The sequence below is a fragment of the Scyliorhinus canicula genome, chromosome 1, assembly GCF_902713615.1.
Source record: "Scyliorhinus canicula chromosome 1, sScyCan1.1, whole genome shotgun sequence".
Taxonomy (NCBI): Eukaryota; Metazoa; Chordata; class Chondrichthyes; order Carcharhiniformes; family Scyliorhinidae; genus Scyliorhinus; species Scyliorhinus canicula.
In genome coordinates, this window is record NC_052146.1 from 68,958,659 (window position 1) to 69,030,248 (window position 71,590).

The window sequence follows — 71,590 nt, forward strand, 5'->3', positions numbered from 1 at the left end:
TAGGTAGAAAAAGGAATAGGGATGTAAGGCAGGAATTCAGGGAGCTAGGGTGGAAACTTAGAGCTAGAACAAACAGTTATTATCTCTGGGTTGTTACCCGTGCCACGTGCTAGCGAGTCGAGGAATAGGGAGAGCGAGCAGTTGACACGTGGCTGCAGGGGATGGTGCAGGAGGGAGGGTTTCAGATTCCTGGACAATTGGGGCTCATTCTGGGGTAGGTTGGACCTCTACACACGGGATGGTCTACACCTGGACCAGAGGGGTACTAATATCCTCGGGGGGAGGTTTGCTAATGCTCTTCGGGATGGTTTAAACTAGTTCAGCAGGGGATTGGGAACCTGAATTGTAGCTCCAGTACACTTGAAGCTGAGAGTGGTGAGGTCATGAGAAAGGTTTCAAAGTTGCAGGAGTGTACCGGCAGGAAGGAAGGTGGTCTAAAGTGCGTCTACTTCAATGCCAGGGGCATCCGGAATAAGGTGGGTGAGCTTGCGGCATGGATTAGTACCTGGGACTTCGATGTTGTGGCCATTTCGGAGACATGGATAGAGCAGGGCGAGGAATGGTTGTTGCAGGTGCCGGGGTTTAGATATTTCAGTAAGTTCAGGGAAGGTGGTAAGAGAGGGGGAGGGGTGGCATTGTTAGTCAAGGACAGTATTACGGTGGCTGAGAGGACATTTGATGAGGACTCGAATACTGAGGTAGTATGGGCTGAGTTAAGAAACAGGAAAGGAGAGGTCACCCTGTTAGGGCTTTTCTATAGGCCTCCGAAAAGTTCCAGAGATGTAGAGGAAAGGATTGCAAAGATGATTCTGGATAGGAGCGAAAATAACAGGGTAGTTATTATGGGGGACTTTAACTTTCCAAATATTGACTGGAAACACTATATTTCGAGTACTTTAGATGGATCCGTTTTTGTCCAATGTGTGCAGGAGGGTTTCCTGACGCAGTATGTAGATACGCCAATAAGAGGCGAGGCCGTATTGGATTTGGTACTGGGTAATGAACCAGGACAGGTGTTAGATTTGGAGGTAGGTGAGCATTTTGGTGATAATGACCACAATTCGATTACGTTTACTTTAGCGATGGAAAGTTATAGGTATAAACCGCAGGGCAAGAGTTATTGCTGGGGGAAAGGCAATTATGATGCGATGAGGCAAGACTTAGGATGCATCGCCTGGAGAGGAAAACTGCAGGGGATGGACACAATGGAAATGTGGAGTATGTTCAAGGAACAGCTACTGCGTGTCCTTGATAAGTATGTACCTGTTAGGCAGGGAGGAAGTGGTCGAGTGAGGGAACCATGGGTTACTAAAGCAGTTGAAACACTTGTCAAGAGGAAGAAGGAGGCTTATGTGAAGATGAGACGTGATGGTTCAGTTGGGTCGCTGGAGATTTACAAGTTAGCTAGGAAGGCTCTAAAGAGAGAGCTAAGAAGAGCCAAGCGAGGACATGAGAAGTCTTTGGCAGGTAGGATCAAGGATAACCCTAAAGCTTTCTATAGGTATGTCAGGAATAAAAGAATGACTAAGGTAAGAGTAGGGCCAGTCAAGGACAGTAGTGGGAAGTTGTGCGTAGAGTCCGAGGAGATAGGAGAGGTGCTAAATGAGTATTTTTCGTCAGTATTCACACAGGAAAAAGACAATGTTGTCGAGGAGAATACGGAGATACAGGCTACTAGACTAGAAGGGCTTGAGGTTCATAAGGAGGAGGTGTTAGCGATTCTGGAAAGTGTGAAAATAGATAAGGCCCCTGGGCCGGATGGGATTTATCCTAGGATTCTCTGGGAAGCTACGGAGGAGATTGCTGAGCCTTTGGCTTTGATCTTGAAGTCATCTTTGTCTACAGGAATAGTGCCAGAGGACTGGAGGATAGCAAATGTCCCCTTGTGCAAGAAGGGGAGTAGAGATAACCCCCGTAACAATAGACCAGTGAGCCTTACTTCTGTTGTGGGAAAAGTCTTGGAAAGGTTTATAAGAGATAGGATGTATAATCATCTGGAAAGGAATAATTTGATTAGAGATAGTCAACACGGTTTTGTGAAGGGTAGGTCGTGCCTCACAAACCTCATTGAGTTCTTCGAGAAGGTGACCAAACAGGTGGATGAGGGTAAAGCAGTTCATGTGGTGTATATGGATTTCAGTAAAGCAATTGATAAGGTTCCCCACGGTAGGCTATTGCAGAAAATACAGAGGCATGGGATTCAGGGTGATTTAGCAGTTTGGATCAGTAATTGGCTAGCTGACAGAAGACAAAGAGTGGTGGTTGATGGGAAATGCTCTGACTGGTGTCCTGTTACTAGTGGAATGCCACAAGGATCTGTTTTGGGGCCGTTGCTGTTTGTCATTTTTATAAATGACCTGGAGGAGGGCGTAGGATGGGTGAGTAAATTTTGCAGATGACACTAAAGTCGGTGGAGTTGTGGACAGTGCAGAAGGATGTTACAAGTTACAGAGGGACATAGATAAGCTGCAGAGCTGGGCTGACAGGTGGCAAATGAAGTTTAATGCAGAAAAGTGTGAGGTGATTCATTTTGGAAGGAATAACAGGAAGGCAGAGTACTGGGCTAATGGTAAGATTCTTGGTAGTGTGGACGAGCAGAGAGATCTCGATGTCCATGTCCACAGATCCCTGAAAGTTGCCACCGAGGTTGAGAGGGTTGTTAAGAAGGCGTAAGGTGTGTTAGCTTTTATTGGTAGAGGAATTGAGTTTCGGAGCCATGAGGTCATGTTGCAGTTGTACAAAACTCTGGTGCGGCCGCATTTGGAGTATTGTGTGCAGTTCTGGTCGCCACATTATAGGAAGGATGTGGAAGCATTGGAAAGGGTACAGAGGAGATTTACAAGAATGTTGCTTGGTATGGAGGGAAGATCATATGAGGAAAGGCTGAAGGACTTGAGGCTGTTTTCGTTAGAGAGAAGAAGGTTAAGAGGGGACTTAATTGAGGCATACAAGATGATAAGAGGATTAGATAGGGTGGACATTGAGAGCCTTTTTCCTCGGATGGTGATGTCCAGCACGAGGGGACATAGCTTTAAATTGAGGGGAGATAGATATAGGACAGATGTCAGAGGTAGGTTCTTTACTCGGAGTAGTAAGGGCGTGGAATGCCCTGCCTGCAACAGTAGTGGACTCGCCAACACTAAATGCATTCAAATGGTCATTGGATAGGCATATGGGCGATAAGGGAATAATGTTGAGGGACTTTATAAGGGTTTCACAGGACGGTGCAACATCGTGGGCCGAAGGGCCTGTACTGCGCTGTAATGTTCTATGTTCTAACAAGAGTTCACTGATTAACCGAGTGCGATCAGAAGAATGTTATGGTGAGGATGGCAGAAAGTTGAAGTAATTCATCGATTTGGACAAAAATTTCAGCATCTTGGTTTTAAAAAAAATTTATTCTCCTTTTTCACATTTTCTCCAAATTTACACAAAACAATAATCAGTAACGAATGTAATGTCAATCCCCATATCAATAACAACGATCCCATCCTCCCACCAAACCCCTAAACATTAGCCCGCATGTTAACATAAACAAATGACAAAGAAGAATCAGGAATCACCCATAGTCACCATTAACACATACAGACCCCTCCCCTCAACCCCCAAAATGTTCGATGTGATCCAATTCTCAAAAGTGCTTAATGAATAATGCCCATGAATTATAGAATCCCTCAGTTCAAATTTGACCTTTTCAAGTGTCAACAATTACAGCAGGCCCCCCTGCCAAGCCAGGGCACAGGGCGGAGAGGTTGATCTCCACTCTAACAGAATCTGCCTTCGGGCGATCAATGAAGCGAAGGCTACAACATCTGCCCCGCCCATTTCCATCCCCGGTTGGTCCCACACCCCAAATATGGCCTCCCAAGGGCCCACGTCCAGTTTCACGTGCACCACTTTAGAGATTACCCCAAAAACCTCCTTCCAGTAATCGGCCAGCTTTGGACAGTACCAAAACATATGAACGTGGTTTGTGCCCCCCCCCCCCCCCCCCCCCCCCAACAACACACATCTTCTACTCCCTCAAAAGAGCTGGTTCATCCTCGGCCTTGTAAGGTGTGCTCTGTATAGCACCTTCAGCTGTATCAGCCCCAACCTCGCGCACGAGGTGGAGGCATTCACTCTCCGGAGCACCTCACACTAGAAACCCTCCTCCATACCCTCTCCCAACTCTCCCTCCCACTTTGCCTTGATCCCTTCTAGCGGCGCCTTCTCCTCCAAAATAGCCCCGTAAACCACCGATACGAACCCCTACTCTAGTCCCCCTGTTGTCAGCACCTCCTCCAGCAATGTGGAAGCCGGCTCCACCGGGAAGCTCTGTATCTCCTTCCTGGCAAAATCTCAAACCTGCATGTATCTAAATATTTCCCCCTGCTACAGCCCATACTTCGCTCCCAGCTCCTTTAATCCCACAAAACAACCCCCAAGAAACAAATCTTTTAATGTCCTAATTCCTTTCTCCCCCCATCTCTGAAATTTTCCATCCCACTTCCCCGCATTAAATCTATGGTTCCCCGAATCGGCCTTTCCCTTGACTCTGCCCCCAACCCGAAGTGCTGTCGAAAGTGCCTCCAAATTCTCAACGAAGCTATTACTACCGGACTCCCCGAGTATCTCCCCGGGGGTCATCGGGAGCGGCGCTGTCGCTAACGCCTTCAATCCCGACCCCCTACCCAAACTCTCCTCCATTCGACCCATTGGGAGTCAACCCCTCTGACCCAGCTCCATACCTTCTCCACATTCGCCGCCCAGTACATCAGGTTCGGAAGACCCAAACCCTCTGCCTGCCTTCCTCTCTGTAGTAGCACCTTTTTAATTCTGGCTACCTTCCCTCCCCATATGAACGAGCACAGTAAGAAGTCTTACAGCACCAGGTTAAAGTCCAACATATTTGTTTCAAACACTAGCTTTCGGAGCACTGCTCCTTCCTCAGGTGAATGAAGAGGTATGTTCCAGAAACATATATATAGACAAATTCAAAGATGCCAGACAATGCTTAGAATGCAAGCATTTGCAGGTAATTAAATCTTACAGGTCCCCTATCTTTGGATCTGTAAAGATTTAATTACCTGCAAATGCTCGCATTCTAAGCATTGTCTGGCATCTTTGAATTTGTCTACATATATATGTTTCTGGAACATACCTCTTCATTCACCTGAGGAAGGAGCAGTGCTCCGAAAGCTAGTGTTTGAAACAAACATGTTGGACTTTAACCTGATGTTGTTAAGACTTCTTACTGTGCTCACCCCAGTCCAACGCCGGCATCTCCACTTCATACGAATGAGCTAATCATCCCTTCGATCTCTCTAAAAAATGCCTTTGGCAGGAAAATCGGCAGGCATTGCAAAATAAACAGGAATCGCGGCCGCACATTCATTTTAACCACCTGCACATGACCCGCCAGTGATAGAGAGAGATCATCCCCCCTTGCTAGATCAGCTTTCACCCTCCCCACCAAACTAGAAATGTTGTACCTACGGAGCCCCCTCCAATCTCGAGCCATCTGCACCCCAAGGTATCTAAAGTGAGTTCCGGCATTACGGAATGGCAACCCAGGTCACTGAAAGGGGCAACACGGGTGGAGAAGGTAGTCAAGAAGCCATACGGCATGCTTTCCTTCATTGGCCGGGGCATTGAGAATAAGAATTGGCAAGTCATGTTGCAGCTGTATAGAATCTTAGTTAGGCCACACTTGGGAGTATAGTGTTCAATTCTGGTCGCCACACTACCAGAAGGATGTGGAGGCTTTGGAGAGGGTACGGAAGAGATTTATCAGGATGTTACCTGGTATGGAGGGCATTAGCTATGAGGAGCGGTTGAATAAACTTGGTTTGTTCTCACTGGAACGACGGAGGTTGAGGGGCAACCTGATAGAAGTCTACAAAATTATGAGGGGCATAGATAGAGTGGATAGTCAGAGGAAGTTGTGAATAAAAACCTCCAAAGATCCTAGTAACACCAGAAAAGCTATGTTTTCTGTCTACCGTTCTTGTCCTGAATGTTCCACAAATGCTTTTTTAATATTCCTATGGTACTGCTAATGTTTCAACTGAGAATGGGATGTTCAGATAGAATGTTTAATGCGACTTGTCTCTTTAAAGCTGTTGCTCAGATAAGTACTTGTATTCCAGCCTAGTGGCCACTGTGATTTCATTCTGCTGCACTTTAACTTGATTTTACTATCATATTTCACAAGAGGTAGATCTTTCAAATGTATAGAATAATTCAGCATCTCCGATTGCTCTGTTTTAAATTAAAAACTCACTTCACTACTAGTTACAAGAATATTTTCATGCCAAGTTAGAACTGAGTGAACATTAAGATGAGCTTGCTTGTTAGTAAACACTTAGTCTAAGAAAGAAAGACTATTTGATTCAATAAGCTCACTCTGAACAGTCTTATTTATGATTATTATACCATTCAATCATCTACTCATTTCCAGCAGCCCCACCTTCTGTTTTCCTATTTTAAGGAACAGCCCTAACTGTCGCTGGAAGAGGAGCTACAGAGTGAATTCCAATAGATAATCGGTTCTTCACAATCAAAACATTTTTTAAAATATTACCAGTACTGTATTGGGGAATTTTCAGGTTTGCAGACCACAATCTCAAAGGTGAAGAATACAGGGCAGCACTTCTCCACATCGAGCATTGATTTTCAGAGTAGCCAGTCTATCTGCTCTGGTATCCCCAATGTTCAGTAATGCAATTGGTATCTTCTTCTCATAGGCTGCAATGATGAACCTATATCCAGAATACACCTATTTATAGAGAACAAAAAGAATCTGAAATGTTAGTTTATATACCAAGAGGTTTTGTATGCTGCATAAAGATGGATTTAAATTTAACCTAAGGGCTGGGATTGAAGTCTCTTCTTACATGACCTTAACAAATCCAGAGTATCAAACTCACTGCTGAGCTGAAAGGGTGTGATTCAAATCCCACTCTAGAAACCAATGTTCTCTTTGAAGTTTAGTTAACATCAGCATCGCCATGTAGCCCATTTTTTTGTGTGCGGTCTTTTTTGGACAGCACCAGATGTTTGTCCAGCACTCGTGCAATTTAATAGGTACAATACAAGGAGCCTAGGCCAGTGGTGCAGTGGTTAGCACTGCTGCCTCACGGCGCCAAGGACCCGGATTAAATCCAGCCCTGGGTCACTGTCCGTGTGGAGTTTGCATATTCTCCCCGTGTCTACGTGGGTCTCACCTCACAACCCAAAGATGTACAGGGTAGATGGACTAGCCCCCAAAATGCCCCGTAATTGGAAAGATTTTTTAAAAACCCTTTCAGGCAATGTAAACAATTTCACAAAGATGTGAATCAATACAGATCAGCCGACTGCGTTGGCATTTCTGAGTAGGGCAGGTTGGAACTTTGAAATATCCACTGTAAACTGATTTTAAAAATGTACATAATGTCTTTGTAGCTGCTGCATGTTTTACCTTTCTAAGCTATTCCAAATTTGACATTTACGTAAGCATTTTCTACATTTTTTTTTTCATTTTTTTTAATAAATTTAGATTACCCAATTATTTTTTCCAATTAAGGGGCAATTTAGCGTGGCCAATCCACCTACTCTGCACATTTTTGGGTTGTGGGGGTGAAACCCACGCAGACACGGGGAGAATGTGCAAACTCCACACGGACAGTGACCCAGAGCCGGGATCGAACCTGGGACCTCAGCGCCGTGAGGCGGTTGTGCTAACCACTAGGCCACCGTGCTGCCCGCATTTTCTACATTTAAGTAAATTATGAGAATTTATGTTCAGTTTCAGTCGATCGCCCCGTAACTAAAACCACATTGACTATATCATAAAAAGGACAGTCAGCAGCTCACAGCAGTTGGTGGATTAAAGAACGTCTGAAATTAGACAATATAAAAGTGGGAAATAGAAATTTACATTTCCGGGAACTAACTTGGGTGAAGTCTTTCTTGAACCAACATAAAATATCTTTTTTTTTTAATATAATTTTTATTGGAATTTTTTACAGAAAATTTTTTTCCTCCCCCTTCCCCCCCTCCCCCCGGGTTGCTGCTGCTACTGTCCCTGTACCCTATCGTTGAGCCAGAAAGTCGAGAAAAGGTTGCCACCGCCTAAAGAACCCTTATGCCGACCCTCTCAGGGCGAATTTGACTTTCTCTAGCTTAATGAAACCCGCCATGTCATTGATCCAGGTCTCCACGCTTGGGGGCCTCGCATCCTTCCATTGTAGCAAGATCCCTCGCCGGGCTACTAGGGACGCAAAGGCCAGCACACCGGCCTCTTTCGCCTCCTGCACTCCCGGCTCCACCCCAACCCCAAAAATCGCGAGTCCCCATCCTGGCTTGACCCTGGATCCCACCACCCTCGACACCGTCCTCGCCACCCCCTGCCAGAACTCCTCCAGTGCCGGGCATGCCCAGAACATATGGGCATGGTTCGCTGGACTCCCCGAGCACCTGACACACCTATCTTCACCCCCAAAGAACATACTCATCCTCGTCCCAGTCATGTGGGCCCTATGCAGCACCTTGAATTGGATGAGGCTAAGCCGCGCACACGAGGAGGAAGAATTAACCCCCTCCAGAGCATCAGCCCACGTCCCGTCTTCGATCTGTTCCCCCAGTTCCCCCTCCCACTTAGCTTTCAGCTCCTCTACTGACGCCTCCTCCGCCTCCTGCATAACCTTGTAGATATCAGATATCTTCCCCTCTCCGACCCAGACGCCCGAAAGCACCCTGTCGCTCACCCCCCTCGCGGGAAGCGAAGGGAATCCCTCCACCTGCCGCCTAGCAAATGCCTTTACCTGCAGATACCTGAACATGTTCCCTGGGGGGAGCCCAAATTTCTCCTCCAACTCCCCCAGACTCGCAAACCTCCCATCAATAAACAGGTCCCTCAGCTGTCTGATGCCCGCTCTGTGCCAACCCTGAAATCCCCCATCAATGTTCCCCGGGACGAACCTATGGTTCCCCCTTAACGGAGCCTCCATCGAGCCCCCCACTTCTCCCCTATGTCGCCTCCACTGCCCCCAAATCTTGAGGGTAGCCGCCACCACCGGACTCGTGGTATACCTTGTAGGAGGGCGCGGCCACAGCGCCGTTACCAGGGCCCCCAGGCTTGTATCTCCACAGGACGCCCTCTCCATCCGTTTCCATGCTGCCCCCTCCCCCTTCATTACCCACTTGCACACCATCGACACATTGGCCGCCCAATAATACCCCGAGAGATTGGGTAACGCCAGCCCCCCCCCCCATCTCTACCCCGCTCCAAGAAGACCCTCTTCACCCTCGGGGTCCCATGCGCCCAAACAAAGCTCATGATGCTGCTAGTCACCCTTCTAAAAAAGGCCCTAGGGATAAAGATGGGCAAACACTGAAAAAGGAACAAGAACCTCGGGAGAACCGTCATTTTGACGGACTGCACTCTACCCGCCAACAATAGCGGCACCATGTCCCATCTTTTAAATTCCTCCTCCATCTGCTCCACCAGCCTGGTAAAATTAAGCTTATGGAGAGTCCCCCAACTCCTGGCCACCTGCACCAACATAAAATATCTAGGACAACATAAATATCAGTGATTTGGGCAACACGTTGGTGCAGTAATTAGCACTGCTGCCTCACGCCGCCGAGGTCCCAGGTTCGACCCCGACCCTGGGTCACTGTCCGTGTGGAGTTTGCACATTTTCCCTGTATTTACGTGGGTTTTGATCCCACAACCCAAAGATGTGCAGGGTACATAAGAACATAGAATTAGGAGCAGGAGTAGGTCATCTGGCCCCTCGAGCCTGCTCTGCCATTCAATGAGATCATGGCTGATCTTTTGTGGACTCAGCTCCACTTTCCGACCCGAACACCATAACCCTTAATCCCTTTATTCTTCAAAAAACTATCTATCTTTACCTTAAAAACATTTAATGAAGGAGCCTCAACTGCTTCACTGGGCACGAAATTCCATAGATTCACAACCCTTTGGGTGAAGAAGTTCCTCCTAAACTCAGTCTTAAATCTACTTCCCTTATTTTGAGGCTATGCCCCCAGTTCTGCTTTCACCCACCAGTGGAAACAACCTGCCCGCATCTATCCTACCTATAACCTTCATAATTTTATATGTTTCTATAAGATCCCCCCCCTCATCCTTCTAAATTCCAACAAGTACAGTCCCAGTCTACTCAACCTCTCCTCATAATCCAACCCCTTCAGATCTAGGATTAACCTCGTGAACCTCCTCTGCACACCCTCCAGCGCCAGTACGTCCTTTCTCAAGGAGACCAAAACTGAACACAATACTCCAGGTGTGGCCTCACTAACACCTTATACAATTGCAGCATAACCTCCCTAGTCTTAAACTCCATCCCTCTAGCAATGAAGGACAAAATTCCATTTGCCTTCTTGGAATTTTGTGGATTTAGGTGGATTTTACACGCTAAATTGCCCTTTTCACAGTAACTTCATTGCAGTGTTAATGCAAGCTTATTTGTGACAATAAAGATTATTATTATTATTATTATTAATTGGGGGAAAATGAATTGGGTACTCTAAATTTATTTTGAAAAAATATCAGTGACTTTGCATGTAACCAACGTAAATTAAATTTTTTCTAACCTTTTGTGCTTGTCTAATCAATCCGACCAGATTTTGCTGTTCCAAAAATGTTAAATCTAAGATCCCATCAATCTGCATATACCATAAATTGTTCATGCTCGCCGGCCAAGTACTCCACCAGCCCGGTAGTGGTGGCGACCCTGCGGATATGGGGCCAGTGGAGGAGGCATGTAGGGGAGACGGGGGCATCGGTTTGGGCGCTAATCTGCGACAACCATCGGTTTGCCCCCGGGAGTATGGATGGGGGGTTTTGAGTATGGTGGCGGACGGGGGTGGGAAGGGTGGGCGATATGTTCCTGGAAGGGAGTTTTGTGAGTTTGAGGAGCTTGGAGGAGAAATTTGGGCTGGTAGGGGGAAATTATTTTAGGTACCTACAGTTGCGGGACTTTGTTCGTAGACAGGTCCCATCTTTCCCACGCCTCCCGCCAATGGGGATCCTAGACAGAATCGTCTCTAGGGGGGAAGAAGGGGAGGGTAGAATCTCTGGTATTTATAAGGTGCTCATGAGGGAGGAAGGGTCCCAGATGGAGGAACTGAAACTTAAATGGGAGGAGGAGCTAGGCGGGGAAATGGAGGACGGGCTGTGGGCAGAGGCCCTGAGTAGGGTAAATTCGACCGCGACGTGCCAGGCTTGGGCTGATTCAATTTAAGGTCGTTCACCGGGCCCATATGACGGTGGCTCGGATGAGCAAATTCTTTGGGATAGAGGACAAATACGCTAGGTGCGCGGGAGGACCAGCAAACCACGTTCACATGTTTTGGGCATGCCCTAAACTGAGGGGGTACTGGGAGGGATTTGCGGGCGTCATGTCCAGGGTGCTAAAAACAAGGGTGGCGATGGGTCCAGGGGTGGCAATTCTTGGGGTTTCGGAAGACCCGGGAGTCCAGGGGGGAGAAAGAGGCGATGTTTTGGCCTTTGCTTCCCTGATAGCCCGGCGACGAATACTATTGGCGTGGAGGGACTCAAAGCCCCCGAAGACTGATTTGTAGCTTGCGGACATGTGGAGTTTCCTGGGTATGGAAAAAAATTAAGTTCGCCTTGAGGGGATCTGTACAGGGGTTCGCCCGGAGGTGGCAACCATTTATTGACTTCTTTGCGGGAGAGTGAGCGTCAGCAGGGGGGAGGGGAGAGTAGAGTAGAGTAGGAGGGATAAAATGGCGGGTAGTACCGGTGGGAGAGGAGCGGGCTTGTGCAGTATGTTACGATTGAAGTATTGAAAGTACATGGATGTTTGCACATTTTAGCCTTTTTTGCTTTCTTTCTGTTGATGTCTGTAACTGTTTTTTTTTAAATTTAGATTACCCAATTATTTTTTCCAATTAAGGGGCAATTTAGCATGGCCAATCCACCTACTCTGCACATTTTTGGGTTTGTGGGGGCGAAACCCACGCAGACACGGGGAGAATGTGCAAACTCCACACAGACAGTGACCCAGAGCCGGGATCGAACCTGGGACCTCAGCGCCGTGAGGCGGTTGTGCTAACCACTAGGCCACCATGCTGCCTATGTCTGTAACTGTTTACAAAGCCAAAAACTACCTCAATAAAATTGTTTATTTAAAAAAAAAAAAAAATTGTTCATGCTCACTGATTAAGCTGATCTGATTTGGAATTTATTTACCAAGAACACAGCTCTTTGAGCCCTGTGAAATTCAAGTAGGACAAACCAAGGAATATAATCGCAAATATGACTGAGCTATCTTGGTTTCCAGGCTGGACTGTAAACCCTGGACTATCATAGCCAAGTGACCATAAATTGGACATCCCTAATGTATTTGATAATCTCAGCTACTCACCTGCAGCGAAGAACCTGCCACCAGAACGGCATCTGACTCAGCCACACGCTCATAAACAAAATTCACTTTCTCCTTGTTCACTATGTCTCCAAAAAAGGTGACATCAGGTTTCAGGGTACCTCCACAACTCTCACAAGAGGGAATGCTAAAATATTTTACTTGTTCATCAGTCAGGAAAACATCTCCATCTGGAGCTATTCCATGTGCTGCCTCAGCCCAGCCAGGATTCAGAGCAGTGAATTTGTCCTGAAGGTAGCTCCTAGATGTTACATCTCCACACCTAAGACAGATCACCCTGTGAGTGCAGCCATGAAGCTCCGTCAGGTGCTGACTTCCTGCCTTTGAGTGCAAAGCATCCACATTTTGAGTTACCAGCCAATGCAGCTTTCCCAAGTTCTCCCATTTGCTCAAAACATCATGTGCCACATTTGGCTGGTGACAACAAAACAGTGGCCAACCAACGTAATTGCGTGCCCAGTACCTCTGCCTGCCCTTGGCACTGCGGATGAACTCAGAGTGCTGAATGGGGCGTATTGCTGTCCGAGCATAGAGCCCCACACCCTCAGATCGATAATCCGGAATACCAGATTCTGTGGACACCCCTGCTCCGGTCAGCACAAACAGCTTCTTGGATCGAAGCACAAAATCCTTAAGTTCCTCCAATTCGATGGAGTCCAATGGACGGCTCGAAGGAACAAATGCCAAATTGGAGGCAGTGACTGAACTGTAGTTCCTGCAGGTTTGTTTCAATAACAGGCATTTCTCAGCAACTACAAATATAGACAGCAGACGCATCTAGGAATAAACACAATGAAATGATAAGTCACTATAACATGATCAAAACCATACGTAAGGAAAACAGCTGAGAAATAGCTCCGACAGAATAGACATGGTAAAAACTTCCTGTATATATATATATATAGCCTCTACCTACATGGTAGGCTGTTCTCTGGAAGAAGTGATCCACACAAGCCACAGTTAACACTCGATAGTAACATTCAGAAATTCAAAACCTTAAACCTAGTGTGATCTGTGTGAAGATTACTTTATATAACATGCATTCATAACGAAAGAAAGTACCTTTCCTAAATGCACCAGTGTCATCCGAGCCAGGTGGATGCCAGGTTCGATTTAGCACTGACTTTACTTTCCACAATCTCTTTGCTGAAGCAAGATATCCAGGGTCAAATTAGATGAGTTCCTCTCCAGTCTATCCGAACGGCAGTTCGGACCGGCACCCTAACACTTCCTGTTGGCAAAGATTCCCCCGACCCTTGCCAGACTGCAGCTTACCTTCTCGATCCGAGTTCACAGCAGACTTGCCGCTACCATGAAAACAAGTGTTACAAAAGCAATGGTTAACCTGCGAATATGGAGTGCAGCCATTGGTCAGACTGTTCCGATTACGTATCCGATAACACGTGATGTGGACCCACCCCCCCAGTCTGATCACTGAGGACTCAGAAACATAACGCACAAAAAGAGGCCATTCGACCATTCCTGCCTGTCTTGCTTCTTTGGGAGAACTGTCCTACTTAATCTGACACAAGCTTTTTCTCCGTTACCCGAGAACTCCTAATCCTCAAGTACCTGAATAATGCCCATTTTAAATAATGTATAGAATTACTGGTCCACTTGTACAGATTGCATTTGGGGGAGAGGGGAAGAAACAGTTTATGCTTCGGGTTAATGGCCTTTTTTCAGAACTGGAAAAGTTGGAGATGTAACGCGTTTAAAACAAGATCTTTGATTAACCTAGGACAAAAGTTCGGCACAACATCGTGGGCCAAAGGGCCTGTTCTGTGCTGTATTTCTCTATGTTCTTGTTAACAATGAATGGAAGGCTATGGGGAGGGGGAGGGGGCCCGGGGCACAATAAATTGAATAACAAAAGTTGAATGATGTTGCTAAGCAAAAAGAGTTTGTAATGGGATCAAAATGCTGAATCTAGAGGAGTTTTAAGTGGGATTAGCAGAATCACCACTAACCATCTGAAAATAATGGGCTGGATTCTCCAATCCCCGACGCCAAAATCGCGTTCGATGATGGGGTGGAGAATCCCTGATGACGACAGAAGCGGGGGCAGCGCCGCTTTCACAATACTCCACCTCCAGAAAAGCAGCGTACTCCTATTATACACGACCTCGGGCCATTCCCCGAGGCCCACCCCACAATGCTCCGTCCCCGACCAGTTGCGTTTCCAACAGCGTGGGGCACGTCTAGCCTCACCCGTCGGGAACTCAGCGTGGTGGCTGCGGACTCAGTTTAGCACCCCACAGTCAGGGAGGGCCGATCTGTTGGGGGGGGGGGGGCTTTAATCGAGGCTGGGGCACTGTGGGGGGGGGGGGGCAGTCCGGGGTGAGCGAGCTGGCCAAAGGGCTTATTTTTGCAGTCCGTGGGCTGCGTCTGCCATGAAGCATGGCGCAGCCGCTGCAGTGCGCATGTGCGGCCACAGACCCAGCAATGCTCCAGGCTGTATCGGCAGCTAGAGCTGGGAGCTCTACGCTGCTTGGCTGCTGGTCTTCCCCTGAACAGGGAATCGGTGGCCATTTTGCACCAGTTTTCCTGGCGTAAGAGAACACCGTTTTCACGCCAGCGTGGGGACTTAGTCTCCAAATAGGTACAGTAACATAGGAATTAGGAACAGAAGTAGGCAATTCAGCCCTTCGAACCTGCTCTGCCATTCAGTCAGGTCATGGCTGATCTCTTCCTGGTCTCAAATCCACCTCCCCACCTGTTGTCCACATCCCTTTAACCCTTTTGTTTAAAAATAAGAAATATCTATCTCCTAATTGAACCCATTTAATGACTCCGATTCCAACAGTTCCACCCATTTGTTGCGAGTTCCACAAATTCACCACTCTCTGCAAGTAGTTCCTCCTCATCTGAGTTCTAAATTTACTATCTTTCAACCTATATTTGGTCTACATTTACTTTATCAATCCATTTAGTATTTTATACACCTTGATTAGATCCCCTCTCATCCTTCTAAACTCCAGCAAGTATGAACCCAAACTGTTTACTCTCTCCTCGTACGTCAACCCTTCCTTCCCTAGAATCAATCTGGTGAACGTCCTCTGAACTGCCTCCAATACCACCACATCCATCCTCAAATAAGGAGACCAAACCTTGTCACAATCCTCCAGATGTGGTCTCAACAACACCCTATACAATTGCAACAACAGAAGTGATAATCTGAAATTGCTGAACTCAATGTTAGGTCCAGAAGGTTGTGTCATGTTTAATTGAAGGATGAGGTGCTGTTCTTTACATTTAGCTTTATTTGAACAATGTAGGAGGTCGAGGTAAGTGGAAGTGAGACAGAGAATAAAAGTAAGAGGCGGTTGGAAGTTTGGAGCCACACATGTGGACAGGATTGAAGTGTACTCCAATCTGTGTCTGGTCTCCCCAATGTAAAGGAAACCATGTTATCAGTAGAGAAAACAGCATACTAAATTACTGCATCACCTGAAAGGAGCATTTGGGGCCCTGGATGGTGGTTAGGAGGTAAATCATAGAAGCACTACAGTGCAGGAGGCCATTCATCCCATTGATTCTGCACCGACCCTCTGAAAGAGCACTCTACTCAAACCCACTCCCCCGCCCCATCCCCATAACCCCACCTAATCTGCACATCTCGGGACACTAAGGGGCAATTTAGCATGGCCAATCCACCTGACCACTATACCTTTGGACTGTGGGAGAAAACCAGAACACAGAGGAAACCCAACCAGACACTAGTGCTGTGAGGCAACAGTGCTAACCACTGGACAGGTATCAAAGAAAGGAGAGCCACTGTTGATGATTAAAAGGTGAACCAGGGTGTTGTTGAGGAAACCATAATCATAATGTCAACAAAGGGTAGAAAATGTCTTTCATGGGAGCATCAAGCTGGAGGTGGAGGAAATGGCAGAGGAACAGAATAATCAATTATCTTCTCATTTGCTCAACTAAGCATTTCCCTCCACCATGACCGACAGGCACCCATGACTATGCCTATTCCATTCTGTTCACACCCTTACCCATGCTCCCAGAACCATGTTATTGGTTCCCTTTGTCTTGCTTCCAACTATTTTATTGGAAGGCAATGAAACTAAATTAAATAGACTAAAGGACAAGTTTAAAGGGGCAGCCCCGTAAAGGAATTCTGCCTTAAACAAAAACAAAGAGCAAATGAAACTTAAAATGTCAAACCAAAAATGTGATTAAAAGCGTTGATAAAGCACCCAGACGCTGCGGAACACACGGGACACAGAAGGCCTCGATGGTGCCCGTGGACACTGCATGCTCCCTCTCCAGGGACACCTGACCTTACATGTAGCTGCAGCAGAGGAGCAGACAGTCAGGTTGGATGGCCTCTCTGTTGCCCGTTGCTTGAACATTAATGGCAAGGGCCCAGGAGCAGGTTCACAAGGTGATCTCCCCCCCCCCCCCCCCCCCCCCTCTCTCTCTCTCTCTGCATCGGGTGCCCATAGATCAGTGTCCTGCTTCCAAACTACAAAGCCTCCAATTTTAGACCATTAACCTCTGCCCCTATTTTTTTCAGTAAGAAGTCTTACAGCACCAGGTTAAAGTCCAACAGGTTTGTTTCAAACACGAGCTTTCGGAGCACGGCTCCTTCTTCAGGTGAAGAAGGAGCCGTGCTCCGAAAGCTCGTGTTTGAAACAAACCTGTTGGACTTTAACCTGGTGTTGTAAGACTTCTTACTGTGCTCACCCCAGTCCAACGCCGGCATCTCCACATCATGCCTATTTTTTTCGTACAGCAGTTGTCAATGATTCTGCTGACATTGACGCCTCAGCTCTACCCATCTTGTATTTAATTGTCCTATTACCTTCACCCTTTGCGTGCTTATTCCTTTTAATCTCGCCTGCCTTCCCCTGCATCACATACCTCTTTTTTTGTCTACCTTCCCCCTCCCTTTCTCTGAATTTGCTTTAAACCTGTTGCATCTGTAACTTTTTCCAGTTCTGGTGAAAGCTGTTTCTCTCTCCACAGATGCTGCCGGACACAATCTGTTGCTGAAGATTTCCAACTGTTTTTTTTTAGATTTGCAGCATCCGTGGTATTTTGCCTTGGAGCCTTTTTCGGCCGCAGCGACCGGCATTCCGTCAACTCAGTGAAAATAAATTCTCCCGCTCCATTATTTTTGGACCTCTGTGGAGTTGGGTTGGAGGCTTATCCTCAGGCCCGCGCTACCATGGAAACACGACAAATCCCATCATGCCTCGGGCGGGCCATGGGCCGCTGCCATTGGTCAGCCGGGGAGGGGTTGGTTACGCGGATGGCGTCGCACGGACCAATTGGAAGACCCGAGGGGGAGCCGGCCTGCAGGTTCAGGCGGTGGCGGTGATGGTCCGCGGATACTTGAGGTAAGCAACCGGCGAGTAAGATTCACATGTGTGTCGGGCAGGCTGAGGCTGCCGTGAGGCGGGGTTGCCCCTGGAGGAAGTGGCATGAGCGTGTCCATTGATGGGTGCCGCTGCCTGGTTGCCCGGGCAGGGCAGCGTCCTGATGAAATGTCGATGGAGGCGCCGAAAGAGGGTCGGCCTCTGCTGCTTAATGATCTCTCTCCCTTCCCCCGTTCGTCTGGATATTGAGGGCCATTCCTCCACCGCGTGGTGTAACGCAGATATTACGTTGAATTTGCTTCATGGAAACGGGCCACCTGACCCAACGTGTTAGAACTTTATAAATCACTGGTTAGACCTCTAGACTAGAGCGCTGTAGGTCATTCTGGGCCCCACGTTTCAGGGGAAAAAAACAATCAAAAAGACGGACTGAATTAGTTTACTTGGATTGGGAGGATTCAGTTGGGAAAGTTAGGCTTATACTCCTTGGAACAGAGTTTAGGAGGTGAACTGTGAGAGGTTTTCAAAATTAGAAGAAGTTTTGACCCTGTGGCAAGTGGTGATACACCACCAGTAATACACGATGAGTGATAAACGCAACTAAGACTTTAATACATTAAACAGCAAGCCACCAAGGCGGAGACTTGCCATTTTCATGCAGAAGCTGAGGGGAGGAGCCACAGGCGGAGACAGCCTGGAGAAGCCTGGCATGTACGACACAGTATAATGCATATAATACAATAACATGGTTTACCACATTCACCCCCTGTTTAAAAAAGGGGTGAAGTGGTCTTAAAGGTCAAGTCTGTCGGGGGCCTTGACGTTCTGCCGTGATCGTCTCAGTCCTGGCTGTGGTGTGGGCACCGGCGTCGAGACCTGCGCATCCGGGAGCATGTTGTCATCATCTTCTTAACCCAGATGTTGAGTCGGCAAAGGGGGGGTGGGGGTGTACGGGCGGAGGTGGTGGTGCTTGTCGCCGGTGGGCTTGCGGGTGTCCGTTTGCGAGGGAGGTGGGCAGGGGTGGGAGAAGATGGTGGGGGGTGGTGGTGATGGTCTCTGGGGAGCCTGCTGGAGCCAAATCCCAAAGGGAGACCGTTTCCTGCCGCCCGTCCTGGTGTACCACGTAGGCATATTGGGGGTTTGCATGGAGCATCAGGACCTTCTCGACGGGGGGGTTGGTTTTATGGCTCCTCGCATGCTGCCGGAGAAGGACGGGCCCTGGGACTGTCCGCCAGCACGGAAGCGAGACCCCGGAGGTGGACTTCCTGAGTTTCGTTAGTAGCAGTACATAGGAGCGACTGGATGGACTAAAGCGCGTCACGGAGGACCTCCTGCCAGCGGGTGACTGGGAGACTTTGCAAAAGTAGGGCCAGAAGGACGGCCTTCCAGACCGTCGCGGTCTCCCTCTCCACCTGTCCTTTTCCCCGGGGCTTATATCTGGTCGTCCTTGTCCTCCTAGTTGGGGACCGACTGGGCATAGTAAGAGAAGAACCCTAGGCATCTCTTCAGGGCCTTGGGGGAGGGGGAGTTCCAGGAGGGGGTGCATGCGGTTGGGGTCGGGCCCTAGGACCCCGTGTTCCATGACGTAGCCGAGGATGGCCAGGCGAGTTGTGCGAAAGGCGCATTTCTCTCTATTATAAGTTAGGTCAGGGGTTTTGCGGTGTGGAGGAAGCGCCAGAGGTTCTCGTCATGGTCCTGCTGGTCACGGCCGCAGATGGTGACATCATCTTCTTAACCCAGATCTAGGTACAGGAACACGGCCCGCAGCCTGTACTTGTCAACCATTCGGTCCATTTCCCTTTGGAAGACCGAGACCCCGTTGGTGACGCTGAAGGGAACCCATAGGAAGTGATAGAGGCGGCCACCTGCCTCGAAGGGAGTGTATTTGCGGTCCTCCCGGCGGATAGGGAGCTGGTGACACGCAGACATCAAGTCGACTGTACAGAAGACTCGATACTGCGCAATCTGATTGACCATGTCAGATATGCAGGGGAGGGGGTAGGCATCGAGCTGCGTGTACCGGTTGATGGTCTGGCTATAATCGATGACCATCCGGTGCTTCTCCCCAGTCTTGACGACCACCATTTGGGCTCTCCAGGGGCTGTTACTATCCTCAATGATCCCCTCTTGCAGGAGTCGCTGGACCTCCGACCTGATGAACGCCCTGTCCTGGGCTCTGTAGCATCTGCTTCTGGTAACGACGGGCTTACAGTCCGGAGTGAGGTTTGCGAAGAGGGAGGGTGGGGTGACCTTCAGGGTCCCAAGGCTGCAGACAGTGAAGGGGGGCAGGGGTCTGTTGAATTTTAAGGTAAGGCTCTGAAGATGGCACTGGAAGTCGAGCCCCAGCAATAGGGCAGCGCAGAGATGGGGGAGGACGTAGAGCTTAAAGTTGGTATACTGTACGCCTTGCACAGTGAGGGTCGCGACACAGTACCCCCGGATTTCTACTGCGTGGGATCCAGAAGCCAGGGAGATTTTCTGGGTAGGACGGGGAGCAGCGCCTTACCGTACCTGGGTGTATGAAGCTGTCTGTGCTCCTGCAGTCGAAAAGGAAGGCTGCCTCGTGCCCGTTGATCCGGGCGGTCATCATGGACTTCGTGAGGTGGTGCGGCCAGGACTGGTCGAGTGTGACATAGGCGAGTGTCGGAAGGCGATCGGTGGGCCGGTCGGAGGTAGCGGCGGCCAGCGTATGGTCGGGTGAGCAGGGCTTCCGGGAGGCTGCGGAGTGGTCCCAAGGTGGCGGGCCCCATGAGTCGCGCATGGCGGGTGAGGTGCAAGATGGTGGCCCCCGTGGGTCGCGCGTGTTGACCGAAATTAAAGATGGCAGCACCCAAAGGTCGCACATGGCGGGTGGCGCGGCAGCCGGGGGTGGCCCCAGCAGGCAGCGCTGCTGGGCCTAGAAGATTTGGGGGGGGGGGGGGGGGTGTCGGGCCTGGCCGGCTTTTGCGAAGTGGCCCTTCTTCCTTCAGCCATTGCAAGTTGCGTTCTGTGCCAGGCAGCGTTGTCGGGGGTGATTACTCTGACCGCAGAAATAGCACTTCAGGCCTCTGGCGTTGGCGGGCCTGTGTGCAGCGCAGTCTTGCGTCGCACCCGGGTCGGTTGATGGCTGCGCCCACGAGGGTGCCGCACGGTCGGAGGTGTAGGCCCCCATGTTCTGGCAGGCCACATCCGGTAAGGTGGAGAGTTGTACTGTCTCTGGGAGGCCGTGTGTCCCCCTTCTAATAATCGCTGGCGGATATAGTTAGAGTGCATGCCCACGACATAGGCGTCCCTGATCAGCTCCGTGTGCTGGGTAGCCGATATCGCCCGGCAGTCACAGTTTTGGCAGAGGATGCGCAAGGCACGCAGGAATTCTGCGAGTGATTCCCCAGGGCATTGCCGTCTCGTGGCGAAGAGGTGCCTAGCATATACCTGGTTGACGGATTTCACGTAATGTCCTTTTAGCAGCGTTATTGCCTCCTCGTACGAGGGGGTGCCCCTGATGAGGTTAAAGACTCTTGGGCTCGCCCGTGCGTGGAGGATCTGCTTTTCCTGGAGGTGTGTGAAGTCTTTGTTGAAGGATGCGAGGTACGGTTCGAAGCAGCTTAGCCAGTGTTCAAACGTCTCTGTAGCGTCGGCTGCTTGCGAGTCCAGTTCTAAGCGATCAGGCTTGAGTGAGGAGTTCATCTTGAGTGAAGAGTCCATCTTTAGACGTTTAGTGTATTAAATTGATACACCATCAATAATACATGACAAGTGATGCACAAAACTGAGGCTTTAATACACTAAACAGCAAGCCTTCTGCCTCTGGACCCGAACTGAGTCCAGAGGCGGAGACTTGCCACTTTTATACAGAAGCCCGAGGGGAGGAACCACAGGCAGAGCCAGTCTGGACAAGCCAGGCATGTACGATACAGTACAATGCATATAATACAATAACGTGGTTTACCACAAGTGGGTCAGGGGCTTTTCACAGTAACGTTGAAGCCTACTTGTGACAATAAGCGATTATTATTATAACTAGAGGTCCTTGGCTTAAAATTATTACGATGAGCACTTGAGCCACTTTACCAACATTCTGATTGCCCATCCCTAATTGCCCTTGAGAAGGTGGTGGTGAGCCACCTACTTGAACTGTTGCAGTCTCCCAACAACCACAACCATCTTCCTTTGTATTTTGGATGATGCCAACCAATGGAGTCTTCCCTCTGATTACCATTGGCACCAGTAGGTGATAATCAGCAGGAGGTTTCCTTGCCCATGTTTTACCTGATGCATGACATTTCACAGGGCCCAGAGTCAATGCTGAGAACTCAAGGCAACTCCCTCCCAAACGTATATGGCTGCGCCACCAGCTCTGCTAGTTCTGCTCTGCCGGTGGGACAGGACATAACATACAGTCAGAAAGGTGATGTCTGGCACATAGTCATACTGACGGAATCAGAATCATATTTTCTATACAATGTCAGGCTGCTACTTGACTGATCTGTGGGACAGCTCTCCCAAATTTGGAACAAGCGCTGAGATGTTAGTGAGGAGGACTTTCCAGGATTAACAGGGCTGGGTTTGCTGGTGTAATTTCTGGTGCCTGGATAGATGCCGGGTGATCTGTCTGGTTTCATTCCTTTTTTGGTTGGCTTTGTAGTGGGCATTAGAGGGCTGCATGTGGTGCAATGGTTAGCACTGGGACTACAGCGTTGAGGACCCGGGTTTGAATCCTGGCCCTGGGTCACGGTCCGTGTGGAGTTTGCACATTCTCCCCGTGTCTGCGTGGGTTTTATCCCCACAACCCAAGAGATGTGCAGGTTGGGCAGATTGGCCATGCTAAATTGCCCTTTAATTGGGAAAAAAAATTAAGAGTTAACCACATTGCTATGAGTCTGAAGTCACATGTAGGGTACCCTGGTAAGAATAGCAGATTTCCTTTCCTAAAGGACTGGGCTTTTTTTTTAATGTATTCTCCTTTTTCAAATTTTCTCCCAAATTTACACCCAACAATAAACAATAATTAGTAATGAATGTAATGTCAATCCCCATATCAATAACAGCAATCACCCATAGTCACCATTAACACATACATTCCCTTTCCCCCCGACCCTCCCAGCCCCCAACCCCCCTAATGCTCGATGTGATCCAATTCTCGAAAGTGCCTAATGAATAACGCCCATGAATTGTAGAATCCCTCCATCCTCCCCCTCAGTTCAAATTTGACCATTTCAAGCGTCAGGAATTCCAGCAGGTTACCCCGCCACCCCAGGGCACAGGGTGGAATGGTTGATCTCCACCCTAACAGGATCCGCCTTCGGGCGATCAATGAGGCAAAGGCTACAACATCTGCCTCCGCGCCCGTTTCTAACCCCGGCTGGTCCAACACCCCTAATATGGCCTCCCGAGGGACCGAGTCCAGTTTCACGTGCACCACTTTAAAGATTACCCTAACCACCACCTTCCAGTAAACCTCCAGCTTTGGACATATGAACGTGGTTTGCGGTGCGTTCTATGCACCACCTTCAGCTGTATCAGCCCCAACCACGCACACGAGGTGGAGACGTTCACCCTCCGTAGCACCTCACACTAGAACTGTAGCCATCTAAAATGGCCACCTGCAAAGGACCATGGGAATTATGGCCAACCCATGACTCAAACAGGTACAGAGCCTATGTGTATCTGAAACACAGGTAACCAGACCTGTTCGAAACCCCAGCTTGTTTGCATTTTAATGTCCGATTTTCCCAGGACAATAGAACTCCAATCAAGCTACAGCCACAGACTGATCGGCGCCACTCCCTTTACTCAGAAAGCCCAACTGCCAAAGTCAATGACCACTAAGGCCCCGCCCAGCTACCAAGGCACCCGCCCCTTTATTGGCCGAAATCAAAGACAGTGATCAGAGCCCTGTCGAACTATTGGGTCCAAGGTTAAGGACTACCCCAAAGAGCGCAAAATCCCAGAGGGATAAAAGAGAGCACAGCCCTGTGTTCTGTCTCTTTTGGATCCGGCCTGTGCCAGCCCAATTGAAGCAGGAACAGCCAGCTAAGTTCATCACAAACAATCGCTACCTGAAGGATGAGCCCAGCAGAGACAGAGCCACTTTCTTCGAACCAGCCAAGTGAAAGCCAGATAAAGGCCTTATCCATTTGCGCAGTGCTGGTCGCCCTGAAGTTAAGTATAGGTTATTGTAGCTGATAGGTGTAGTTTAACTCGTAGTAGATATTGTGTTTGTATGTTGAGATAATATCATAGTTATCATAGAATTTACAGTGTAGAAAGAGGCCATTCGGCCCATCGAGTCTGCACCGGCTCTTGGAAAGAGCACCCTATCCAAGGTCAACACCTCCACCCTATCCCCATAACCCAGTAACCACACCCAACACTAAGGGCAATTTTGGACACTAAGGGCAATTTATCATGGCCAATCCACCTAGCCTGCACATCTTTGGACTGTGGGAGGAAACCGGAGCACCCGGAGGAAACCCACGCACACATGGGGAGGTTGTGCAGATTTCGCACAGACAGTGACCAAAGCCGGAATTGAACCTGGGACCCTGGAGCTGTGAAGCAATTGTGCTATCCACAATGCTACCATGCTGCCCCATAACTCTTGTGTATGCAAATAAACAATCTTTTGAACTAACTAACTGATTGTGTGGTCATTTGATCGATATAAGGGAAAGCTTGTGGTTCACCAACATTATTAATAGAACAGCAGAACCCCTCCTCCATACCCTCTCCCAACTCTTCCTCCCACTTTGCCTTGATCCCTTCTAGCGGCGCCTTCTCCTTCTCCAGAATAGCCCCGTAAACCGCCGATACAACCTCCTTCTCCAGTCCCCCTGTCGTCAGCACCTCCTCCAGTAATGTGGAAGCCGGCTGTACTGGGAAGCTCTGTATCTCCTTTCTGGCAAAGTCTCGAACCTGCAAGTATCTAAATATTTCCCCCTGCTCCAGCCCATACTTCACTCCCAGCTCCTTCAATCCTGCAAAACAACACCCAAGAAACAAACCTTCTAGTGTCCTAAATCCTTTCTCTTCCCATCTCCGAAAATTTCCATCCCACTTCCCTGGCTCAAATCTATAGTTCCCCCAAATCAGCGTTTCCCTTGACCCTGCCCCCAAACCGAAGTGCTGTTGAAACTGCCTCCAAATTCTCAACGAAGTTATTACTACTGGACTCCCTGAGTATCTCCCCAGGGCCATTGGGAGCGGCGCTGTCGTTAGCGCCTTCAATCCCGACCCCCTACCCAAACTCCTCCATTCTGACCCATTGGGAGTCAACCCCTCTGACCTAGCTCCGTACCTTCTCCACACTCGCCACACAGTAATAATACATCAGGTTCGGAAGACCCAAACCCCCTGCCTGCTTTCCTCTCTGTAGTGGAACCTTTTTAATTCTGGCCACCAACCCTCCCCACATGAACCTGGTAATCATCTCTTCGATCTCTCTAAAAAATGTCTTTAGCAGGAAAATCGGCAGGCTTTGAAAAATAAATAGGAATCGCAGCAGCACACTCATTTTAACCGCCTGTACCCGACCCGCCAGTGACCGAGGGAGATCATCCCACCTTGCCAGATGAGCTTTCACCCTCCCCACCAAACTAGAAATGTACCTGTGCCCCCCCCCCCCCCCCCCCAATCTCGAACAACCTGTACCCCCAGGTATCTAATGTGAGTCCCTGCCTTGCGGAATGGCAAACCCCCTGCCCCCACCCCTGGCCGAGACACCACAAAATACTCGTTCTTGTGTAGATTTAATTTGTACCCGAGAAAGACCCAAACACCCAAAGCAGCTCCAATATTCCCCCTATTGACACATTCAGTTCTGACACGTATAACAACAAGTCATCGGCTCTATTTCTGCATGGTGGGATTCAAAACTGACCCCAGAGATTTGCCTGGGCCTCGTGTTGGTAGTCCGGTGATTTTACCAGTCTACAGCGTTATGGACAAACAAAACAATCAGGTCGAGCCAGCATAAATAGAATAGTCCAAATGTCCACCTGTATTGTAAGTTCCTTCTGTAAACAATTATTTTTGCAATATGTATTAACTAGGTCAGTATTTAAACTTTGCACAAGCCTCCTTCAATGTAATTGCTACTTCTCTCTTTGTCCCCCATCTCCTCCCAAAACGGATCCATTTGAGGTACCTGTTCCCACGTTTTATCAGTCCACCAAACAACATTAACGTGTCTCTCTTTTGTAGACATTTTTCAATAAATCCTGTTACCGTGCCATGACCTTTCTCCCGAGTCTCTATTGTGATACTTCATTGAAGGCCTTCTGAAATTATATGTATATTATCCATTTTTCTACTCTCACTTTACTGTTAAAACCCCACAAAAAGTTAAGCAATGATAAGTAGCTGGGTTTTAACAGCTAACAGTTTTAACAGTCTGAACAATAATTACTATTGAAAACTGATCGGACTAAAAAATGTGAAATGTCTCCAATTACTAGGATTTCTAAATAGGTTATTCTTTAGGTTTTTCAAGCTATTTCAACCTCTGCCCTCAGCCGACTTTTATTTTGTTCAGCGTAAAAGCAATGCAAAGCTGTTTTGATTATTACTGGTTGCCAGGCTGCATATGAGAATCCTTCCATGTGATTGATCGCCTTGACACCAGCTCAGCTCAGCCCTGGGAATCCCCATTAAACAACACTTAAATTAGGGCAGCACGGTAGCATTGTGGATAGCACAATCGCTTCACAGCTCCAGGGTCCCAGGTTCGATTCCGGCTTGGGTCACTGTCTGTGCGGAGTCTGCACATCCTCCCTGTGTGTGCGTGGGTTTCCTCCGGGTGCTCCGGTTTCCTTCCACAGTCCAAAGATGTGCAGGTTAGGTGGATTGGCCATGATAAATTGTCCTTAGAGTCCAAAACTGCCCTTAGTGCTGGGTGGGGTTGCTGGGTTATGGGATTATGGGGCTAGGGTGGAGTTGTTGACCTTGGGTATGGTGCTCTTTCCAAGAGCCGGTGCAGACTCGATGAGCTGAATGGCCTCCTTCTGCACTGTAAATTCTATGATTCTATGAAATGCACGTAATAGTTCACCCCACAGTCACCGCTGGATCTCAGTCAGTGACAAACGTTCTTGCTTCGCCACTGACCACAGAGTCTTGTCCACTGCATTGTTCTTTTCTATTCTTTGTTACTTCTTCAAATAATTCCTTTTTGAAATCCATGCTGATTTTTTATCATATTCTCCATATTTATATCTTTTGTTTTCCAATATTTTGGTGATGATTCTAGTATCTATCTTGTTTTCATTATTAGGCAGTCCTTTGGGATTGAGGGTGATTTGCTTCCACTCCATTTTCCATGGGTTCTGAAATGCCTGATAATTCTAAGATGGTTGATAAGTCCAATGTGTAATCCGCAGACTCTGGCACATATGGGATAGGAGGTGCTTGAATGGTTGAGTTGTTGGGAGGTGTGTGCGTACCCTGTGATGACTGAACTTGTTCCCAAATTAATTTTCCCCCTATTGGTTTGTCACAAGCCAGGGACTCCCATGTGTCGACATGGATCTATCCTACCACTGGTTAGCTAACTGGTCACAGTTGAGGAAAAAAACTGTTTTGCTCGTAATCTGGAAGCCCACACAGCAATGTTTATTTAGAACACTCTGCTTTACTCTCGTTAGATGTGTTGATCATTCAATTTGGCTAAGACTCCTAAACCTTTGTGAGCTGGTTGCATTGAAAGCATCAAAAAATTGTGGCTTTAATCCTCAATACAGACTTGGCACATAAAGTAGGAAACAGTGGATACTATAGAGAGCTTGCCTGTGATAGAAGAGCTTTATCAAATCCACAGTGGAGAAGTTTGGCAAAGCCATTTCCTTGCTATTGGTAAAGCTCCAGGTGTTGATGCTATACTGCCTGAACACAGGAAGCTAGAACTCCTGTAGCATCTGCATAAATGTCCCTGACTCTGCTGGAAGGAAGGAATGTGCTCCAGATGTACATGATGCAAATATTGTGATCTTACGTAAGAACAAGGGCGACTGAAGTGATTGCAACAACTGTCAAGGCATTGCCCTGCTGTGCATCATGGGAAAAGTATTTGCCATGTTGCCCTTGTCAGGCTGCAGATCTTGGCCAAATGCATCTATCCCAAAACCCAGTGTGGTTTCTTAATTGAAACATCCATTATTAATGTGAGCAGCTGCAAAAAAATTGCCCTGAGCAAATGGGGCCACTATAAATTGCCTCATTGACCCCACCAAGAGATTCAACCACGTGAGCAGAAGCAATCTATTTAAGCTGCTGAAGGAAATTGGCTGCCTGCCGAAGTTGCTCTGTGTGATCTGCCCTTTATGGCAACCTTTTGGGTATGGTCAGCTGTGGCAGGGCCACAGCTGAACCCTTTGAGACTGCAGTGGGGTCAAACTGGGTTGTGTTCTGTCACCAACACACTTTTCTAGCATCAAAAGACTTTGGCATATTCTTTTTTGTCATACTCTTTCAGGTCATCCCCTGAGAGTTTTTATTTACATGAAATGAAAATGAAATGAAATGAAAATCGCTTATTGTCACGAGCAGGCTTCAATGAAGTTACTGTGAAAAGCCCCGAGTTGCCACATTCCGGCGCCTGTCCGGGGAGGCTGGTACGGGAATCGAACCGTGCTGCTGGCCTGCTTGGTCTGCTGTAACAGCCAGTGATTTAGCCGAGTGAGCTAAACCAGCCCCTACATACCTGAACCTGTGGAGTTCAGTCTTGCCAACATGAGATTGAAGACAAAAAGGTGAAAAGTCCTCATCAGAGTTCCTCTGTGTCAGTGATGCCACATCAGCATTCCATACAGAGGGACACCTTTGGTTTGATCTTCAGCATCAGGAAAACAAATGTCACTGTCCAAGACTTTGCCAATGCTGATGGATGGCGATATGGCAATGTGAAAGAAGATGTTGATAGCTTCACCATCTAGCTTCAAGCTGAAATCAGCACATGCATTGCAAAAACTGCAGCTATTATGTCCAAGCTGAGTAACAAAGTGTGGAACAACAGCAACCTGACTGAGAAACACCAAACTCCAAGTCTACCAAGCCTACATCGTCAGTCCAGTCTACATAGTGAGACCTGGGCAACAAATGCTAAGCAGGAGAAAAGTTGAACTGTTTGCGTCTTTGCTGTCTCAGCCATACCCTTGGCATCGCATGGCAGGACAAGGGCACCAATTTGGTCCTGGAGCATGCTAATTTCATCAGCATATACTTGTATACACCAACGATGTCAGTGCTAGAACAGCCACATTCAACATCTGGATGATGGTCATATACCCAAAGATTTTCTGTACAGTGAACTTGCCATTGGTTATGCCTTGTTGGACATCAATACCTCTGCTATAGGGATACCTGCAAATGAGGTATGATGGTGCTGGACATTCAGTAAACTGAGATGATTGCCTATCACTGTGGCGTCTGGAACCTAACTGGAGCAACACTGGAACAGGTGAGCAGAAGTGGAAAGCTTAACTAGTTGAGAAAAAGCCAGTGAATCGTGCACCTTCTCAGTCCACTGACTTTCTCTGCAGCAAATACATCAGAGATTGCCGTGCCAGAGCGGCACTCTTTAGCTACACCAGTCGATGTTGAACACATTTGACCACCAAGGTGTAAGCCACCATCTCACAGGATGGAATGCTGTCAAAGTAAACCTCTTTGTGCTCATATGTCTGAAAATTTTGATCCTTTCACTGCTTAGTCTTCTAAATTTCAGAGAATAAAACTCCAGTTGGGTCACAAATTGAGCTCTGACGAAGAATCATTCAGACTTGGAACTCTTTATTCAGACTTGGAACTCTTTATCTTTGTTCTCTCTCCACAGGTATTGTCAGACCTGCTAAAATTTTCCAACATTTTCTGTTTTTGTTTCAGATTTCAGCATCTGCAGTCATTTGCTTTTATCCAGTTTGTGTCATCTCGCCTTGATTTAACCCCTGGAATCCAGATATCATTCTGGTAAATCTACTCTGCACTCTCTCCAAGTCTAATATATTTTTCCAAAGGTGGGTGCCCAGAGCTGTTCACAGTATTCTAGATGTGGTTTAACCAGAGCTTTGTATTGCTGAAGCTGGACTTTTGCCCTCTTGCATTCTCATCCTCTAGATAAAAAGATCAATATTCCATTCGGCCCTTTGATTGTTTTGTACCTCATGATGACATTTTAATGATCAATATAACTGGACTAAAAATTCTCTATTTAACTTTAATCATTTAGAAAGTAACCTGTTCTGACCTTTTCTATGCCCAAAGTGGATACCCTCACATTAACCTATGTTGAAATCTATTGCCACATTTTTGGCCATTCGTTTAATCTAGCAATATTTCTGTAATTTTACCTTTCCGTTTGCATTGCTTACAATAGAATAGAAATCGGACAACAGGGTGGAATAAACCAACAAGCAAAGTTACTGCAATCACAAAAGTTAATTTAATGGTTGAGAGGTCTACGATCTGCTTAACAGAAAACAGGGGGCTAGAGCCTCCTGGTTATCCAGATCATACAGGCCAAGGTAAAGCAGAACACAAAAACTTATGATAGTCACAAAATCTGTAGAAAGCTGAGAGGAGTACAGGGGTAAAGTATAAATGAAAATTAGGAAAGCAAAGAGAAAGTACAAAAAAATATTGACAGGTAAAATCCTTTTTTTAAAAATAAATTTAGAATAGCCAATTATTTTTTTTCCAATTTAAGGGGCAATTTAGCGTGACCAATCCAGCTAACCAGCACATCTTTGGGTTGTGGGGGTGAAACCCACGCAGACATGGGGAGAATGTGAGACATGGGGAGAATGTGGTCAGGTAAAATCCTAAGATGTTTTACCTATAAAATTTAAACGCAAGCGAATAACTAAGAATAAGGTAGAGCCTATCAGAGATATCAATGGTGGGCAGCAGGGTGGCACAGTGGTTAGCACTGCTGCCTCACGGCACCGAGGTCCCAGGTTAGATCCTGGCTCTGGGTCACTGTCCATGTGGAGTTTGCACATTCTCCCCATATTTGCGTGGGTTTTGCTCCCACAACCCAAAGATGTGCAGCTTAGGTGGGTTGACCACGCTTAATTGAAAAATATATTAATTGGGTACTCTAAATTTTAAAAAAGATGTATACATGGTAACTGGTGGGTTGATTCTGAAGATGTGGGCTGTGTTCTGTGAGTATTTTGTCTCTTGTCTTCAGTAAGGAGAAGGCTGATTCAGACATTCTAGTTAAAGAGGAGTGTGAAATATTAAATACAATAAGCATAGTCAGAGGAAGTACTGATGAGACAGGTATCCTTGGAGGTTAGCAAATTACCAGGACCAGGTGGATTTTTCTCAGCAACTACCTTTCAGATGGAACATTAGGGGTGGCAGAGTGGTTAGCACTGCTGCCTCACAGCGCCAGGCACCAGGGTTCGATTCAAACCTTGGGCGGCTGTCTGCGTGGAGTTTACACATTCTCGCCGTATCGGTGGGGGTTTCCTCCGGGTGCTCCATTTACTTCCGCAAAGTCCAAAGATGTGCAGGTTAGGTAAATTGCTCCTCGGAAGGGCAGCACCGTGGCGCAGTGGATAGCACTGCTGCCTCACAGCGCCGAGGTCCCAGGTTCGATCCCAGCTCTGGGTCACTGTCCGTGTGGAGTTTGCGCATTCTCCCCGTGTTTGCGTGGGTCTCGCCCCCACAGCCCAAAGATGTGCAGCGCAGGTGGTTGGCCACACTAAATTGTCCCTTAATTGGAAAAAATGAATTGAGTACTCAAAATTTTAAAAAATAGAGATTGGTCCATGGAATGAGAGGGTTGCCCTATGATAGGCTGAGTAAATTGGATCTATATTAACAGTTTTTTTAAAATGAGGTTAAAACCTACATGGGCTGAATTTTTCAGATGGCAGGAGCTCAGCAGGGAAACTCGTCCCCACTGACTCCGAAGAGGCTTTCAGGTTGGGGCAGGCCAGATCCCAGAGGTAATCCCGTTCATGCAATTTCACCCCTCCCCACCACAATGAGGTGAGGACCATAAAATTCAGGCCCAAAATTCTTTACATTTTTTTTTCTGGTTATGATCAGCGTAAACCTTCATTTCTTTTCATTCCTTTTTTTAAAAATAGTTTTATTCTCATCCTTTTTCACATTTTCTCTCAAATTTACACCCAACAATAATCAGTAACGAATGTAATGTCAATCTCCATATCACTAACAACAATCCCATCCTCCCACCAATCCCCGAAACATTAGCCTGCATTTTAACAGAAACAAATAACGAGGAATCAGGAATCATCCATAGTCACCATCAACACATACAGTTCCATTCCCCCCCAACTCTCCCAGGCCCAAAATTCTAAAGGGTCTTGACAGGGTAGGCACTGAAAGGTTGTTTCCCTTGGCTGGGAATCTAGCACAAGGGGGTACAGTCTCAGGAAAAGGGACTGATGATTTAGGGCTGCAATGAGAAATTACTTAATCCAAAGGGTTCTGAATCTTTGGGCTCTATCGAAGGCAGAAGCGAACAAGGGGCTGGACGAACTGTACACAGTTATAAACAACTACGAAACAGAACACCCGGAGGCCTTGTTCATCATGGCCGGGGACTTCAACAAGGCCAACCTCAGAGTGTACTGCCAAAATTCCACCAGCACATCTCCTGTCCCACCAGGGGCGACAACACTCTTGACCACTGCTACTCAAAAATCAAGGGCGCCTACCGTTCCTTCCCCCGACCGCACTTTGGGAAATCAGACCATAAGAACATAGAACATAGAACAGTACAGCACAGAACAGGCCCTTCGGCCCTCAATGTTGTGCCGAGCCATGATCACCCTACTCAAACCCACGTATCCACCCTATACCCGTAACCCAACAACCCCCCCCCTTAACCTTACTTTTATTAGGACACTACGGGCAATTTAGCATGGCCAATCCACCTAACCCGCACATCTTTGGACTGTGGGAGGAAACCGGAGCACCCGGAGGAAACCCACGCACACAGGGGGAGGACGTGCAGACTCCACACAGACAGTGACCCAGCCGGGAATCGAACCTGGGACCCTGGAGCTGTGAAGCATTTATGCTAACCACCATGCTACCCTGCTCCTTCTCCCTGCATACAAGCAGAAACTCAAGCAGGAGAATCCAGCTAAGAAGGTCGTGCAGTGCTGGTCCAAGGAAACAGAATAGCTCTTACGTGACTGCTTGGAGACATTGGACTGGTCCATATTTAAGAACTCAGCCACCAACTTAAATGAGTATTCCACCACCATCACATACTTCATCAGCAAATGTGTGGACAACTACGTGCCAAAGAAAGAAGTACGTACATTCCCCAACCGGAAACCATGGCTCAATCACGAGTTTGACTCCCTACTGAAGGACAGGTCTGACGCGTTCAAATCAAGTCTATACCTATGACCTATACAAGAAATCCAGGTACGACCTCTGCAAAGCCATCCGAGATGCCAAGAGAGAATATTAGACCAAGCTCGAGTCACAGACTAGCGTTACAGACTCTCGGCGGTTGTGGCAAGGCCTAAACAACATAACTGGCTACAAAGCGAAGCCGAGCAGTATCTCCAGCAGCAGCGCACCCCTCCCTGATGAACTCAATGCATTCTATGCTCGGTTTGAGCAGGAAACCAACGATCCGCTGTTGAGTCCCCCAGCAGCCCGTACCACACCAATACACACCATCACAGCTTCCAAAGTCAGATCGGCTTTCCTGAAGGTTAACGCTCGGAAGGCCACTGGTCCAAACGGGATCCCTGGTCGTGTACAAAGAGCCTGCGCAGACCAGCTGGCAGATTTATTCGCGGACATCTTTAACCTGTCCCTACTCCGCTCCGAGGTCCCCACCTGCTTCCGGAAGACCACCATTTCGGTGCCAAAGAAAAACCAGGCAGCGTGCCTCAATAACTACCGTCCGGCGGCCCTGACGTCAGTCGTAATGAAGTCCTTCGAGAGGTTGGTCATGAAGCGCATCACCTCCATACTCCCAGAACACCTTGATCCACTGCAATTCGCATACTGCCGCAACCAGTCCACAACAGACACCATCTCCCTGGCCCCACACTCATCCCAAGAACATCTCACAAGAAGGACTCCTATTTATTGACTACAGCTCCGCCTTCAACACCATAATCCCAGCCAAGCTCATATCAAAGATTCAAAACCTAGGACTTGGCTCCTCACTCTGCAACTGGATCCTCGACTTTCTAACCCACAGACCACAATCAATCAGAATAAACAACAACACCTCCTCCACAATAGTACTCAATACCGGGCCCCCGCAAGGCTGCATACTTAGCCCCCTACTCTACTCCCAGTACACACACGACTGCGTGGCAAAATTTGGTTCCAACTCCATCTACAAGTTTGCTGACGATACGACCATAGTGGGACGGATCTTGAGTAACGACGAGACAGAATTCGGGAGGGAGATTGAGAACCTAGTGGACTGGTGCAGCGACAACAATCTCTCCCTCAATGCCAGCAAAACTAATGAGCTGGTCATTGACTTCAGAAGGTACTATACACACCCCTGTCAGTATCAACGGGGTCGAGATGGAGATAGTTAGCAGTTTCAAGTTTCTAGGGGTGCACATCTCCAAATAACCTGTTCTGGTCCACTCACGTCGACGCTACCACCATGAAAGCACAACATACTTCCTCAGGCAACTAAGGAAATTCGGCATGTCCACATTAACTCTTACCAATTTTTACAGATGCACTATAGAAAGCATCCTATCTGGCTGCATCACAGCCTGGTATGGCAACTGCTCGGCCCATGACCGCAAGAAACCTCAGAGATTCGTGAACACAGCCCAATCCATCACACGAACCTGCCTCCCATCCATTGACTCCATCTACACCTTCCGCTGCCGGGGGAAAGCGGGCAGCATAATCAAAGACCCCTCCCACCCTGCCTACTCACACTTCCAATTTCTCCCATCGGGCAGGAGATGCAAAAGTCTGAGAACACGCATGAAAAGACTCAAAAACAGCTTCTTCGCCGCTGTTACCAGACTCCTAAACGACCCTCTTATGGACTGACCTGATTAGCACTACACTCCTGTATGCTTCACCCGTTGCCATTGTTATCCAGTTACATTGTGTTACTTGTGTTGCCCTATTATGTATTTTCTTTTATTTCCTTTTCTTTTCATATACTTAATGATCTGTTGAGCTGCTCGCAAAAAAAATACTTTTCACTCTACCTTGGTACACGTGACAATAAACAAAATTCAAATCCAAGAGGGTTGTGGATGCGTCCTCATTTAATACGTTTAAGGCATAGATGGACAGATCGTTAGCCTCTCAAGGAATCAAATTATATGGGGAGTGGGCAGCCAAGTGATGTTGAAGCCCAAGATCAGCCTTGATGATGTTAAATACAAGAACAGTGAAAAGGAAACATAACTTCTTTAACTCTTGCCGCTGAACCTGTTGCTTCAAGCTCCGCTCTAGGACTTGAACGTCAAATCTGGACTGACACTTCAGCGCAGTATGAATGGAGTACTTTTTCCCCAGCAACTGTCTTTCAGATGGAAGATTAGGGGCGGCACGGTGGTGAGCACTGCTGCCTTACAGTGCCAGACACCAGGGTTCCATTCCAACCTTGGACAGCCACGAAGACACGGGAGAACGTGTAAACTCCATACAGACTCCACAAAATCCACGTTTTGTGGAGTCTGCACGCTCTCCCCTGTCTGCGTGGGTTTCCTCCCACAAAGTCCAAAGACGTGCAGGTTAGGTAAATTGCTCCTAGGAGGGGTTATGAATTATATTATCGTCTACTCCTATCATCTATTATTCTCTTCAGTCCTGTGGATCATTATCTAGGAATGGATAAATTATTTAACTTGTCATGCTTTCCCCTAATCTAAGGTTTAGAAAATGATTCAACATCACAATCTAGATTTGTCATATATCCTGCAAAGCAGTGCGCTATGAAACAATTTGGGGTGGTCTTAGTAATGAAAAGGATATTACTGTAAATCTCTACAAATATTCAGGCCTAATTACTGCATCTCTGATCTACTCAATCGAGTTCACTTTTTCTTGCTCTTTCAGACCTGCTCCAACATGCCAGTTCCCTGTAGTGGCTGTGACAAGAAGGCGGCAGCTCTCAGGCGCCCCAAAACAGGCCACTCCCTTTGTAAAGAGTGCTTTTTCTGGGCCTTTGAAGAGGAGGTTCATCAGACAATCCTATCTGCAAAGCTTTTCCAGCAGGGCGAGACTGTAGGAATTGGTGCTTCTGGTGGGAAAGACTCAACTGTTCTAGCTCACGTTCTAAAACTCTTAAATGAGCGGTATGATTACAGGCTAAATCTGATGCTGATCTCTGTGGATGAAGGCATCACCGGTTACCGTGATGACTCCTTGGAGACGGTAAAGAGAAACCAGCAACAGTACGATCTGCCTCTCAAGATCGTTTCCTATGAAGAGCTGTATGGTTGGACAATGGATCAGATTGTGAAGAAAGTTGGCTTGAAAAATAACTGCACTTTTTGTGGAGTCTTCAGACGGCAAGCTCTTGATCGAGGAGCCATGATGCTGAAGGTAGACAAGGTCTGCACAGGTAACACACATTGACTTCCTATTCATCTTAATAATCTTTATTAGTTCGGACATGTACCAAATGATGCAGGAGGTAGACGAGGCCTCGGTGGAGCAGCTGAAGGGTAAATGGGAAGAGGAGCTGGGTGAGGAGATTGAGGAGGGGACGTGGGCGGATGCTCTGGAAAGAGTAAACTCCTCCTCTTCTTGTGCGAGGCTTAGCCTCATACAGTTCAAGGTGCTACATAGGGCTCGTGTGACCAGGACGAGGATGAGTAGGTTCTTTGGGGGCAAGGACAGGTGTACTAGGTGCTCGGGGAGCCCAGCGAACCATGCCAATATATTCTGGGCATGCCCAGCGCTGGGGGAATTTTGGAAGGGGGTACCAAGCACGGTGTCGAGGGTGGTAGGATCCAGGGTCAATCCAAGCTGGAGACTCGCAATATTTGGGATTGCAGTGGAGCCGGGAGTGCAGGAGGCGAAAGACGTCGGTGTTCTGGCCTTTGCATCCCTAGTAGCCCGGCGGAGGATTCTTCTTCAGGGGACGGATGCGAGGCCCCCAAGCGTGGAGGCCTGGATCAATGATATGGCGTGGTTTATCAAATTGGAGAGGGTGAAATTTGCCCTGAGGGGATCAGTACAGGGATTTTTCAAACGGTGGCAGCCTTTCCTAGATTTCCTGGCAGAACAGTAGGGAAAAAGGCCAGCAGCAGCAGCCCGGGGGGGTGGTCGTTTCTGTGGGTTGGGTTGAAGGGACGTGTGTATGTGTTCTTTGTTTATGACGGGCGTTAATCTATTTCTTCTTTTTTGTATTGGGGTTTTTTGTTTTTTCAGTTGTTAATATTTTCTGTTATTTTGTGAAAATCTGATTTAAAAAATGTTTTTTTAAATAAATCTTTATTAGTGTCACAAGTAGGCTTACATTACCACTGCAAATAGGTTGCTATGCAATTCCCCTAGTCGCCACACTATAGTGCCTATTCAGGTACACTGAGGGAGAACTCAATGTCCAATTCACCTAACAAATGCATTTTTCAGGACATGTGGTAGGAAACTGGAGCATCCAGAGGAAACCCACGTAGACACTGAGAATGTGCAGACTCCGCACAGACAGTGACCCAAGCCAGGAATCGAACCTGGCTCCCTGGCGTTGTGAAGCAACAGTGCTAACCACTGTGCTCCAATCCAGTGGGACTGTTCCAGCAAAGTAGAAAAATCGCAAGGACTTGGGGAATGTTTATGTTGAAAGGTGTGACATAAGTGTGGACTTTTGTGGAAAATTATGAACTGTTGAGTGGTACAGTACGATTCTCCAAATGGTCAGTTTTCCCACTATCGTGGGGAGCCAAGAAGCAAAGGTTTAAGGGGTGAGATGAAAGGGGAGGATTAAGAAACTAATGTGGGGTTATATCCAGCTACTGCGCACAGTTCCAAGTAGCTAACACAACACAATATGTAAAGAAACTTGGGACAAGATCACCCGACAAAGGTCTCAGATTAACTGGACCAAAAAGATTACAATGGTTTATAGACAGAGGGAGGAAATTGTAGCTTTGGTAATGCATGGAGTGTGAACCATCCTGAGATATTGAAACCTAAATATATAGAGAAGAACCTCACTATGATAGAGATGAGATGGGCTGTCAGGGAGCAATGGTCAATCCTTTACTGGAACTGAACTGGTCCCAGGCCACCCTTACTTACAAATCCATCTGTGTAGACATTGGAGTTAATTCATTGGGGCTCTGGGGCTGAACATGGATGGAGACATTAACGTTCACAAAGCAAGGGCAGCACGGTGGCGCAGTGAGTATCACTACTGCCTCACTAGGTCCCAGGTTCGATCCCAGCTCTGGGTCACTGTCCATGTGGAGTTTGCACATTCGTCCCGTGTTTGTGTGGGTTTTGCCCCCACAACACAAAGATGTGCAGGGTACATGGAATGACCACGCTAAATTGCCCCTTAATTGGAAAAACTTAAATTGGGTACTTTAAATTTATTTTTGAAAAACTTTCACAAAGCACAGTGGGAGCGCATTAATTCGTTAGTTGAACTTGTCCCACTTATTACATGATTCACCCCCATCCTTTGTGTAACATGTTTGAAAACACCTCCAATCTCACTTTTGTTTTGTAGTTTTTTTTTAATTCAATAAAACCCGAACAACATCTAGGAGATTTCAGCTCCTCACTTCAGCTCTTTCACAGCCAGACCTGGAGGCAGGGACTGTTTCAGTTTTTCAGCCTTTTCTTTATCTGTGATGACGAGTGTATATAGGTACCTGCTGCACCGCACTTTGAATTTTACATTGTCCTTGTTCTTCTTAATTTTCACAGATTTTGCATCCTTTCTTCTAGCTGTTAACAAGAAGTCTTTGATTTCTGCAATCATCCGAGGCATGGCTGCGAGGAGTCTAGCGGCTGGGGGATACAAACCGCACTCTCCGCCGTTCAGCCAGAAAGAGCCTCCAATCTCACTTTTAAGTGCAATAATAGTTGTTGAGTTATTTGGATGGCCACGGTTTGGTGGCCAGTTGGTGATATGAACTCCTGTTATGCTGCTGCACAGTGGTGTGTAATAAATGAGTGCATCTGTGGGTGTAACGGTTAATGATATCCTCCTTTCTCTCTTCCCCCCCCCCCCCTTCTACCAGGTCACAATGCTGATGACATTGCTGAGACTGTCCTGATGAATTTTCTACGTGGTGACATTGCTCGACTCCGCCGTTGCACCTCTATCATTACAGGCAGTGAGGGAGCCATTCCTCGCTGCAAACCACTCAAATACGCATATGAGAAAGAGATTGTGCTGTATGCATACTTCAAGAAACTGGACTACTTCTCCACAGAATGTGTGTATTCCCCTAATGCATACAGGGGCTATGCCCGTGCTTTTCTGAAGGATCTGGAGTCGATCCGGACCAGTGCCATCATGGATGTGATTCACTCCGGTGAGAATCTGTCTATAAAGGAGGATGTGAAGATGCCCACACAGGGAACCTGCACCCGCTGTGGTTACATTTCCAGTCAGAAGCTATGTAAGGCATGTGCGCTACTCGAGGGGCTAAACCGAGGGCTGCCTAAACTTGGAATCGGCAAACACCACAAATTGCACAACCGCTTGCTGAACAAGGAACCGCTTACGGAAGATGACAAGAAGAAACTCGGAGCAATTAATTTCTGAACGCACGCATTCATTTTTAAACTGCAGATTATCTGGCCATGGCCGATTTTAGATTGTTAACAAGCCAGTGACTAATGTGTTTACGACCAAGGTGGAAACTGTATCTAATCTCCATCATCAGTGCACTGGATAGAACCACTGATGGATTACCTTTAACCACCAAAAACATCACCTTTTTATCTTGTTAATGTGTGCCATTTTGCTGAGTATTATAAAGTGAAATTTTAGTTTTTAAACACTTTGGCTGGCAGTGCTATAACACAGATTAATTTTTAGAGTGATATGGAACCCAATGATAAAATGATTACGTCATTCTATACACTCTCTACAAATTCAACTTGGAAATCATAGAAATTCTTAAGTGTATTTGATTTTTTTTTATGTGCAATAGTTGATCAGTGCAATGTAATTTAAATTGGAATCTATATGTAAGCAAGACTTGTATACCAGATTTTTGATCATTGCAACAAAAAATCTTGTACCCAGGTTGTTAAGATGAAAATCTCCCCTTCTACTTAGAAGCGCCCACTGTGTGAAAGAAATTAGGTTGATCTCCTTTTTTATAAATTTAGAATACCCAATTTTTTTTTTCCAATTAAGGGGCAATTTAGCGTGGCCAATCCACCTACCCTGCACGTCTTTGGCTTGTGGGTGAGACCCGCGCAGACACGGGGAGAATGTGCAAACTCCACACGGACAATGACCCGGGGCCAGAATCGATACAGGGTCCTCGTCGCCGTGAGGCAGCTGTGCCAACCACTGCGCTAGCATGCCGCCCTAGGTTAATCTTAACTCGGCCCCTATTTTATGTAAACCCCGTGCACTAATATCTATTGTTTTGAATCTGAAGTAGCATAAAATGTAGCAAAGTCACTCGGAAGTAGTAAATGTTGCAGTAATGCGCTGGGGAGAAGAGGGAAGGTTTAGGATGTGCATTTTGGGCAGAGTAAGGGAGTGTCATTCTGTGCTAGCTCTGCTGTCCTTCTTGCAATCTGGTAATAAAATAATAATCCTTTATTGTCACAAGTAGGCTGACATTAACAGTGCAATAAAGTTACTGTGAAAACCCCCAGTCGCCACATTCCACCGCCTGTTCGGGTACACAGAGAATTCAGAATTGTCAGCTGGTACGAGAATTAAATCCGCGCTGCTGGCCTTGTTCTGCATTACAAACCAGCTGTCTAGCCCCACTGAGCTAAACCAGCCCTGGTAATGTTTGCTGCAAGCACTTACGGATTTTAAAAATTGGCAAATGGGTTCCCCTTGTTCATGCGGATGGGACATCCTCTACTCACGCAATCCAAATCTTGGATTGAGCTGATTTGGAGAATGGGTGAAGAAGAGGATAAATCAAAATGAATGTCAGCCCAGGCCATTTTGACACTTGGTTGAGTCATAGTCCAGGGGCAGCATGACTGGCTCGCATCCCAGCTACACGGTGGATGGAACTTTAAATATGGAGTCAAAGACTTAGTAAGAACTGAGTATTTTCGCCTTTGCAGACACTGTGTTCATTCTGGAACTCCTCGTAATCAATACTAGCTCATTGCAAAATTCACAGTTGCTGCAATAGAGGTGTTTGTCTTCTGGTTGAAACTAGGGCAGATTGGCAAATTGGGGTTATGACCACAATCCTATTGAGCTGTTTATGAAAAAGTATTTTACCAAATTTTAAATTGTTTTGTATTTCCTTTGAAATAACTGATTTTAGCCTTGATTTCCAGGAGAGTGGGTGGAGGGGATTCCAGTGATTATTGGAGGAATAATATACAATGATGTCTGCACTAAACTGTCCTGACTATGCAGCCCAGCGTGACTGTCAATTAAACATCTGTGTTTACCTCAGGTGCAGATGGTACAAAATCGATCCATTTAGTTTTATATTTATTGTCATCAATTTCTAGATTTATTTTAATAAAACATTTATGATTTAATAATGTAATTTGTTTTATACAAAAATATCAAACCAAACTGAGCCAGTAACCAACCTGTTAGAAACCTCCTATTGAATTGAGTTTCAGCCAAACCATTACTATTCTTGGCAAGTAAAGATCGACCATTCCAGAATTTGCTGCTTTTTTGCACTAGTTTGGCATAAAATTGGTGATTTGATTGTGAAAGGTCAAATGTTTGGTTTGGTAGGAAATTAAAATAATGTCACAGTTGGCAGTCAATTGGCTCCTCTTGGGGCCAGCCAAGAGGGAGTTTTTCTCTACAATCTACTTAGGCTGTACCCAAGCTGCAAATGCTGGTAATCTGAAATGAATTATATTCTATTCCCCGGTACTAATGTTTGTTGCCTTCAGAATTCAATAGGGAAAAAGTAAAATGAACCTCTGCTTAATTGTCGCAGCTTTCCAGGCATTTGTTTTCTGGACCTGATGTGCAGAAGGAGGCCATTTGGCTCATTGGGTCTGCATCGGCCCTTGGAAAGAGCATGAAGCCCACACCTCCACCCTATCCCCATGACTCAGTAACCCAACCTAACCTTTTTGGACACTAGGGGCAATTTAGAATGGCCAATCCTCCAAACCTGCACATCTTTGGAATGTGGGAGGAAACTGGAGTATCCGCAGGAAACTCATGCAGACACTGGGAGAATGTGCAGACTCCGCACAGACAGTAATCCAAGCCGGCAATCAAACCTGGGACCCTGGAGATGTGAAGCAACAGTGCTAATCACTGCTACCGTGCCGCGCCGAGTTAGCGTTTGCCATTAAACTTGAACTGTTTTGAAACCTTACATTTTATAATCCCAACAGTCTTTGTCCCATGAGCAGTCTGGAAGATAGTGCTATCTGGAGCAATGAGCTTAAGTTACAGTCAAAGTTGATGTAGCACTGCAAAATTTGAGGTAGGTGTGTCAGAAAACAAATGTACAGAAGAAAGCACAGACCCGAGCAGAGGTGGATTTAGGCTTTTGGGACTCACACTCTCCTGTTTTCCAGGGGCCCATGCCCTGCCCTCTGACATAAATGCTTGGCGTAGAATCCAAAACCACTGCTTGGCACACTACTGTAGGGCTCTGTCTTGTGACAACAACAATTTTGTACTAGTTGATCAATAGAATAACAAGTCTACTTGTTGTCAGCATGGCGGTTGTAAGGAACCCTTTCGTGAATCCTCATTAGATCTTGTTTCCCTTTAATTCTTGTTCTTTTGGCAGTAAAACCTCCTGCACCTGGGCCTTTTTCTGCGGCTTGCTCCTTTAATTTAAAAAAAACAAGTGCCGGATGTGCTGACATCAGCTATGACCCATTCTGACAGGCTTAGCCAGCAGCCAATCTGCTCTCCTAGAATTCTGGGACAACCTCTGTTGTAGATTGTGATTGGTGGAACCCTTTAGAAGTTCCCAGAAAGACAGGCTGGCTCTCCAGTTTCGGTTTTGTCCTGAGAAGGGAACTGGGCTGACACCTGTGAAATAGCTCTCCCAGAAAGGCTGAAGTGAGCAGATCTGGACAGTCTAGTAGTCCTGTGAAGGTTTAACTTCTGATAGGGTGGCGCAGTGGTTATCGTTGTGGGGGGTAATACCCACACAAACAGTAAAGAAAACTTCTGACGGAAAGACTGCAATCAGTAGCCAGGTCTGTGAAAGTTTAAATCTCTGTTGGAAAGGCTGGTGATTAAAAAACCCTCCAGCCTAGCCTATGAGTGCTTCCCTTCTGATTAAAAGCCTGGGAGATGAAACTGATTTTCCTCAACTGGTGGCTTACTCTACCGTTCCAGTCCAATACTATCTGAAGGAAGTGGGGAGCTTTTTAGAAAACTATTTGAAATCCTTAGGTGAAAGACTCAAATATTGTTTGTGAGTCAGAGAGCCAATCTAATGGAGGTCATTCAACTGAAGGTGACTCCCCAGAGAATTCTACAGCCTGCATGTTCTAATATCAGATCCAAAACAACAGATGATTTTAACACTTTTTTGACCATGGAAGACTGCTGGCTACAAATACCACTACTTCAGCAGCAAAGAACCATCTCACTCCCCTTTTAATTCCTGTTATTTTCAATCCTTTCCCTATCCCCACTGTATGTGTCTGGGTGGAGGGTGGGAGGGGGTTTGGGAAATAATTAGATTAGCAGATCATTGTTCCATTCTTACCATTATATCTTTGCCTTTTACTCTGGTTATAAATAAACAGTTTTATGAATAATTTAATTCCAAATCTGGTACCTGTGACACATTGGAGCAGTCAAGGATCAAAGATATCAGGAAAATACATGAATGATTGGTGAATTCTCTTGGTTAAGACTCCGGAGTCTGTGGGGCTGGAATTGACTGCGCACTCACCCAGGGTGCCGTAACACGGTAGATATAGTCAATGTTGTGATGTCTGTGTCTTGAGGCTAGCAAACATGAACTGGCTGAGTAACAGGTGGGCCAGGGGGCACCACGATGGCGCAGTGGTTAGCATTGCTGCCTATGGCGCTGAGGACCCGGGTTTGAATCCTGGCCCTGGGTCACTGTCTGTGTGGAGTTTGCACATTCTCCCCGTGTCTGCGTAGGTTTCTCTCCACAACCCAAAGATGTGCAGGTTAGGTAGAATGGCCACGCTAAATTTTGTTCTTTTTTTAAAAAATAAATTTGTCAGGCATGATTTCCCCTTCAGGAAGCCACGCTGTCTCCAATTGTTCTCCAATTAAGGGGCAATTTAATGTGCCCAATTGACCTACCCTGCACATCTTTGGGTTGTGGGGGCGAAACCCACGCAGACATGGGGAGAATGTGCAAACTCCACACGGATAGTGACCCAGAGCCGGGATTGAACCTGGGACCTCGGTGCCGTGAGGCAGCAGGGCTAACCCACTGTGCTGCCCATTGGCCATGCTAAATTGCCCCTTAAATTGGGAAGAAAAAAAAAATTGGTAAATTTATTTTTTAAAAAACAGGCAGGCCAGAAAAAGTCCAGTGTGGGAGCAAATACTCCAATGAAGTGTAATGTCCAGTCCAAGACTAATATCGGTGGTTTTGCTGACAGTTATCTGGCAGCATTCCATTCTTTAATTGTCCAGAAGAGTAAGGAGAGATTTTCTGAATGCCAGTAAAGAGCAACGGGGGATGATGGTTACTCACCGGTTATAATTGTGTGTGTGACCACCAGCCATTATCTCAGACCAGCATATGTTATCACTTGAACAGAATTTAGACTGAGAACAAGGTAGAGGGACAGACTTTTTAGATTTTCTTCCTTTAGTTGTTTGCAATCTTCGGCGTCTTAGATGGTTTTTCAGTACTTTTTCTTCAGTTAGCACTTGCGTTGTCAAAGGTAAAATATTGTATGGATGCATTTTCAATTGCCAATATTACTGAACTTGCTGAATGTTCCTTACTCATTGTACTTCTCAAATACTTTACTCTTTCCAAACAAACAAAGAACACACAGCAGAAGCATTTGAGATAGGTATTGTTAAAAGGCTCTTCAGAATGGTTTCCACATTTGGAAAGGTTACCTGAAAACCATCACATACTAGTCTATACAAATCAGCTGGTTATCTCAAAGCACAGAGCCCGTCATTATCAATGAAATTAATGAATCGTTTCACTTCATCTTCAGAAAGATGTGCCTGTGTCCTCTCAGTAGCTCTTAAATTCTCATCCAAACTTTTTTGTCGAAAAGCACGAAATAATTCAACAGTCTTCCTCAGAGATTTACTTTTTAAAAATAAATTTAGAGTACCCAATTATTTTTTCCAATTAAGGGGCAATTTAGTGTGGCCAATCCACCTAACCTGAACATCTTTGGGTTGTGGGGGCGAAACCCACGCAGACACGGGGAGAACATGCAAACTCCACACAGACAGTGACCCAGGGCCAGGATTTGAACCCTGGCCCTCAGCGCCGTAGGCAGCAATGCGAACCACTGTTCCACCGTGCTGCCCCAGAGATTCACTTTTACTCTGCAATTACACTATTATAGTGTCACAAATAACATTGGCAGTCTCGATTATATTCTTTTTCCCTTTATCTCTAATGCCAGCAAATAATAACGTCAGTAAATAATAATAATGTCTTGTATACTTTTCATCAGAGGGACGTACATTTGCTGATGTTAGTGCCTCTGCTTCCACTAAGGTATAGCCATTTGGAACTTCTGTGACAAAACATCTATCTGAGGGTAATAATTGTGAAGCATTCAATAAAGTTCTATCACATTTTAGTATTTGAACAATTTGCTGGCAACATTAATTCTTTGAAGTGAATGGTTCCACAAAACAGTAAAAATGGCAATTTTATACTTTTCAGACTTCTTTGCTAAGGAATTTGCTGACTTTCACACGTGGTTTCTCTGAATTTGATGCTGCCGTGTGATAAGCATTCCTTTATATCAACAAAGTTCATTCTAACAGCCAAAACAGCATCTACGTGAATGGAACAGCTGGTGTCACAAATTCTTTTGACTGTCAAATGTATTCCATGTGCCTGCTCCAAGCGTGATTGCAGCATATTTCACTGATGCATGGAAATGGAAAAGGCATACAAGTTTTGAAAAAGGGCAAAAAAAACAGCTGCCTCACACGGTTCAGCTGCTGCATTGCAGATTCAATTAAAGGAATGACTGGAAAATGGGATGAATAATGCATTGTGGCTTGTATTTTTCAGTCTTGCTTGTTGACATGAATATTTTCCTGCTATATTTGTGGCATCAATTTTTGATGTCCAAACCTAAATTTAAAATTCAATCCAAAACCATCTCCAGGCACTCAGTGTGGGGTTGTAGCTGGACAAAACTGAAAAATAGCTCTACAACTTCAACGCTGGTCACATATCTTAAAATTAATGTTAATTGGCCCACATGACTCAAATCTGGTGTTGAATCAACTATTGTGCAAGTAGTAATTGGCATCTTTGACTTCATTAGTGAATTGGTTTCTGCACCGCTCTGCCTTTATAAGAATGTAATCGTAGGTTCAGTCCATATAAAAAGTTGGTCTTTCCTGAGCCACAATATTGATAACTTTTCAGATGTTCTTGAGAAGCAGGCTAAAAAAATTACCTCTTCGACTCATTGCGTACTCTTAAGAAGTAGTCCCAAGGAAGGTAGCAGTTTGACCATGACAACACAACTCAACATTTCCTCCTCCAGTAATTTCTCTCTTTTTCAAACTAAGCTGATAATGCAGAATCAATTCTTCCAGATCATTTACATTTTTTAATGCACAGATAACCTTAATATGACTTTTGGAAGTTTCATGATCAATATCTCTTCCAATATTTCTCCAGTTAGACTACCCATCAACAAATGATTGTTTCCCTTTAGTCTGGGCAGGGAGTAGTTTGCAAATGTAACAGTAGACTGCCTTAGAGGTTTCTGAAAAATTGACCCCATCATGCCATTTCTCCTCATCCTCTGAAAATGGTATTCAGGAAGACATCTAAAACTGCTTTCAGTCTCCCAACTCTTCTCACATTTTCCATGTTACCGATGGTCTCTGGTCTATTTATTATAAAATATTCAATCATACCCAGTGGAACAGAGTTTGACCATAAGGCAATGTTTTCAGGGTAGGTTTCTTCCCTCACTTCAGCAGCAGAAGAACAATGAGCTTGAGCAGTATCTTGTAGTTCCATTCCCATTTCAGAGTCCACATCCTGTTCATGTTTTTCAGATGATGCGTTTTCTCTGGATATCAGCAGGTTGAAGTCATCAGACAAGTCACCAAAACATTTAGTGGATGTTGTTGAGGGTGTATGTGCAGTTTGGGCACCTCAATACTTCAAACCTTTTAAAGTAAAGTGCCAAACTGTCTTTTTGTCTGGCTTCGTCGTCTTGACCTTCCTGTGTTTTTGACTGCCAAATGCATAAGCGGCTCTGAATATTGACAGGAGATAGTATGTCTTCATTTCAACGATTCAGAACAAGTCTTCAGAATCTTCAGCCAGACCAAATGTCAGAAACCTGACTGCTGCTTTGCATCTTTACTCAATGAAAGTTTAGAAACTTCACATCAGTTCAGGAAATCAGTGTCTGAACTGCTTTAAGTCTCCACCACCTCTCAGCATCTGTCAAACTGTTTTCCTGTTCTAAAGGGGTGTCCACTAATCCAAGCCTGATGTTTTGTATTGCCTGCTGATAAGCTCAAGAATGAGCTTATTAGCAAATTTAGAGGTATGAAGGCTCTGATTGGTGTTCCCATAGTGTTCACACCACGACAGTCACCTCTCATATGGGGACCCCTCTCATTGACTGGGACCAAATACTGCAGGTGTGTTTCATTGAAAATCCACCTCTGGCTCCAAGCCAATATTTGGAATTAGTTCTTAACTCAACAGAGCTAGATATTACTGTGCAAATGTTCTTGATGCTGAATAAATGTTGATAACTCCATCTGCATTAATGTTGTGTTTGTGCGAGTTAGACATGGTCATTGTTTGACCTCCTCAGGCTGAGGAGGAACCCAACATCAGTACCTGTGGAAAGTGCCAACCATAACTGCAGGGATTATGAAATGTTTCAGTGAAAAACAAAATGGTGATAATCCCTCAAACTATAACCCCTAGTTCTGGATTCCCCCACCATTTCTGAATCTTACCTGTCTAATCTTGTTGGAATTTTACGGGTTTCTATGATATCCCCCCTCACTCTAAAGTCCAATGAATATAATCCTAACCAATTTATTCTCTCATTTTATGACAGTCCTGCCATCCCAGGAATCAGCCAGGTAAACTTTAGCTCAGTACTTCCACAACAAGAACATCCTTCCTTAGATAAGAACACCAAAACTGCACACAAAACCTCAGGTGTGGCTTCACCAGTACCCTGTACAATTGTAGTAAAACATCTCTATTCCTATATTCAAATTGTCTCGCTATGAAGGCCAACATACCGTTTGCCTTCTTTACTGCCTGCTGTACCTACATGCTTACTTTCAGCAACTGATGTACGAGGACACCAAGATCTCGCTGAGTACCCACTTCTCTCAATTTACACCCATTCAAATAATAATCTGCCTTCCTATTTTTACTACTGAAGCAGATAACTTCACATTTATCCACATTATACTGCATCTGCCACACATGTGCCCACTCACTCAGCCTGCCCAAATCCCTGCATCTCTGCATCCTCCTCACAGTTCACCCTCCCAACCAACTTTGTTTCATCTGCAAACTTGGAGATAATACTTCTAGTTCACTTGTCCAAGTCATTAATATATAATATGAATAGTTGAGGGTCCCAGCATAGATCCTTGCGGTACCCCACTAGTTACTGCCTGCCAATCAGAAAAAGAACCATTTATTCCAACTTTTTCTTTCCTATTTGCTAACCAGCTCTCTATCCACCTCAACTCGCCACCCATGTGAGCAGCAAGGTGACGCAGTGGTTAGCATTGCTGCCCCACGGCGCCAAGGTCCCAGGTTTGATCCCGGCTCTGGGTCACTGTGTGGAGTTTGCACTTTCTCCCCATGTTTGCGTGAGTTTCGCCCCCACAACCCAAAAATATAGAGAGTAGGTGGATTGGCCACGCTAAATTGCCCCTTGATTGGAAAGAAAGGAATTGGGTACTCTAAATTTATATTAAAAAAAAGACGCTGCCTGTAATCCCATGTGCTTTCATTTTACATAATAATCAGCTGTGTGAGACCTTGTCAAAAGCCTTCTAAAAGTCTAAATAAACTACATCCACCAGTTCTCCCCGGTCAACTCTACTAGTTACATCCTCAAAGAATTCTAGAAGATTTGTCAAGCATGATTTTCCTTTTGTAAATCCATTTATTTTTAGAGTACCCAATACTTTTTTCCAATTAAGAGGCAATTTAGCGTGGCCAACCCACCTACCCTGCACATCTTTGGGCTGCAGAGGTAAGTCCACGCAGACAAGGAGAATATGCAAATTTCACATGGTTAGTGATCCGGGACCGCGATCGAACCCTGATCCTCAGCGCCGTGAGGCAGCAGTGCTAACACAGAACCACCATGCCACCCTAAATCCATGCTGACTTTGTCTGATTATACCACTGCTTTTCAAATGCTGTACTATGAAATCTTTTGTTAATTGACTCTCGCAATTTTCCTACTACTGACTTTAGGCTCACTGGTGTATAGTTCCCAGTTTTCTCTCTACCTCCCTTTCTGAATAGCGGGGTTACATTCACTACCCTCCAATTGGGCAGCATGGTAGCACAGTGGTTAAACTGTTGCTTCACAGCGCCAGGGACACGGGTTCCCAAATCCCAGCTTGGGTCATTGTCTGTGTGGAGTCTGCACGTTCTCCCCATATCTGCGTGGGTTTCCTCCAGGTGCTCCAATTTCCTCACACAAGTCCCGAAAGAAGTGCTTGTTAGGTGAATTGGATATTCTGAATTCTCCCTCTGTACCCAAACAGGTGCCGTAGTGTGGCGACTCGGGGATTTTCAGAGTAACTTCATTGCAATGTTAATGTATGCCTACTTGTGACACTAATAAAGATTATTATTATTACTATTTGTAGGCACCAATCCAGAGTTCAAAGGATTTTGGAAAATGACCACCAATAGATCTACTATTTCAAGGACCACTTCCTTAAGTACCCTGGGAAGATTATCAGGCCTGGACATTTGTCAGCTATCAATCCTATTAATTTCCCCCAAACCATTTCTTTACTAATCCTACTTTCCTTCAGCTCCTCACTAAAACTTGTTCAAGTCTTCAAGTCTTCTTTTGTGAAGACAGAAGCAAAGTACAAATTTAGTTCCTCAGCCATTTCTTTGTTCCATTATAAATTGCCCCATTTCTGACTAAGGGGACATTAGTTTTGAATCAATCTTTTTCCCTTTACATACCTATAGAAATTTTTACAGTCAGTTTTTATGTTCCCCGCTAGTTTACTTTCAAATTGTATTTTCCCCTCTTTAAAAATAAATTTAGAGTACCCAATTCATTTTTCCAATGAAGTGGAAATTTAGCGTGGCCAATCCACCTATCCTGCACATCTTTGGGTTGTGGGGGCGAAACCCATGCAAACATGGGGAGAATGTGCAAACATCACATGGACAGTGACCCACAGCCGGGATCAAACCTGGGACAATGGCACCGTGAGCCAGCAGTGCTAACCACTGGACCACCCTTATTTTCCCTTTTTTTTTTAATTATTTTTTTTTTTCCAATTAAGCGGCAATTTAGCGTGGCCAATCCACCTACCTGCACATCTTTGGCCCATTGAATCTCCACTGACCCTCTGAAAGAGCATTCTGCCCAGGCCCATGCCCCCGCCCACTCCACCCTGCCCTCCTAACCAAACCTGCATATTTGTGGACATTAAGGGGAAATTTAACATGGCCAATGCACCTAACATGCACATCTTTGGACTGTGAGAGGAAACCCATGCAGACACGGGGAGAACGTACAAACTCCACACAGACAGTCACCCAAGGCTGGAATTGAACCCAGGGACCTGGCGCTATGAGGCAGCAGTGCTAACCATGTACTACCCATATTCATGCATTTTCTTCTAGCCTATCTTTGTCTTCATGCATTCGATTGGTATCATTTTCACTGCTTGTCACACCTGCAAACTAAGTGCCAATGGAAAATTTTGAAATTTTGTTCTGTATTGAGATATCCATAATTTGTTTAAATATATGTCAAAAAAGCAATCCTAGCACTGACCCTGGAGCACTACTGTTTGCCAGAGGCCAACCTGAAAAACATAGAACATAGAACAGTACAGCCCCTTCGGCCCCCAATGTTGTGCCGAGCCATGATCACCCTACTCAAACCCACGCATCCACCCTATACCCGCAACCCAACAACCCTTACTTTTATTAGGACACTACGGGCAATTTAGCATGGCCAATCCACCTAACCCGCACATCTTTGGACTGTGGGAGGAAACCGGAGCACCCGGAGGAAACCCACGCACATAGCGGGAGGACGTGCAGACTCCACACAGACAGTGACCCAGCCGGGAATCGAACCTGGGACCCTGGAGCTGTGAAGCATTTATGCTAACCACCATGCTACCCTGCTGCCCCTGTAAATAAAAATTAACTAGCAGAGAATGGTTTCGATACAACCATGTACAACTCTATTTTCTGCCCCAAACCTTTTTTTTGGTCCAAGCTGAATCTCCTTCCCTATTCTATGAGCCTCAATTTTATTAACCAGCTTTTATGCGGTACTTTGTCAAACTCTTGCTTAAATTCGTACTGACAACGTCCATTATATACCTTCATCAAACTTCTCTTTTACTTCATCAAAAAAAATTAAACTGGGCGGCACGGTGGTGCAGTTGTTAGCACTGTGCATCACGGCACTGAGGACCAGGGTTCGATCCAGGACTTGGTTCACTGTCCATGTGGAGTTTGCACATTCTCCCAGTGGGAAAAAAATGAATTGGGTACTCTAGATTTAAAAAAATAATAATAAATTAGATTAGTCAAACATTATCCACCTTTTATGTATCCATGTTCATAGAATCATAGAATTTACAATGCAGAAGGAGGCCATTCGGCCCATCGGGTCTGCACTGGCCCTTACAAAGAGCAAGCCACTTAAGCCCACGTATCTACCCTATCCCCACAACCCAGCAACCCCCACTTAACCTTTTTGGACACTAAGGGCAGTTTCTCATGGCCAATCCACCTACCGCGCACATCTTTGGACTGTGAGAGGAAACCCATGCAGACACGGGGAGAACGTGCAAACTCCACACAGACAGTCACCCAAGGCCGGAATTGAACCCAGGGACCTGGCGCTGTGAGGCAGCAGTGCTAACCATGTATACCCATATTCATGCATTTTCATCAATGGTCACAAGGGAGGAAACCGGAGCACCTGGAGGAAACCCACGCAGACACGGGGAGAATGTGCAGACTCCGCGCAGACAGTGACCCAAGCCGGGAATCGAACCTAGGGCCCAGGAGCTGTGAAGCAATTGTGCTAACCACTATGCTACCGTGTTGGCTTTTCTAAATTTATTTCTAAATTAAAGTACCCAATTCTTTTTTCCAATTAAGGGGCAATTTAGCGTGACCAATTCACCTATGCTGCACATGTTTTTTGGTTGTAGGGGTGAGACCCATGCAGACACAGGGAGAATGTGCAAACGCCATATGGACCGGATGGACTACCCCCCAGGGTTCTAAAAGGGATAGCTCAGGAGATTGTGGAGGCATGGGTAATGATCTTTCAAGAATCACTGGAGGCAGGAAGGGTCCCTGAGGACTGGAAAGTGGCTAATGTAACACCACTGTTTAAGAAGGGAGGGTGGCAGAAGACGGGAAATTATAGGCCGGTTAGCCTGACTTTGGTCATTGGTAAGATTTTAGAGTCCATTATTAAAGATGAGATCACGGAGTACTTGGAAGTGCAAAATAAAATAGGACTGATTCAGTACGGCTTCATCAAGGGGAGGTCATGTTTGACAAATCTAGGGCAGCACGGTGGTGCAATGGGTAGCACTGCAGCCTCACAGCGCCAAGGTTCCAGGTTCGGCCCTGGCTCTGGGTTACTGCCCATGTGGAGTTTGCACATTCTCCCCGTGTTTGCGTGGGTTTCACCCCCACAACCCAAAGATGTGCAGAGTAGGTGGATTGGCCACACTAAATTTGACCCTTAATTGGAAAATTGAATTGGGTACTGAAGTAAAAAGCTCACCACTATTCTTAGAATTCCTCCTATAGTCGATAGGTCACTGTAATTCTAAATGGCGATCCAGGGATTCCCTTGTTTTCTCTAACTCCTAGGCAGACTTAGGTGGATGCCAATCAGGTCAAACTATTATTTCAAGTTATCGTCCGGTAAAACCATATCTTCCCAGGAGCTTTCGTCTACTTAGCACTCAGTAGCTTACACACGGGTCCGGCTTGCTAAGTGGAGTAAAGTAAACTTTCTAATAATAATAACCACTCTTTCAGGTTATCAATTTAAACTTAACTTTATTTTCAAGTTAAAAAGATAAAACCTACTTTTACAGAAAGGTAAAAAGATCTTGGCCGGGATTCTCCCCTACCCGGCGAGGCATGGGGTCTCGGCGTGTTGGAGTGGCATGAACCACTCCGGCGTCAGGCCACCCCAAAGGTGCGCATGTCTCCTCACCTTTAGGGGCCAAGCCCTCACATTGAGGGGCTAGGCTCACGCCGGAGTGGTTCCCGCGCCGCCCACTGGCGTGAACGGCCTTTGGCGCCATGCCAGCCGGGGCCGAAAGGACTTCGCCGGCCGGCGTAAGTCTGCGCATGTGCCTGAGCGTCAGCGGCTGCTGATGTCATACCGGTGCATGCGCAGGGGAGGGTGTCTCTTCCGCCTCCGCCATTGTGAAGACCATGGCGAAGGCGAAAGAAAAAGATTGCCCCCACGGCACATGCCCGCCCGCCGATCGGTGGGTCCTGATCGCAGGCCAGGCCACCGTGGGAGCGCCCCCCGGGGTCAGATCGCCCCGCGCCCACCCCAGGACTCCGTTCCCCCCCCCGCGCCGCCAATCCCGCCGGTAAGGTAGGTGGTTTAATCCACGCCGGCGGAAGAGGCCTGTCAGCGGTGGGACTTCAGTCCATCGCGGGCCGGAGAATCGCCGCGGGGGGCCCGCCGACCGGCACGGCGCAATTCCCGCCCCCACCAAATCGCGGGTAGCGGAGAATTCAGGACACGGCTGGGGCGGGATTGACGCCGGCCCCGGCCGATTCTCCGACCTGGCGGGGAGTCGGAGAATCCTGCCCCTTTTCTTGTTCGGACCAGTTGTAAGACTTTCAAGTCCATCTTGTCACTCATTTTTCTTTAACTTTTGGTCTTCTGTTTGCTTCTCTGGGTTGCTCGGTCTTCAGATGCTGCTTGGTCATCACCGAGGAAGATTCTCTGATTTTCTGCTCACTTTTCAGAGTTTTTATAGCAATTTGTGCAGCCTGGTCTTCACAAATGACTCCCTTCTGCTGCTTGACCCCGACAGTTGAAAGCTAGTTTCTATCGGTTAGAAGCGTGGCACCTTGCAACAGCACAGCTTCATTCCACCAGCTCGCCATTACTTTGAACTTTTTCACTTTGCTTGATATGTAATAAATTTGTCTGTGTTTCCGTCAGTAACATTTCAGATTTATGTCTTTTTAAATTATTTTTTCAGTCCTAACCCGGGTCATCTTTGGATCAAGCTCATGTCATGTTCAGGTTACCCCCTTTGACTCTATCCGTATCTGGCTTGGCCATTTTCGAAAAGGTTTTAACGTCTTAATAAGACCATAAGACCATAAGACCATAAGACATAGGAGTGGAAGTAAGGCCATTCGGCCCATCGAGTCCACTCCGCCATTCAATCATGGCTGATGGGCATTTCAACTCCACCTCCCAGCATTCTCCCCATAGCCCTTAATTCCTCGCGACATCAAGAATTTATCTATCTCTGCCTTGAAGCCATTTAGCGTCCCGGCCTCCACTGCACTCTGCGGCAATGAATTCCACAGGCCCACCACTCTCTGGCTGAAGAAATGTCTCCGCATTTCTGTTTTGAATTTACCCCCTCTAATTCTAAGGCTGTGCCCACGGGTCCTCGACTCCTCGCCTAACGGAAACAGTTTCTTTGCGTCCATCCTTTCTAAGCCATGTATTATCTTGTAAGTTTCTATTAGACCTCCCCTTAACCTTCTGAACTCCAATGAATACAATCCCAGGAACGCCAGCCGTTCCTCATATGCTAGACCCGCCATTCCAGGTTAATGGTGTATGTTATAGTGTAACCTTGTAAACTTATGTGTTTCTTTATTTGTAAGTCAGTTGTCTCATCTTATTACTGGTGTCAGCAAGTTTCCACGCTGAACAGTTGTCCCTTATTTTAAACCTTCAATTCTGGCTGCTCTTCTTAATTGTTCAATAAAATAATTCATTGATCAAATGACTTTTTAACTTGTAAATCAGAATGAATTGTTCCTAGCTGTTTTCCTTCACGTCTGTGAAGCTGTCTGCATTTCAAACAAGCTGCTGCTGTTAACCCCCTGTGGGACTTCTCCCTTTCATTAAGTCTCAGGCATTCTCAATGTTACTTTCATGTTTCAAACGTCATATTTTTCCAATTTTTCATTACAGTACTCTAAAAAGTTTAAAACAAACAATGTCTGACAAACTGTTAGAGTTCTTTGAGGAAGTAACAAGGAAGTTAGACAAAGGAGAACCACTGGACATGACTTATTTAGATTTCCAGAAGGCCTTTGACAAGGTGCCGCAAACGAGACTGTTAAATAAGTTAAGAGCTGGGCAGCACGGTGGCGCAGTGGGTTAGCCCTGCTGCCTCACGGCGCCGAGGTCCCAGGTTCGATCCCGGCTCTGGGTCACTGTCCGTGTGGAGTTTGCACATTCTCCCCGTGTTTGCGTGGGTTTCACCCCCACAACCCAAAAGATATGCGGGCCAGGTGGATTGGCCACGCTAAATTGCCCCTTAATTGGAAAAAAAATGAATTGGGCACTCTAAATTCAAAAAAATAAAAATAAAAAATAAAAATAAATAACATAAGTTAAGGGTGTTAAGTAAATGGTGTTAAGGGTAAGATCTTGGCATGGATAGAGGATTGTCTGACTGGCAGAAGGCAGAGAGTGGGGATAAAGGAGCATTTTTCAGAATGGCATCAGGTGACTAGTGCCTCCAGGGTCAGTGCTGGGACCACAACTTTTCACAATATACATTAATGATCTGGAAGAAGGAACTGAAGGCACTGTTACTAAGTTTGCAGATGATACAAAGATCTTTAGAGGGGCAGGTACTATTGAGGAAGCAGGCGGGTTGCAGAAGGACTTGAACAGGCTAAGAGAGTGGGCAAAGAAGTGGCAGATGAAATGAAAATGAAAATCACTTATTGTCACGAGTAGGCTTCAAATGAAGTTACTGCGAAAAGCCCCTAGTCGCCACATTCCGCCGTCTGTTCGGGGAGGCTGTTACGGGAATCGAACCGTGCTGCTGGCTTGCCTTAGTCTGCTTCCAAAGCCAGCGATTTAGCCCAGTGAGCTAAACAGATGGAGTACAATGTGGAAAAGTGTGAGGTTATGCACTTTAGAAGGAGGAATTGAGGCATAGACTATTTTCTAAATAGGAACATGCTCAGGAAATCAGAAGCACAAAGAGACTTGGGAGTCCTTGTTCATGATTCTCTTAAGGTTAACATGCAGGTTCAGTCATCAGTTAGGAAGGCAAATGCAATGTTAGCATTCATGTCGAGAGGGCTGGAACACAAGACCAGAGATGTACTTCTGAGACTATCTAAGGCTCTGGTCAGACCCCATTTAGAGTATTGTGAGCAGTTTTGGGCCCTGTATCTAAAGAAGGATGTGCTGGCCTTGGAAAGGGTCCAGAGGAGGTTCACAAGAATGATCCCTGGAATGATGAGCTTGTCGTATGAGGAACGGTTGAGGACTCTGGGTCTGTACTTGTGAATTGTGCTTTCACATAACCTTTCGTCAGTCCAGAAGTAAAACACTCGAACACGTTGGTAACGAATATTCGTTTATTCACGGCCGGGACAAATCTCTAAGTAGTCGGGGAACCACCTTCGAGAAGTGCCAAAGTCCCAGAGTACGGACTGTCCCTTTATACAATCACAGCTTAGAGGTGGTCCCCTTAAATTCCTAGATACACCAATGATTTGGCAAGGATCCAGAACATGTACTTATATGGAATTATTATCCTGAGGTAGGGTGGTTACTATGACATAATCATTAGCATGGTTCACTAATACTGCTGCTGCTAACGGTTTTCTTATCCTATCCGTCCATCAGGTCCAACTTCCTTATCTCCTTCCCTCTCATGCTCCTGAGTCAGCTCTTTCACATTCCAATGCCCATTATCTCAGTTGACAAGGTTTTACACACTCATCTTTGCTGTCTCTGCACTAACAGACACAGAGATCTGTTCTCATTTCATTCCCTCAACCCTTTAACATTCTTTTACTTGATGATCACAGATATATTTCAGAACCTTAATATTACGTACAGACAGCAAGGTTAAAACAAGACAATAAATGTAATCCACTACCACATACTCGGAGTTTAGAAGGATGAGGGGGGGATCTTATTGAAACTTACAGGATACTGCAAGGCCTGGATAGAGTGGATGTGGAGAGATGTTTCTACTTGCAGGAAAAACTAGAACCAGAAGATACAATCTCAGACTAAAAGGACGATCCTTTAAAACCAAGGTGAGGAGGAATTTCTTCAGCCAGAAGGTGGTGAATCTGTGGAACTCTTTGCAGAAGGCTGTGGAGGCCAAATCACTGAGTGTCTTTAAGACAGAGATAGATAGGTTTTCGATCAATAAGGGGATCAGGGTTATTTGGAGAAGGCAGGAGAATGAGGATGAGAAAAATATCAGCCATGAATGAATGGTGGAGCAGACTCGATGGGCCGAGTGGCCTAATTCTGCTTCTATGCCTTATGATCTTATGGTCCTATGTACAGTGACCCGAGGCTGGGATCAAACCTGGGTCCTCGCCGCCGTGAGGCAGCAGTGCTAACCACTGCGCCAACCTGCCGCTCGGCTTCTCTTAAATAACTCATCACTCCAAGGGCGTGTTTTTCCTCTTCTGATTTTGGTTTCTAAAACCCTAACTACCACCACTGATGATAAACTGGACCAGTCTGTAGTTACTAGGAATCTCATTACACCCTCTCTTGAACAAGGGTGCCATTTGTGGGTCTTTAGAATCCTCCGACACCTCTTCTGTATTTAGGGAAGATTGGAAGATAATGGCAAGTCCTTTCACTATCTCCACCGAAACATCCTTTAGTGGAATGCAAGCCATCTAGACCAGGCAACTTATCCACTTTGAGTATATCCATCCTATTCCACTTTTCTACTCCTATATGCTAGTGCCCACCCTTCCAATTTAATCCCAACCTCACAAGTGAACCTCCCCATGAGGGTATTGGTTCCACTCCAGCTGAGGGGCAAGCCGTCCCTTTTGAATAGGTGCCTCCAACCCCAGAAATGGTTCTAATGCTCTAAGAATGTGAAGCCTTCCTTCTTGCTTCATGCCTAAATCCATACGTTGATCTCCCTATCTTTCTATTTGTTCTTTTGTTGGTCTGTGGCACTGGGAGTAATCCAGAGATTAGTACCTTTTTGAGATCTTACTTTTCTTGACTTCCTCCCTAGTTCCCTGGTGGGGGAAACTATTGATATAATGTGTATTTTCGTTCTGTATAATGATAGCAGCCACCTTGTTTTGTTAAATATTTTTCGTTCATTTTCTTTGTTATGGAACAATTTTGGTTGAAAAAAGCTTTAATAAAAACAATTTAAAAAAGAAAAAGACACTGACATATACCACGACTTCCAGCTGGCTTCCTTCCCCCTGTATATTCTGCACCCTCTGCTTCATGACCTTTACCCTGACACCAGCGAAGCAAAACATGTGGGACTCAACGTCAGTTACAGAAATGCCCGTCTGTCCCCTTACCAATTAAATCTTTTGTAATGGCTGCAATTCTCTCTGTTGATCCCACTCCGTGAAGTGCCATTGCCGCCATTACCATTCCTTTAACGTATTCCCAGTCGTTTCCGAAGCTGAAAATTAATTGATATTGGCACCCCCCTTGAAGCCTCCAATGTTTCCTGTGTCTTCTTGATCTTCTGGGTGGCCACCCTGCTAAACTGAACTCTCTATCTGCCTGTGGGGTAACCATCTCCTGGGACATACCATCCAGGAAACTCCAGCTTCCAGCTCAGAACTCCTTCGCTTCAGCGGAAGAAGCTGGAAACTCTTCCGACACATGTCGTTCCCCCAAGACACATAAAATGCGCTGACATTACCACATGGTGCAGGAATTCCAAGCAACAGGTCTCAGCTACATGATAATTCCTCAGTCACTTCATTGTAAGCGTGAAAATAAAATATTAATTAGCAAAATGTTTTAAATCACAAATGTATGTTAGACAAATGTCCTCATGCGCAGTGATCTGCCATTTATATCTCCCGTATGAAAACCCAGCTCAATCTCTGCCTTTATTTTGTGAATTGTGTCATTCATAGAATCCCTACTGTGCAGCAGGAGGCCATTCACCCCATCCAGTCTGCACTGACCCTCCGAAAGAGCACCCTACTTAGGCCCACACTCCCACCCTATCCCTGTTAGCCTCACCTTAACCCAACCATTTGGACACAAAGGGGTAATTTTATCATGGCAAAATTCAATTAACCATTGTGGAAAGTAAATAGAGAAACAGACCCGTGTTTGTATGTCTGTTCAGCAAATCATATGACAGCTTCATGCTGGGGAAATTAATGGGAGAGATCAAGGATTCTACTTCCAATCGCAATGTGCTGAATAAAGCCCAGCACCTTCAATGTACACATCCTTGTACCGAAAAGAATAGAGCAACCATCTTAAATAATTGTTCATGCAATCAATTTAAGATTATTGCAGCCAAAGCAATTGTTTTGGGATGTTTTAATATATTTCACTGGTGCTTTGCACCTTAATAAGGAAATTATGCAGTAAAGATTGCCCTTGAATTTTAAGTCGACATATGCAAAGTAGAACACAAGACCTCCACTGATTACATTGTGTGACTCATAGCTCCGCAGCAGGAGATAAGCAATGCTGTAGTTTCTAAAGGTTATTTCAGTAATCATTTGCAAATTTATCTCCTATTGAGCTATTTAATAGTCTTCATTATATGAACAATATTCCAAGTGACATTTCCAGTACTCCTGATTGCTCCATTGATAATTGCATTGTCCAGAGTGGCAGTTTTCTTTCCCTGTATTCATTCTTGGGAGGTGGGTGTGGCTGGTTGGGTCAGCATTTGCTGCCATTTCTAATTTTCCTTGAACTGACTGGCTTGCACCCCCTAACCCTCAACTTATTATACACGCCCACAAGCAGGGGTCTCAGCTCCGCACCAAGCTTCTTGTAGAACTTGGCTGGAATCACATCCGGCCCCAGGGCCTTCCCCACCTGCGTTGAACCTACACAGTCCACCACCTCCCTATCAGGGTCCCTAATCCCGGCTCCTTCTCCTCCCCCACCCTCGGGAACTCCAGCCCATCCAAGAACCGTCTCATACGCTCCTCCCCACGTGGAGGCTCTGACTCACACAATCTTCAGTAAAAGGCCTCAAATATCCCATTCCCCCTCTTCGGGTCCAACACCACCATGCCTCTGTCATTCTCACACTTCCGACCTCCCTCATCGTTGCTTGCTTCTTCAGTTGGTGGGCCAACATCATGCTCGCATTTTCCCCATACTCATACCTCTGGCCCTCTGCAGTTGCCCTACCATCTTTCTCATGGACACAAACCCTAACCATCTGGAGCGTGTGTCTCTCCTTTAATAGTGCCTCTTCTGGTGCCTCCGGTCCACCCTCAAAATCTCCTCCAATAGCCATGATCTCTCCTCTCATTCCACCCTCTCCCTGTGCGCCCGAATCAAGATGAATTAATCCATTATTACCGCCTTAAGTGCCTCCCACAGCATGGTTAGCTGCTAATTCATAGTGGTCACAACTTCTGAAGCCTTCTCTAGGTTTAAGTTTCTTCCTGTTAACGGCCTTTTTTGGATAGCTTCATTTCTTAACCCGCACTCTAATCTGTCTCTAATGGTGTCATTTAAGACATCTTCAAAATCTTCAAATTCACAGTATTCAGCTAATTTCTTCAAAGTAGCTACACATTGTGTGATTGATCCATCTTCTTGTTGGTTACTTTTATGGGATGACCAAAGGTTTAGGTGAGAAGTGGTCCTGCAATATCTCCACAATCTCATCGGTTTTCGAGCCTGTTTTTTCCTGCTGCAACAGACGTCACAGGAAGTTAAAGGTCCCCCCCCCCCCCCCCCCCCCCCACCACCACCCCGATTGTACCCAGGAAAGTTGAGACTACAAGACCTGCCACAATTTTGTTTATTTGGACAAAATAATCAAATTTTCAGTACATGAGCTCCACCGTTCGGTGTTCTCATCATATGGTCCCACAGCACCAAAACATCCTGCCACTTTTACCACGGAAAGGATTTGCGTCAACACGATGTGCCACAAAATGTTTAGAACTACCTTGCTTCTTTTCAAACATGGCACCCCTGTGCTCAGCCTGTTTCCTTCCAAGTTTGATCCATGTTCTGGAACACCCATAGCTCTATACTACTGCTGCAGGGTACTTGCCACTCACAGCGCTCCCTGTACTGTTCCAAATCTTTCTGGTCAGAGCGCATGGTGAGCTTCTTTTCGGTGTGGTTTCCTCAGAAATCTGTTTTAATTTTGGTCCTTCGATGGCTCCACCTATATTTGGCACCGCTCTGTCGCCAACTTCGGTGTAGTGAAGTGTTTAGCTTCTTAATCCTTTTTGGATGACTTCTCCAGTGTGGTTCTGGCCTCCTCATTGCCAGTTTTCTTTGGGTATTTTTAAAAAGATAGGCTTGCAGACCACAAAGGTACAAACAAACAAGAGCTTTATTAGAAAGGTGTTTACTCAACCTGTTGAGATAAATGGCCGTTTGCCGATGCAAACAGCTGATGATGTCAATACATCATGTGATCAGACTCTTAAAGTGACCTTGTTCCAACTAGGAAAAAACATGAATTCACAACAGGTGTATAATGGGTAGCTGATCATTTAGCACCCATTCTCCAGCACCACAGAAAATAAATTTAAATATTTCTTTATTCTCCTCCTTGTTCACATTTCCCCCCAAATTTACACCCACAACAATAAACAATAATCAGTAACAAATATGTCAATCCCCACATCAATAACAACAATCCCATCCTCTCACCAAACCTCAAACATTAGCCCGCATGTTAACATAAACAAATGACACAAAGGAATCAGGAATCACCCATAGTCACCATTAACACACACCGTCCTCCACCCCCCAACCCTCCCACCCACCCCCCCCGAACTAATGTTCGATGTTATCCAGTTCTTGAAATTGCATGATGAATAATGTCCATGAATTGTAGAATCCCTCCATCCTTCCCCTCAATTCAAACTTAACCTTCTCAAGAGTCAAGAATTCCAACAAGTCCCCCCACCACGCCAGGACACAGGGTGGAGAGGCTGCACCCCATCACATCAGGAGATGCCTTCGGGCGATCAACGAGGCCGTTTCCAACCCTGGCTGGTCCGACACCCCGAATATGACCACCTGGGGACCCGGGTCCAGTTTCATGTGCACCATCTTGGAAATTACCCTAAAAACCTCCTTCCAGTAATCCTCTAGCTTTGGACAGGACCAAAACATATGAACGTGATTAGCATTCCCCCCCCCGCCGGCAACATTCACACACATCTTCTACTCCTTCAAAGAATCGGCTCATCCTCGCCCTTGTGAGGTGTGCTCTATATACCACCTTCAGCTGTATCAGCCCCAACCTCGCGCACAACGGGGAGGCATTCACTCTCCGGAGCACCTCACACCAGACCCCCTCCTCCATATCCTCTCCCAACTCTTTCTCCCACTTTGCTTTGATCCCTTCCAGTGGTGCCTTCTCCTCTTCCAAAATAGCTCCGTACACCGCTGACGCTACCCTCTTCTCCAGTCCGCCTGTCATCAGCACCTCCTCCAGCAATGTGGAGGCTGGTTCCTCCGGGAAGTTTTGTATCTCCTTTCTGGCAAAATCTCGAACCTGCATGTATCTAAACATTTCTCCCTGCTCCAGCCCATACTTCACTTCCAGCTCCTTCAATCCTGCAAACCGACCCCAAAGAAACAAATTTTTCAGTGTCTTAATCCCCTTCTCCTCCCATTTCCGAAAATTTCCATCCCACCTCCCTGGCTCAAATCTGCAGTTGTCCTGAATCTACATTTCCCTTGACCCTGCCCCCAACCCGAAGTGTTGGCAAAACTGTCTCCAAATTCTCAATGAAGCTATTATTACCGGACTCCCTGAGTACTTCCCCGGGGCTATCGGGGGCGGCGCTGTTGCTTGTGCTTTCTGTCCCGACCCCCTGCACAAACTCTCCTCCATTCTGACCCACTGGGAATCAGCCCCTCTTACCCAGCTCCGCAGCTTCTCCACATTCACAGCCCAGTCGTAATACATGAGGTTCAGAAGACCCAAACCCCCTGCCTGCCTTCCCCTCTGTAGCAGCACCTTTCTCACTCTGGCCACCTTCCCTCCCCATATCATTCCTCAATCTCTCTGAAAAAAGCCTTTGGCAGGAAAATCGGCAGGCATTGAAAAATAAACAGAAATCGCGGCAACACATTCATTTTAACCACCTGTACCCGACCCGCCAGTGACAGAGGGAGACCATCCCACCTTGCCAGATCGGCTTTCACTCTCCCCACCAAACTAGAGATAATGTACCTGCGGAGCCCCCCCCCCCCCCCCCCCCGCCCCCCGGGCAACCTGCACCCCCAGGTACCTAAAGTGAGCCCCTACCCTACGGAATGGCAGCCCCACCACCCCTGCCCTCAGCCCCGGCCGAGACACCACAAAATACTCACTTTTGTCGAGATTTAATTTGTATCCCAAGAAAGACCCAAACACTCGAAGCAGCTCCAATATTCCCTATCGGCACACTCAGTTCCGATACGTAAAACAGCAAGTCGTCGGCATATAAGGACACCTATGCTCTATCACCCCCCGCACAATTCATTTCCATACCCCCAAACTTCTTAATGCGATGGCCAACGGCTCGATCGCGAGTGCAAACAGCAGGGGGGACATAGGACATCCCTGCCTCGACCCACGGTGGAGAGAAAAGTATCTCGAGCTGATGTTGTTTGTGTGGACACTCGCCTTCAGCTCCTTATATAGTAGCTTTACCCAGTTCACAAATCTTGGTCCAATCCCAAACCGCTCCAGAACTGCCATCAAGTACCCCAAGTCTACCCGGTCGAACGCCTTCTCAGCGTCCAATGCCACAACCACCTCTGTTTCCTTCCCCTCTGCCGGTGCCACAACGACGTTCAATACCCTCCTAATGTTTGAAAAGAGCTGCCTTCCTCTCACGAACCCCATCTGATCCTCACCTATCACCTTCGGGAGGCACTCCTCCAGCCTACCCGCCAGTACCTTCGCCAATACTTTTGTGTCCACATTCAGAAGTGATATGGGCCGATACGACCCACACTCCGTCGGATCCTTATCCGTTTTAAGCAACAGTGAAATCGATGCCTGCCCCAAGGTTTGCAGCAGCACTCCCTTCCCTATCGCCTCTTCAAACATCCCTACCATCAGGAGTACCAGCTTATCCTTGAATTTTTTATAATATTCCACCGGAAACCCATCCGGCCCTGCCACCTTCCCCGATTGCATCCTCCCAATCGCATCCTTTATCTCCTGCTCCACTGTCGCTACTAATGTAGCCCTGTCCCCCTCCCCCAACCTTGGGTACTCCAACCTATCTAGAAATTCCTGCATCTCACGGTCTCCCCGAGGTGGCTCTGACCTGTACAACCTCTCATAAAATTCCTCAAAAACTTTGTTAATCAGAAACGGAGCCACCACCAACTTCCCTGCCCTATCTCTCAGCTGCACAATTTCCCTTGCCGCTGCTTCCCTCTGGAGCTGACCTGCTAACATACGCCTTATCTCCATGTTCATAAACTGCACCCCTTGCTCGTCTCAGTTGGCGCACTGCCTTCCTGGTAGATTGTCGGTCAAAGCTCACCTGTAGTTCCTTCCTCTTTTCCAACTTCGCTGGGTCCCCATCCTCTGCATAACTCCTATCTACCTCCAACATCTCATCTATTACCCTCTGCCACTCCAAGCTCTCCTCTTTGTCCACTGTGGCCTTAAATGAAATCACCTCCCCCCTCACCACCCGCCTTGAGAGCCTCCCAGACGACCGCCTTCGACACCTCACCCATACAGTTGAAACCGACATATTCCTTAATTATCTTTTCAATTTTGTCACAAAACACTTGGTCCCCCAAAAGCCCCACATCTCATTTCCACCCCGGCCTCTGCGCTACCCCCTTCTCCAGTACCATATCCACCCAATGCGGAGCATGATCTGACACTGCAATTGCCGAGTATTCCGACCCCTTAACCCCAGCCAGCAAAGCCTTCCCCACCGCAAAAAAGTCGATCCGCGAATATACCTTATGGACTGTTGAGAAAAACGAGTACTCCCGCTCCTTCGGGTGCAGAAACTTCCAAGGTTCCATCCCTCCCATTTCCACCATTAGCCCAGCTAACGCCTTCGCCCCCTCCCTGATGGGACCAGCGAGCACGGCCGTGACCTGTCCAACCTTGGCTCCTGCACCAAGTTCCAGTCCACCCCCACTATCAGTTCGTGTGGCCCCAAACACCTTCTTTGCGAATCTCACATCGTCGCAATTGGGACCGTATACACTTAACAGCGCCATTAACCTCCCCTCCAGCGCCACTGTCACAATCACATATCTACCCCCCTGATCTGCCACCACCTTCTCCATCTGGAAGTATACTCTTTTGCTGACCATTACCGCTACCTCTCGAGCCCTTATGTCAAGTCCAGAGTGAAACACCTGACTAACCCAGCCCTTTATAAGTCTCACCTGGTCCCTCACCCTCAAGTGAGTCTCCTGCAGCATTGCTAGATCGGTTTTCAAACTTTTAAGATACGCAAGCATCCTTGACCTCTTGATCAGAACTCCTAACCCCCCCACGTTCCGCGTGACTATCCTAACTGGGGGTCTCTCCCCCCCCCACCCTTCTTATCCACCATCATCATACCACCGGGCGCTCTGCTCCATGAGCCTGACCCGCCCGTATCTATTATTTACATCAAACCCCTTCCCCCCTTCCAAAGCCCCCCCCCCCACATTTCCTCTCGCAAAAACATCTCCCAGCATCAATTCCCCCCCCCCCCCCCCCCCCCCCCCCCCGCTCGCCTCGTAGGCCCTCAAAACCTGCTAACCAGGCTCCAATGTCCGTAGCCTCCTTTCACCTCACCTCCGTTCACTAGCCGACTTTAGTTAGCTCGCATGGGTGGCTCCCCCCGCCAAGATATACCGTCCCCTCCCACCCAGTCCCAGAGAAAGAAAAAACAAAAACAACAATCAAACCCATACAATTCACTAATATAAGATATAACCGTCGCAACACAGAACGCCAATCAACCCAACTAATAACTTGAACTCTGTAACAATGTGAAGAGAAGTAAATTACAATACATGTCAGTAAAAAGAAAATTATGACATTTATACATTTTCCAGCACCCCAATCACAGTCCACAGTCTCTCTTCCAGCTCCGCTCCTCACGTCTGTCCCAAGCCTTCTGCCCTCACGAACACCTCAGCCGCCTCCGCTGTCTCAAAATAAAAGTCTTTGGCCTCATACGTTACCCTCAGCTTCGCCGGGTATACCATAGCAAATCGTACCCCCTTTTTGTACAGTGCCGTCTTCACTCACCCGAACTCCGCTAGTCTTTTTGCCAACTCCACCGTCAAGTCCTGATAGATCTGAACTCCAGCACCATCCCACTGCACCTCGCGCTTCTGCTTCGCCCAGCTTAACACCACCTCCTTCATGCAATACTTATGGAAGCAGATAATTACTGCCCTTGGCGGCTCATTCACCTTGGGCTTTGACCTTAATGACCGATGAGCTCGGTCCAGCACGTACCGGGAGGGGTTCACACCCTCCCCCATCAGCTCCGCCAACTTCTTAGCGAAGTACTCTGTTGGCCTTGGGCCCTCAGTCCCTTTGGGCAAGCCCAAAATTCTCAAACTGTGCCGCCTCGAGCAGTTCTCCAAGTCCTCGAGCTTTGCTCAGAGACCTCTGTTGACTTCCACCACCCTCCGCAGCTCATCCCCCATCGAGATGAACTGGTCGCTGTGCTGTGTCACGGCCTCCTCCACTTCCTTCATCTTCTCGCATGCACTCTCACCTCAGCCAATGTCTTTGCCACAGCTACCGTCACCGGGGCGATTGCCTCCTTCACCAATGATTTCAATGCGACCGCCGTCTCCTTCCTCAAAGCCTCCATGTGCCTCGCAAAGTGCTTTTCCAGCCCCACCACAATCACCTCGGTCATCTTCTCCACCGTAAGTAGTGCGGCCCCACCATACGGTCTGGCATCCACCATCTTGTCAGCGCTTTTGCTGGCCTCCTCATTCAATGGCGAACCCGGGTTTTCTTCCTTCTTCCTAGCTGCTTTTCGCTTCCTCTAACGACTTATTATTTTTTCTTTCTTTCTTCAATCCAAAAATAAATAAATAAATATTTTCAAAATTTTTTTTCCAAGAATTCCAAAATCAAAAAATCTCTTCCCCCAGGACCGGACTTCAAATTCCTCAAAAATCCATGTCCAGTGGGAGCCACCCAGTGTGCTCTACTCCCCCTCTCCATCGCGTTCTGGACTCGGGCCTGCCACCTCGATTGCCTTGCCTCGTGTCAACCTTCACCCACGCATCCAACCTCTGGATCGATGCATCCCGCTCCGGCAGCCGGACACTCCTGCGGGGCTCCTCACCGGCTCCAAACTGGACCGACCCGACACCCGTCCCTCAGGCCCCAAAGGCTGAAGAAACCTGGGAAGAAAGAACGGGATATCCCCCGAAAAAAATCCAAAATATCGCGGACCGGCAGGAGCCTCTTCTCGACGCAGCCACTCCCCTCGCGAGCGCCACCGGAAGCCCCAGAATATAAATTTAATCTTCAACCTGCCTCTTACCATCATGCCTCTTGTGTGCTACTTTAACATTAAATTTACCAGAGAAAAGTGTCACTGATATTTCAATGTTAATAGTTAATACAATTAAACTCATGGTTTGTCTAAATATACAAGTCTTCTTAAAAGAATTAAACTACTTAATAATGCAATGCCTGTAGTGCTACAGATATATTTGATTCCTTTGTGTGGTCTAGTTTTTTTTTGTAAACTTGCTTTCAATGAGCCTTCTGGAAAAGGTACAAAAATAACCACTGATGTTTGCAAACTGATACTGTCACTGTAATTAGCACCTCAGGCAGTGTGACAGTCACACTGTGTTCATGTCTGTTGTTCTATACTAATTATTAACAGTTTCTGGGCAATTAGAGTAGATGCCAGTTTGAAAATGAAATGAAAATCACTTATTGTCACAAGTAGGCTTCAATGAAGTTACTGTGAAATGCTCCTAGTTGCCACATTCCGGCACCTGTTCAGGGAGGCTGGCACGGGAATTGAACCGTGCTGCTGGCCTGCCTTGGTCTGCTTTAAAAGCCAGCTATTTAGCCCAGTGTGCTAAACCAGCCCCTGCTAGGGAAACAGAAGAATCTGTCTGATCTTTGGTACTGCTGTTGTATTCTGAAGCCATAACCATCACATTTGAGTTCCTATAATCAGAGTAAAGGAAGAGGGCATCACTGCATGTTGTCAGTGGCCGTCTGCAGAGCAGACCGGCTTCAGTCAGCCTGTAGGTGTATTAAATAAAAACAGCAAATGCTGGGGAAACTCAGCACATCTGGCAGCATCTGTGGAGAGAGAAACAGAGTTAGTGCTTCAAGTCTTTCTGACCCTTATGGTGGGCTCAATATTATCCAACCCCTGCCATTGTCAGACCGGGCCAATATATTTACCTCTTTTGCTCCTAGCCGCAGAGCAGCTGAATATTTAATCTCCCTCTCCCTGAGTCTGAGGTTGTCGAAGCAGGAGAAGCCGAAGAGGGCGAAACTACATTTAACCCCTGCCGCCAGATGGCAATGTAGTCCTTAGTAAATATGCAGACCATTGGCCAGGTTTGTGGCATATTTATGATATTTAGGAGTCCCAAAGAGCAGTTTGATGGTCTGTGTACACTTCTAATGTTCAGCACCGAGCGCATTTTGAAATGGAGTGCAGCAAATTACTCAGCATTTTTCACACGTGGACAGCACGGTAGCACAGTGGTTAGCACTGTTGTGTCACAGCACCAGGGACCCAGGTTTGGTTCCTGGCTTTGGTCACAGTCTGAGCGGAGTCTGCACATTCTCCCTGTGTCTGTGTGGGTTTCCTCCCACAAGTCCCGAAAGACATGCTGTTAGGAACTTTGGACATTCTGAATTTTCCTTCAGTTTACCTGAACAGGCTCCGGAATGTGGCGACTAGGGGATTTTCACAGGAATTTCATTGCAGTGTTAATGTAAACCTACTTATGACAATAATAAAGATTTTTATTATTATGAATGAGATGTTGCTAACCTCACCTCACCTCTCATCTGAACGAATCTTCCCTCAGCTGAGGAACATTAGCTGTGTATGGCCAAGAAGTGTGAATGCTAAAAAACTGTGAATGATGCCTAGCTATGGAAAAGGCAGCATTTGTATTTGTAAATTAAACCCCCCCCTCCCCCCCCCGGCCTAAGCAAACTAAATCATCATTTCACACTCTCAATGCCTCATGGTCTTTCAAGCTGTGGGCTGTAAACACAGACTGCGTGGGAACATTTGGGCTTGATAGTTGGATCACAGCATTGCTGCCTCACGGCGTCGAGGTCCCAGGTTCCATCCCGGCTCTGGGTCACTGTTCGTGTGGAGTTTGCACATTCTCCCCGTGTTTGCGTGGGTTTCGCCCCCACAACCCAAAATATGTGCAGGGTAGGTGGATTGGCCACGCTAAATTGCCCCTTCATTGGGAAAAATTAATTGCGTACACTAAATTTAGAAAAAATATATATAAATAATTGGATCAAAGGCTGTGAGCTCGGGGGCAGGAGCTACCAATATCATCCCAACTTTTTGGTGAAGAAATAAACTTCTTGAGGACTGTTTAAAAGGGCATTTACAACCCGACAATGCAATTTCAGATTCTCAGTAACATTGGAAAACATGGCCTGAGTTGACTTTGGAAATAAAGATTGTGGCAACTCCCTGCTTAATTTTGCATTGCATGCTTTATACGTCCAGCGAGATAGCAAATCCATTTGGCTTCCTGAGCACTTCATGAACCTTTGAAACATTCTAAACATTTATATATTGAGCTGCTAGGGGGAGCCCAGCCAACACCTGTATTCAGTAAGTGCACAACTTTGTTCGACTTAATTGTTATATTAGAACATAGAACAGTACAGCACAGAACAGGCCCTTCGGCCCTCGATGTTGTGCCGAGCAATGATCACCCTACTTAACCCCACGTAACCCTTATACCCGTAACCCAACAATCCCCCCATTAACCTTACATTACGGGCAATTTAGCATGGCCAATCCACCTAACCCGCACATCTTTGGACTGTGGGAGGAAACCGGAGCACCCGGAGGAAACCCACGCACACACGGGGAGGACGTGCAGACTCCACACAGACAGTGACCCAGCCGGGAATCGAACCTGGGACCCTGGAGCTGTGAAGCATTGATGCTAACCACCATGCTACCGTGAGGCCCCTATTAAGCCAGAAAGCACCTACATAATGTAAATCTGAAGCCTTGGACCCATAACTGCAACTGTAAAAGCATCCCCAGTGAATGAAGGACATCAAGGTTTGTACATAATTTATTATTGCTGAAAAAGACGTTTTGTCAAAGCTTTTCAATTTTCAATTTGCATTCATCTTTGCAGGCAGAAAAAAATAGGTATACATTCACATTGTGCCTGTTTCAGCTAAACAAAATAAGTAATAGCCATTCACTGGTTTATTCCTCAGGGACTCTTATTGGTCAATGCCTTGCCCAATAATGTCAAACTGCATGGTTTAAATTTTCAAACAATGTTTGCCAGTTAATTGTCAGTCACCATTAATTGTTGCATTCTCCATGGCAATGCCTCTACCAATCAGCGTCCACTTGCCAACTAATCAACACTCTCTTCTCACATAGTATAAAATTATTTGTTCGCTTGACATTGGTATTCTTCTGATTGCCCTGATGAGTGGAAGATGAAAAGCTTCAGCAAAACATCAGACAACTTTATTGTAAAGCAATTTACGACTTGCATGGCAAATCTTTCATTGACAGTAAAGTTACTGCAAAAAACTCAGAAGCACAAACTGTTGACACCCATTAGAAAATTGTTCAGGGCGAAGTTGGCTCAGTACAGCCACTTTTCCAGTGTAGAAACTTTTATTCATGATTGCTTGATGAAGAGGGCTGAGGCGGGTGCAAAAACAGACAGCAGCCCCAATTCATGGTGAGTTACGTTTGTAGTGGCTGATAATGACCTTCAAAAATAATCTCAGATGCCCTCAGGAATTCAGTGTCAGATTATATCAGTGCACCAAAACCTCGACATTCTGGTTATTCATCAGTGGCAATGTACAAAGCCCCTCTTCAGTCGTATCAGTTCACATTCCAAATTGGTTTACATTACAATAGCCTCAGGTTAGAATTGTTCACACTACATTCATTATGTTTTTTAATAGAGTTTCAATGGTTCCCTAATGACTTT

General features: G+C 46.5%; 3 protein-coding genes across 8 annotated transcripts; 1 reads left to right on the forward strand and 2 right to left on the reverse strand.

Annotated features, from left to right (window-relative positions):
* Positions 1-6,174: 6,174 nt before the first annotated feature.
* sirt4 (sirtuin 4) lies at positions 6,175-17,651 on the reverse strand. 5 transcript variants are annotated; one of them, XM_038792622.1, is made up of 3 exons: positions 17,327-17,651; positions 12,384-13,178; positions 6,175-6,760 (listed from the first exon to the last, which is right to left on the reverse strand). In XM_038792622.1, exons 1-3 carry the CDS (start codon positions 17,333-17,335, stop codon positions 6,608-6,610), a joined length of 957 nt encoding a protein of 318 aa, XP_038648550.1. In that variant the 5' UTR covers positions 17,336-17,651; the 3' UTR covers positions 6,175-6,607. The 5 variants fall into 5 exon arrangements, with proteins under 5 accessions (XP_038648550.1, XP_038648565.1, XP_038648533.1 ...); XM_038792637.1 differs by having other exon boundaries at positions 17,277-17,651; XM_038792605.1 differs by lacking the exon at positions 17,327-17,651 and adding an exon at positions 13,747-14,643.
* ctu1 (cytosolic thiouridylase subunit 1 homolog (S. pombe)) lies at positions 17,637-41,365 on the forward strand. Of its 2 annotated transcripts, XM_038792650.1 has the most exons (4): positions 17,637-17,755; positions 29,591-29,721; positions 35,762-36,269; positions 38,902-41,365. In XM_038792650.1, the coding sequence occupies exons 3-4, from the start codon at positions 35,774-35,776 to the stop codon at positions 39,429-39,431; spliced, it is 1,026 nt and encodes a 341-aa protein (XP_038648578.1). In that variant the 5' UTR covers positions 17,637-17,755; positions 29,591-29,721; positions 35,762-35,773; the 3' UTR covers positions 39,432-41,365. The 2 variants fall into 2 exon arrangements, with proteins under 2 accessions (XP_038648578.1, XP_038648587.1); XM_038792659.1 differs by lacking the exon at positions 29,591-29,721 and having other exon boundaries at positions 17,708-17,755.
* LOC119963490 (60S ribosomal protein L38) lies at positions 38,377-38,710 on the reverse strand. The gene has a single exon (XM_038792692.1). The coding sequence runs from the start codon at positions 38,646-38,648 to the stop codon at positions 38,436-38,438; it is 213 nt and encodes a 70-aa protein (XP_038648620.1). The 5' UTR covers positions 38,649-38,710; the 3' UTR covers positions 38,377-38,435.
* Positions 41,366-71,590: the final 30,225 nt, after the last annotated feature.

Excerpts from the sequence above, each read along its gene's own strand:
- ctu1 (XM_038792650.1), top strand. The coding sequence starts at position 35,774 with ATGCCAGTTCCCTGTAGTGGCTGTGACAAGAAGGCGGCAGCTCTCAGG. Across the intron at positions 36,270-38,901 it reads GGTAGACAAGGTCTGCACAG|GTCACAATGCTGATGACATT; the intron begins GTAACACACATT and ends CCCTTCTACCAG.
- LOC119963490 (XM_038792692.1), bottom strand. The coding sequence starts at position 38,648 with ATGCCTCGGATGATTGCAGAAATCAAAGACTTCTTGTTAACAGCTAGA.
- sirt4 (XM_038792605.1), bottom strand. The coding sequence starts at position 13,881 with ATGGTCGAATGGCCTCTTTTTGTGCGTTATGTTTCTGAGTCCTCAGTG. Across the intron at positions 13,179-13,746 it reads GCTGCACTCCATATTCGCAG|ATGCGTCTGCTGTCTATATT; the intron begins GTTAACCATTGC and ends GTTTATTCCTAG. Across the intron at positions 6,761-12,383 it reads TGGCAGGTTCTTCGCTGCAG|GTGTATTCTGGATATAGGTT; the intron begins GTGAGTAGCTGA and ends CTCTATAAATAG.